At 43.5% G+C, this 60,948-nt stretch overlaps 1 protein-coding gene and 1 pseudogene across 2 annotated transcripts; one reads left to right on the top strand and one right to left on the bottom strand.

Annotated features, from left to right (window-relative positions):
• Positions 1-5,124: 5,124 nt before the first annotated feature.
• LOC147880024 (uncharacterized) lies at positions 5,125-52,767 on the bottom strand. Of its 2 annotated transcripts, XM_087372000.1 has the most exons (11): positions 52,209-52,767; positions 23,852-23,935; positions 23,632-23,656; positions 23,229-23,318; positions 14,697-14,868; positions 8,105-8,178; positions 6,220-6,289; positions 5,994-6,065; positions 5,638-5,771; positions 5,466-5,539; positions 5,125-5,361 (listed from the first exon to the last, which is right to left on the bottom strand). In XM_087372000.1, the coding sequence occupies exons 1-11, from the start codon at positions 52,459-52,461 to the stop codon at positions 5,312-5,314; spliced, it is 1,098 nt and encodes a 365-aa protein (XP_087228126.1). In that variant the 5' UTR covers positions 52,462-52,767; the 3' UTR covers positions 5,125-5,311. The 2 variants fall into 2 exon arrangements, with proteins under 2 accessions (XP_087228126.1, XP_087228127.1); XM_087372001.1 differs by lacking the exon at positions 5,994-6,065.
• LOC147880025 (uncharacterized) lies at positions 27,531-28,281 on the top strand (annotated as a pseudogene).
• Positions 52,768-60,948: the final 8,181 nt, after the last annotated feature.

Below are 60,948 nucleotides of genomic sequence, written 5' to 3'. Positions count from 1 at the left end.
CTTTTCCTATGCTAATCCATCCAATGTAGGAGCAAGATGTGTTCAAGCATAAAGTCATCCAAGAAACATACTTTTAGTTCCAATCAATGAGACTGTTAGTCAGTTCATTCACTTTTGTATGTATTTTTCCATGGTTTAAATTAGAGTTTATCAACAAAACAAAAAACTATATGGTATGCAAGTGCTTGACCCAAAATTTCCTTAATAACCTTCTACTTCATCACATGCTTGAGTTGTCTAATGCATGCTCATCCTACCATGTTTTCATATTAATGACACTCCCAGAGAAGGCAGAACAAGGTACATTTCACAAAATAGGTTCAAAATAATCTTGATATTTCTTGCCATGTATGGATAGCAACCTTACACGTATTGGGTGGCTTGAGATATTTCACCAATAAGTGTACTAGGAGCCTTGAGATCTTTACTTACACTAATGGAGGAGGGGTTTCACATTTTGGCAAAGATTGCAAAGATTACATTGTAGCTTTAGTCCCAAATATTTTTGCAACATATTAAGGGAGGTGGAATTGGAGTTGAGCATGTGAGCCATTGGCACAAGATTTGTGTCCATGGAGATAACCAATTGTATGGTACTATTGGGAATGGAAGACCTAGATTATTCCAAAAGTAAATATGGGCATGGACAAACAAGTGGATGCCTCACATGTAGAGCAAGCTTTGGCCATAGAATTGTATCATAAGACATGAAGTGCAACCTTGGGGCTATATAATTACATCAGAAGACAATTCAATAAATACATTCCCAAGCTACAAAAGAAGGTGCAGGTCCCGATGCTTGTCTATCGAAGGCAAGTAGGGCATTCCTAACACGTAGAGAATTGTTTCACAAGACATGTAGAGTGAAGATTGTGTATGCCATAAGACATTTGAAAAAGAACATATTACAAAGCTAGAGAAAGAGGTGTAAGCCCCATCTTAGAGATGTTTTGTCTATCAAAAGCAAGCAGTGCAATTCTTAATATGAGAATAAGATATGTTCAAGAAACAAGATAAGAGGTGTAGGTCCCAATCTTACAGATGTGTTGTCTATCAAATGCAAGTAGTGCAAGCCTTAGAGATGTTTTGTCTATCAAATGCAAGTAGTGCATTCTTAGTATGAGAATAAGATATGAGAAATATATGAATAGAGTGGAACTTCCAAATGATTGACAAAAGCAAAGATAGCCTTAGAAAAGGAAGAGACTATGGTGGAAGAGGTGACGTTGGAAGGCCTTTCGCATGTCATTATCCAAGACAAAATGTTGGTATTTTAAAGTTTTCCAATGTGTCTAGGGTTTTAAGGAGATGAGGTATTGTTAGCATAATGATTGGAAGATCATTCATAACATTGATTTCCCAAACAGGAGAGCTACCAATGTACTTAATGCAAACAGGAGGCATTGTTAGCATAATGATTGGAGGAGCATTCATAACATTGATTTCCCAAACAGGAGAGCTACCAATGTACTTAATGCAAAGTTATACCAGATTTTGGGGTGCTAAGTTGGCAAGAAAAGTACATATGCACATCCATGCATGTGTGCGTGCCCACACACATGAACTCGTGCATGCTCGTGCACGTACAAATACACACGTGTGTGTGCACCCACAGGGGGTACGCGCGCGCACACACACACACACACACATGCATGCATATATACATATGTGCACACTCATACATATACATACATACATACATATGTGTGTGTATGTGTGCGTGACCATAGAGAGGAGCAAGCTCGCTACTACCTTGCATGTAGATCAACCTCCCAACCCCCTCTAGGGGTTTGTCCATTGATCATCAAACTCGTTAGGACCTCATTTTGGAGTTCTTTAGCCCTCTAGTAGGTTTGCGTCTACTATCGCACCCTGTATAGCCATCTCTATGGGACTTTATATATTTACAAGCTGCCATGCTCTCTACTTGCATCCATGAATAATGAGCACATGCTTTCTAGGAAGTTCCGCCTCTTTATGCTACGCAAATTTTCTTGCCTTTAATCCCTACACAGCTGGTTGCATCTAGGCTTTTTTTACCCTTAGTGTGCTCTCTGAGTCATTGTTGTTGTTCATAATAGCTTGGTTCTAAGGGGCTTTATCCTACTAGCTACCCTTCCCAGTTTTGTAGCATCCTGTCTCTTTTCCAGATTATTTTTTATATGTCCTGCTTCTGACTCCTTACAGCTCTAAAGATCCTTCTATCAATATGGTTATTAGTACCTTCTGCATCTTTGTATTTTAAGTCTACTTAGGCTTGCTATCAGCCCTATTTTTCTCACCCTTTGGCCGATGTTTTCATTTGCCCTTTTTTTTGGTATCCTTAATCCCTCCCCGCCTTATGCTCCTACTTTAGTTTTTGAGAGCTTTCTCAACTTCTTTTGCTTTCACTACTTCTATTGCCTTTATGAATGGCTAACAAAACCTACAGCAAGGACAAGTCGTCCAAAAAATAGAAGCAAAAGGTGGTGGCATCCTCTAATAATCATATTCATGTCTCAGAGGAAGCTAACCTAGTACGAACTTGTTGATCCCGAGAGTGTTCAAGTTTATGCACATAGTGCTATGATTATCTTCTTTCTACAATGCATGCTCTGGATATTGATAAATGGTTGACGAGGAGATTGGGGGGTTGCTTCACCCAGAAGGTGTATTATGTTGCTAAAGGCTTTACTAAGGTGATTTTAACAACTAAAAAATAAAAAGCATATGCTTCTCTATACTCCCTACTCTATTATGGTCAACAAATGGTTCACGTACTCCTTGGTCTCCTACTAGGGATTATTCCTCATTGATAAGGCATAAATGCCTAGTGTGGGTTAAGTCCCAGATTTTCCTCTATGTTTGAACTCTACACTGCCCAAAATCGCAACATCTTTGGGTAAGGTGGTGTTCACAATGGAAATTCCAATTGTTTTTTCATTTGGTGGGATACAGATATATCTACCCAAAAATGCTACTCTATTACTGTCAATAATGTGGCTATGGGGAGCAAGATTAAATGGGGTTTATTTGGCCATATGGCTTCTCAATGCCCTCTAGCTGTGCACAGAATGCCAGAATGCCCCCTGGGGCAATACCTGCAAGTGTGTTGATAAGGATGCCCCAGGGGCTTGTAGATCCAAAAGCAAAGTAAACAAGCCAACCCTTGCTACTTGGATAAAGGCAAAGGCAAAATTAGTTATGTTAATGGGATGACGCTTACCGTTGCTCAGTTGAAAGCAAAGGAAAAAACTTCAAATGATTGTCCCATCCCCAAAAAAACCAGCAATGGTTAGAGAAGGCTTTTGTGTTGACTTGAACTAGGGTTTCCTCTAATCGAAACACTCCTGTTGAAATTCTAATACATTTATTACATGGGAAACAATCCCTGAGCATCACATATCATTCCCAAAAGATGATGCTGCTCTTTAATAGCCTAGCTCAAATGTTGCAGTATCGCATCAAGGTCCCACCATAGATCCTCAAGTTCTCTTTTTCATATTTTTTGCATATTCATAAATATGATTGCACAAATAGAATGCTTGACTTCTTTAATGTTCAAAGGTTATGTGACACTCAAAAATGGAAGCTTGTGTTGGCATATGTCAACAATTCATAGCTTGATATAGTGGCTATGCCTATGATTTTTCCACTTAAGCATGCCTTTCAACCTGTTGTGGCCCTAACTGGTAAGGAAAGTAGATAGACCATTATGCAATGCCTTGCAAAGGGTGAAATACTTGAATTCTCCTCAACTTATGCATCTCAATCCTCTCATCACATGGCTAATTCTCCTCAACTTACGCATCTCAATCCTCTCATCACAAAGCCATGATTTCGAAAGCCATATAACAATATCCCTTCAAACAAAACATGCTTTCATATGTGGGGATTTCAATAAGGCACCCCAACAAAGGGATAGTACTTCTTGTAATACCCACATGTTGGTTTTTGAACGTCAATATTTGGTTTCAATTTATTTTGCATCTGAGCCTTGTTAACCTTCGGAAAGATTTGAATCCTATGCTTCCAAGCTATACCTTTCAACATAGCAAACAATTTGCCTAGTAACCGAGATTGAACCATTGTTATATGATAAATAAGCAACAATTTGATGCTCCCACTGGCCAATTGTTGTTTGTTATGCTTTCAATAGCTCTTTAGAGCGATGATTACAAGCAAATTGTTTGTGATGCCATTGTGCCCCTTTGGAAATAGTACCAAATTGATGCTAATTATGCTTGAAATGCATTTGCCTCTTGGATACAATCCATAACTATAAAGGTTGGGATTTATAGACGCACCCATTAAAATCATGTGGCAAATGGAAGTCTCGGAGTCGGGATGGTCTCACTATAAATGTCATTCTTGCATATTGGGATGCCTTTAAGCTCAATTTATTGCGTATGGCTCATCATCTTGGCAAAATCAGCAAATGCTAAATGCTTGGAAAAAATATCTGGCAAAGCTTCTTCCAAAGAAGCATTTGTGTGCATCATTTGCTGATTGGAGATCCATCACACTTATGCTAACCATTATAAGGTGGTGGCTAAAATGAGGGTAATTAGAATCGAAGGTTTCTAGCATGACGGTCTACATCCTGCCCAATATGGCTTTCATATCATGAATAATGTTGCCAATACCTAAGTTGGGAAAGAATACTCATAGTACACTTGGCAAGATGTAGTTTTTCTAGAGGTAGACATTACCAAAGCATTTGATATTGTTCAGTGGGATTTATCTCGTAGACCATGCAATTTGAGGGATTTGAAAACATGAATGAATGCAGACTAGTGCAGATTTGAAGTTGTAGTTTGAATTGTTATTGTGGGATGTGAATTTTTTACACAACAAATAAAAAGTACTGGAGTTTGAATCATGCTCATACAGTTTGTATTGCCAAAGTTTTGATTTTTTGACAAAACACTACCCATTATGTTATGCTATTATACAAAATGGGTAGATATTGGAGCCCACCTTGTCCATGCATAGATAGATATTGTAGTCCAAAAGTTTAAAATATTACAATAACTACCATCTGTTGATGTCGCCACACTTTTATGTCTCTTAGACTGTGAGTAACTCTTCTTTGGAATTACTCTGCAATTAGACTGAGTAAATATATGTACACAACTTTTCAGAATTTCACAAATTTCTTATTCATTAACAAATTACAATTACGCAGTAATTTTGCGTAGTCGTGTAAATGCCACCCAAGGGACATTCTTCCGTGCCAAGCCACAGTCCCAGATGTAGTTCTTGTTTTCCTGACTGAGGTTGCTTGAGTAAATTCCACAGGAAGTGCACATAATGAAGGTAACCAAACGCGTCATGAAAAGTCTCTGTGCTGGAATACCAATGGACCGATCATTGTCCAGACTGCAAGCAGCAGTCACAATGAGATCTAATGGAACATAAATATGAGGGTTGTGACTAGTCAATCCAAAAATTTAAGGAAAAACAGCAGGAGTTCACGTTTTTACCATAGAAGCCTGCAGCAAGCCACTGATTGATTATCTTTACCCAGACAGTTGACCAGCCAAAATCAATGCTCCACCTGTTGCAAGCCACGTTTGGAATTTCAGAACTACAGCTTGTCCGATTTAAAGTCAAAGTCTTTCAGAGGTTGCTTCCTCCTATAAACTTTGTCCTTACTTCTGGATCGTTTCTTCCAAGTCCCAGCCAATGAAGAGCATGAGGAAATACATGGCACCCAGACAGAACACAAAATGGAAAAACCCGTAACCATATGGTATGCTCTCACTGATTTCCCCCTCGTCCTTTTGAAACTGCAAAAGCAAGAACATTAAAGTGCGTTAGAGATCAGAAAGCTCACCTTTGGAATCATCAAATTCATCATTGGAAGGTCAAGAAAAGGCGGCAAGCCCCTTTTTCTTCCACATCACAGAAGAAAAGTCAAGTTCCATAAAACATAGAAGGGTGAAACAAATCCATAATCAATGCATTAAACCACAACTAACTCTTTTAAGCTTTAAGCCCAAAGAACTTACTGAGAGTGACTTTGGTTCAATGCCAGTTGAGAAGATGGCAAGAATCAACGTAAATGCACCAAGCAAAAAACTCTACAAAAACTAACCAAAGTAAATCTTACGTATTGATTGCACGCAACATGGTTGAGATTACCTGCTATGCAACAAAGAACACCACAAAGGAAAACACATACACCAAAAAAAGTTTGATTGCCTTCATTTTTGTGTGAATGAAGTGGACACTAACCAGCACAGTTACCCAGTCTCCTCTTCCGTTTATTCTTGGCTTGGAATTACACGTTTCCGATGAGGGCTCACTGCAGAAAAAGCAAAAAGGACCATTTAGAGGATATTGGAGTAAAAGCCAGCTCCCTTCATGTTGCAAAGGATGACTTGGGCATACCCAATATGGTACAAGCATTTATCTGTTTGATTTGGGAGAGTTATTGGCAGAGCAAGACAACTTGATTAGACTTCAAGGTGACAAATTTTGTAGAATAATAGGTGGACTCTCACTTAATGTGTGAAATTGCATAGAAACATAATTAATACAAGATAAAGGATTGCACACAAAGAACTTAAGAATGAGAGGTTTTATTTACATATAGTTGGATGCCAACTATGGATGAAACCCTACTCATTATCAACAATCATGCAGCCAACTCATTATCAACAATCATGCAGTCAGCACAACCAAAGACTCAGAATTAATGCAAAGACGCTAGCCCCATAGGGATAGGATTGCAGAGTGAGACAGACATGCCATGCCAAGTCAACACACAGTTGGTGATGGATTACCCACGAAATCCCATGCCCAGAGACAGGAACTAGAAGAGGCCCTAAGTGTTCTGTTAGTGAAAAGAAGACTGCAACAATGGACAAGAATAGTAGAAGACACAGCTCTCACCTGCTATGAAGAAAGTCAGGAAGAAGTAAGGGAATGCTCTGCAATGGATGCTATAACAATTAATGTAAAGATGCAAGGGATGCATGGAAGAGAGCAGAAGCTGTAGTGAAAGCAGCAAGAGCAAACATCTAAAGCCTTCGTAGGGAAGAAAAGGAGGATCTTCTGAAGGGAAACAACTTGAACAATTTGAAAAGCTCAAGAGCAAGGCAGAGAATTCTTCAAAAACTGCATGCAAGGCAGGCTACAAAGGGCGAAGCAAAATGGAATGACATAGGTCACGTCACGTTCATTAAGAAATTTATCAGAAGAGATGCAGAAGATATGAGAGGGCTATCGTTTCCAGCAAAAGATGTTTTTGCAGAAGAAATCATGATGCGACTCAATATGTTCCGCAACAGCGAGGCTCCAGATTTGAAAGGTCTCCTTGCTGAAATGTGTTGAAAGGAGGCCAAGTCTTTGCCAAAATTATAGGACTAAAAATACATGACACCAAACCAACCCTCAGATTACATACTATTTACATTTATGTACATTAAACATTTCAGAGCCTCTCTAAAGACTGTTGCCAACTGATTCATCCAAGGTCATGCTGCATCCTAACTTGAATGTAACACCAGGTCTCTGTCACAAGCAGATTTCAAACTGATCATTCTACTAAGGATCATCAAGTAGCAATAAGAGCTGTAGCAAGGGAAAAAACGGCGCACTCTATTGAATATTAATGCTTTGTTGATTACAGTGTTTGGCATGGTGCCTAGGAAAAATGACCGTAAAGAATGAGAAAGCTAATTATTTCAAACGAATCAGAAAAGCCAATTATGTATTGGCTGAACTGGCAAGGCAATTAGTGGGGTGGTACACAGTCAGACGAAGAAGTACTTGTAAGAGACTTCCTGTTCTCTCCAACCATCTCCAGGCTATTCATTGATGAAATGGAAGTCCAACTTAGTGGATATGGTCTCCTTTTGCTACTATAAACAAACGGTGTCGTTACTTTTGTTTGGCATGGTGCTTAGGAAAAAAGAATGTGAGAGCTAATTGTTCCAAAAGAATAAGCCAACTACAGGTTATATGGATGGTGTTGGCCGAGCTGGCAGGGCAATTAGTGGATGGTACAGAGTCGGACAAACAATAATGCTCGTGTATAAATTATTTATTTTATCGATTAAAATTGCTATAAGAACTTGCAGCCCAGATTGAAGCCAGTGAGTTAGTTTTATATTACCTCAGCATAGCAGACCATCCAAGGAAAACAATGTATAATGACATCAGGCCAGATGTCAAGAGCCCTGCATTAACCTGCAATTTATAACCAACCAAAGAACTCTATCATCAATATGCAATGGAATTTAGATCTTAAGACCTACCAATGACCCAGTAACACTTCTAAATGAGACAAACCACAGCAACGAATTGCAAAACGATTTTCAGTTTGCTTCATCGTTTTAAACAGTGTATCTTTTAGTCATTCTTAAAGGATTAACATGGTCATCTCAAGGCAAGGATAGATGGAAAAAATATCCAATAGCAAGCTAAAAATGACACTACTAAAGAATACCAATAAAGTGAATTGATAAAAGCTCCAAGTAAATTGTTATAGTTCATGCAACTGTTCTGGAAACCAACAATCAAAGTGGATAACATGATACATCAAAAAGCTATCCTTTGTATAGAGATCATAGGTACAGTTGGAAAACACATCTACACTTGTCTGGAATATAGCAAAGCTCATACAATGTGTAGATGAATGTCCTTGCAGTCCCCAACTGAGAAACAAGACATCTAAGTCAGAACATTTTGCCAAACTGCAACACTCACAAATCTTGCTATAGACTGTGCGCTTGGAAGAAGAAATAGATAGAGAATGCTTTCAGAACTGCAGAGTTCAGAACTGAGAGAAAAAGCATAGGCAAATGTACAAGCCAATAATAGTCCTTACAAAGAGGTAGAAATCCAAGCCCCAACAGTGTACCTACACCAGCAGCAAGCTCTGCTGAGGTAAGATATGACCTTGAGCTTTGTCGGTGGATCTCCTCCAAACTGCCGCATGCATCTCTAACAGGCTGCTTCTGGTTGAGCTCTGCTTGCTGCTCTCTCCTGACTCTCCTTATTGCTCAAAGTAATGCACCTAGATCTGCCCCAACACAGACAGAGGTCTGCTCCACACTGAAATGTGAGAACCTGTATCGCTGCACTCAGGCACTCCTCTGCTCTCCAACAAGTCACTATCTGCAGACAGCAGTGGGCTGGAATGCACAGTGACTAAACTTCCTAATAGACCCAAAGGGCCGTTTATAGGCTAGGTAAGCCTAGACAGGCCAACCCAGTCCTGCAACCAACCGACCTGCCACAGCTAGATTGACTGTCAACTCAGTCTGTTGACGAACCAGACAGGCAGGTCTGCTGACCTGCTGTTTCCCATCCAGCCTATATAAGGCCCTGCCAAGCGGACACCTTCTGCACTGGCTATGCTGCCTGCTGCAGGCATCTTTATACCAGTCCTGCCTGCTGGATCTGCTGTGCAACTCCACAGCCACCTGCCACTATGCTGCTGCCCTGCCCCATCCCAATAAACACAAGGCTAGGCTACACAGTCCCACAACCAGCCCACATAGGGCCTGTTTCCACGAGTGTCGAGTGTGGCACTCATCTTAGCACCTAGCACCAGCAGGTGGCTCAAATTCAAGCCGCACGAAGCTGTACAAATTGATTGACAGGAACTTCTTGAGCTTAATCATGAGCTCAGCATTGATTGAAAGCAACCTTTGGAACCTTGAGCGCCAGATGGCCAAAGGAGTCTAACCAACATCGCTAGACTCGTTTGAGCACTCAGGTGCGATGAACTCCACCACCTCTGCATCGCGTACACAAAATGAATGCCCGCCACCACACCCAGATGTGAGCATCTGGCTTGGGGGGAAACAGGCCCATACTGGTCTTCCTGTCAGCTGAATCTGCTGAAAGGCTAGTCATCCCCCTACTACCCAACAAACTGCAGGTGTGAGTCTCTTAATTATTGTCGTTTGGGGGCGTACAAGTGGGGAATTTACTGTATACTTCCAACAGGTACCACCTTTTTCTAAAAAATCCTTTGCAAAATTTTATGCACGCACTTTGTGATTTCACACGGAGACAAGGGAACCGCACTAAAGAAAGGAGAGATGTTTGATTCCAATCATAGATAAGAAGAAACACACTATAATTCAGCAGCCACCCAATGTTATTGGCAGAGTTTGAAACTGTTCCGCATATGCATTAGCTTAGGGGCAAGGAACTTTTGTTTAAAGTCCTCATAAGATGTTAAAAATATGCATGGCAAGTAAACCTTAACTTCTATTAAGATAAAGAGAATAAGGACAAATATGATGTCAAAGCATGATGCCCTTTCTTGAAGGTTTTCCTCAATGTAATCACAACAGTTACTTGACTGTGCTTAATACAAATGTGATGGCGAAACATGATGCCTTTTCTTGAAGGTTTCCCTCAATATAATCACAACAGTTATTTGACTTTAAGCCATAAGCAAGCATACAAAATTTTGAGCTGAATTTTACCACATTATACATTTACATATGCTTAGTATGGTCCCGACAGCCTGTGACGAATCTGCTCAAAAAGTGAAGTAAACAAACGTTCTTGGTGAAAGCAAGATAGAGGCTTTGGACATCAAAGCTATTTTTCACATCCATTGGAGCCAACAACTTTACTCAGCTTTCATCTGAAAAGACACACATTTAACAAGTCACAATGCAAATCATCAATTGTTAAGACGTTAAAGCTGCTGCAAATTTTTAGTATTTTCCCTCTGCAAGTGTTGCCATTATCCTCTTCCCAAAGGGTTGACCTCTCACTTGATGTGTAGCCTAGCTTTAGACCTCATACAAGCTTGGCTATGATTTTGGTGCAGATTTCTTCATTTGAGCAAGCCAACAGTAAGAACGACAAGCAAAGAGTATGCTCGCTTCATTCTTACAAGTTTGATTGTTGCGCACTTATAATTCCCCACAACTTGGAAGATATTAAGAAGGCTCAACGCTCATACATTTTCTATCCTTACGTTGCTGCTGCCTTCGACACATGAGTTGCCATTTTTTGCCATATCTCATCATTCATGCCCTCGCACAAAGAGACTTGGAAACATGTAGATACCAAGTACAAAAACTACCACAACATGTACCAACATCTTCAGCAAACAATCGCCGACGTAAGGTACCAAAAGACAGCTCCGTTTGCTGTGAACTCTCAACTAACTCTTCCTCTTCTGCCACATGCCTCGATGTATGATTCAGTAGCTCCTCAATGTAGAACCTCATGCAAAATATGCCCTTTAGTCCTCTGCAGACAAAGCTCCCTCCAACGTGTAGAAGTCTGGGACTGTTGCTACTTGCGATAACTCAAACTCTCAAATTCCTTCTGCTCACCCTCCGGAATGATCTGCATGCTGAACCGTGCATGGATCTCTGAACACCACTGTACTCCTGCCCTCCATGCTGCTCTCCAGCAGGAGAGCTGGTTTGCAGGCTGGAGTGCCCCTAGATTGCTCAGTTCTTACCATGGAATGCTCGCAAAGAGGGGCCTATTTACAGGGTTGGATAGCCCCCAAAATAGCTGACTGGTTAGGCAGACTGGCCAACCAAGTTTCCACCTGACCTGATCTGCCACCCAGGTCGGGTCTCTGCTGTGATCCTGCTGACAGTCTGCTGCTGGTGTGCGGGCCCCGGGGCTGCTGCATGGCCATCCCTTGCTGCCTAAAAACAGGCTTTTGAAAGCCCTTGTTGGCTGCTCCTTTTGCTGGCCCTGCTGCCTACCTGGCAGCCCTTGTACCTGCTGATGTACCCGGCAGTACCTGCTGCTCTGTCCACAGCCATTGCAGACCTGCTCTGCAGTGCTGAGCTCAGCAGCCTGTCCATGCTGGCTCCACACTGCTCCAATTCTTGTTCCCTTAAGAAGGGCCAAATGCCAGCCATCGCTGTTGCTGTGGGTGGCCCATGTATCAATATCAAGGAGGTCCTGCCCATGTGGCAGTCATCGTGTTGCCCACGACAGCTACTCTCATACATGATCAGGTATCAAGCCCCTTAGCTCTCCTCATTTTGGGTTACAGATGGGGCATTAAACTATACTTCCAACACCCCCTCTCAATGGTACACCATGCGCTGATACCCAGTCTTCAAAGAACCGCTCCATTAGCTAGCTATCAAGAACAAATCAAGAATGCCTTCATCATTTAGTCCTATATCCCACACATCCACTATATCTAGAAACTTCTCCACACCGTTCATGAACAACCGGATCCAATCTAGAACAGTGGTACAATCTGATCCAAGACATCAATGCTCCGGAGTTTTCAGAATCCTTGTGGCTGATCCACATTCATCTCCAGGAATCCCTCCTGCCATCTCTGGAGTAACAATGTCACCCCTTTGTCCACCACAGACACAACCATTTCTTCGTGATCCTCTATATCCCATGTCTCCACCATAAAGGCTTTAACAGCAATCTAATCTTTCCAAAGTCATGCAATTGGGCTTCCGGTAATAAGCAAGTTTAATCTCTTGTTTTTGTGTTGAGAGTTTCAAGCAAGTCTTTCATATTCATCATGAAATATAGCAAGGCCAATCCAGACTTTTAAATCACCTAATCCTATGAGATGTTTGACCAGATGTATGGGATTTTCCAAGGCTTAGATTTCTCTTTTGAAATTGTAGATCTACCTCTAAAATGCCCACTTTAACTTGGAAGAAACTGATAATCTGCCAATGGCCCCTCCACAGTGGGAGCTTTTAATTTCTAACCACTGCTCTTTCACAGGGCTACATAACCAGATTCTCAAGGAGATCCATTGATACACAATTTTAGATAGCAGCTCATACCCCTAAGGAGCCCATGGAATGCCAACGAGAGCAATTATTGCAAAGGAAACTCAAAGTACTGTAAGGCAGCAGCATGACAAAGTGTATGGACCACATTATGTACCTACGGCCGCCAGTACTGAAGGATGTATACAGTGTATACCTCTTTCAAGTTTTGCTGGCCTTATCAACCCAAAAATCACAGTCCCGAGCTTTTTCCCCCCAGTAGACTCAATACGTTGCCAAATGAGCATAAAACCAATGCCCTGCTCTTATGCATCAAAATTGCAACTCTGATTTCATCTTAGAGCTGACATGCTTCCAATTTCACAGACCATGGTTCCATTTCACAGACCACAATTCCAATTTCGGCATTCGAGGTTGTTGGTCTACAAATGGATTGGTTGGAAATCAAACATTGTGTACTATCAACAGACAAAAGGACAAGGTTAAATAGTGAATAAGTTCTTTGCAAATCCATGGATTTGACAAATTTGAGGTTTGCTGCAGCAATTTGCTCATACCACTCAAAAAAATCCTCACGAGCCACCCTCATTTCAGTTTGTCTAGGATAGAGAAGCTATCTTGTCCATGAAATTTGAGAGACCTACATTACGCATTGCATCGACACATGATGCTTTATGATGAATTCCTAGAGACTGTCTCTCGTAAATTGCCCAAGAGTCACCTGTGCGAGCCCTAAAACTAAGAGCCAACTATATTTCAGACCTCAATTATATAAGCGTGTCAAAAAGGAGCATATTGACACAAGACCCCAATAATTAGGAAAAATGCAAAGAATAACAAATCACTGCCAATGAAAATCTAGCGATGTGTTTTCTTAAACCTCACTAAATCTTAGTCTTTTCTAACTCCACTTGTTACTTATCAATAAGCTAAAAGATTCCAAAACCTGCATTTATCTAAGGTAAGCAATGACAAGCATGCAATAATACTTGCAAAGCTAGAATTATTGGATGCTTGAAGAGGCAGCAATAATACCATTTAGCGTGAACGCATTAGAAATTGTTTTCCTAGCGGTTTCAATGAGTGAGAGGAAAGGATGCTTCAAACAAGCCAAGAGGGACAGTTCGCCATGGATTTGTCTAGTAGGAATAGTTTCATGATGAAGGACAAAGTCGAATTTGTGTACTTACACCAATGTCGTGACTTCCTCACAAAGGGCCAAGGGTCATGCATGTATTGATTTCTACAGCAGTAATAGTTTCGCAACTATTTTCTCTAGGGCAAGCAAGTTGTCTCAACTATTTCATGCAAATTCTCCCACAATGCATTTTGTTGCATTACCCGCACATGAAAATTGATAGTTACAATGTTCAATCTAACAATTGAATATTAACAAAGCAAGATAAGGGGAATATGCACATATACATGAAGAATATTATCATGTAAAAGGATAGCAAGGACAAGCTGTTACAACATCCCAACTAGCTTCATGCACAGCTAGTCAAGGGTGAATAAACATATAGCTCCATAAGCCAAGCCTGCTCTTATTTTGTCAAGTTTTCTCAAGGCTCACACAGAGTAGCCTGTGGTGACTGCTGTACTGAGAACTACTACTTTCTGCCCTTGATCACGTGCTTATTTCCTTTAGATGATCAACTCTAGGATTTAAAAATATAACATTAACTTGTACTACCCCAAATCAACCTAAATTTGTTCAACTTGGTTACCATCACTTGGAAAGAGATGACTAAAGCTCTCCCAAACAAAGCTCTCTAAGCAAAGACGGTATACATACAAACAATATAGCACACTTTACATATTGTATATAGAGAGCTCCACTATGGTTCATCGAAGGAAACTTAAATAACAATGCAAACATATGTAACAATTTAAAACAAAATTGGCATGCACATATGCATTGAGGCTATGAACCATATACATCGAGGCTATGAACAGCATTAATGCTAAACAAAATCTCCCAAAGGATAGTTCACATACCTTTGAATGCAAGGACACACTTGTCATTATTTGGATTAAGATCAATGTCCAAGTGATCAAGAAGATATTCATGCCGCACGATGCATGTGGTGCAAACCAAATGTACATCATAGTTATACCAAATATTGAGACAACAAAAGATCCGAGTGAAATGCAAAGCATTGGCATTTGGCTGCACAAGGACAACATACATATGAATATTTAATAACTTTATCATGAGCAAACAACTAATTTCCCTAATTCTACCAATCAAATTAGCAGATCTCAATGTTCTCAAAAACAGTATACACTATAATCCACCAAAAGGGAGAGAGAGGGAGGAAAAGGATTAATCAGTGAGTATGAGAGAGAGAGAGATCGTGTTTGGAATTTTGGGTTCTTGCTTTTACAAAATACTGAGCGTCGTCAAGTATTACTTCTATATCATGGCAATCTCATTCCATTGAATGTGTCTTGGCAGTTACAATAACTCCTACAAGTTTTTGTCAAATCTAAAGAGCTCTCAATGTTTTAACATCAGATAGTTGACTTCAATATACCACTGTATACCGTGGTCATTAATTTGTGAATGTTTATTCGAAGCAACTATTAGAGTCGTGAAGAAGGTCATGCATGACAAAATAAGAAGAAAGGTGAAAACGATGGTGATGTTGACACCAATGGCAAATACTGACGGCATAGTTTAGTTGGCATGCTCACCAAGAATCCCTACTACCCATTGATAGGAGTCTGCAAGTGTCTCTCCAAATAAGCCTTGATTAATGAACAATGTTTTGCATTATTAGAAATGGAAATCCAACCAGAGGGTATCCTACAATGGAAGACTGATAGAGCATCCCAAAGAATTACGCGCGGAATTGTTTCACTAAGGAATCAAATTTCTTTACTTGTTTGTACTTCACACTCATAGACAGGTGTGCAAGCCAGTAAATAGACAGTGCGTGCAAGACAAATATAGAATCCACCATGATATATTTCTGTCCAAAACCGATCAGTATACAAAAGAGATGCGGAGTCTGCCAAGCACTTCTAGATCTCTGAGCCCACGTGCTCCGCTGAGCTAAGTCTGCAGCTCTCCTCAGCCCAATTCACCTCCTAATCATAGGCCAAATTGAGGCTGCTCTGCTGTTCCTTCCTGCTCTTCAGGGGCTGCTTCAAGTGATGCCTTATATAGGTCCCAAGGGCCCCCTTTTATAGGGCTGAAGGCCCCCTTCCCAAAACTGACCAGCCAGGCCTAATGGGCCGACTGGAAGCTAACTAGAGGGGGAGGTCTATAAATGCCTTCTGGGCCCCCATTTGGAGGCCTTTTGCTGACCCAACTGGTCACATGGCATCCAGCCAGTGGCACAGGTTGATCCAGCCCATAGTAGGGACTGTTCTCTGCCCAAAATCCTGCCCAAACAGTGCACCACAAGGTCCTGCTGGTTCCGCCTCTGTTTATCCTTCTTTTAGCCCTAATTCCAGGTCCGTACGCCTGCAGAACCCTTCGGTAGACATGCTGATATCACCATGCCTGTTCTATATTGCTGCTGAGGGCATCACCATGCACAGCCCTTGCTTGCTGGAAACCCTGAACAGATCTGTCCCTTCCAAGCATGGACAACCTCTGGGCATCTCTGCCTCAAATCTGCCCTCCATGGTGGCTTTTCTATGCCAAGTACTTCTCTTTCTCTGCTGCCCACATGGCAGCCCATGTGCTGCCCATGTGACAGCCCGATGACCCTTTCTATTATCCTATGGTCCACCCCCCCATGCAATCCCCATTTGGGGCTCATAGGTGGGTCGGTGACCAACACTAATCCAACATGCATTCCCTCGTAGACTCAAATAGAAGATTAACCCAATCTTAAAAGCCAAGTGTCCATCACAATCCTTCCATACTTAGGAAGACAAAGAAAGGAGATCTTCTTCACATGACAACATGTATAGTGACGCCAAGAATAAAGTCCCTAACCAAATTTAAAACATGATTTTTTGGAGAATGCTTGCATCAAATCAAAGCTTTCGATATACACCCTCCATGATACGTGCATTCATCGATGCAAGAACATGCTATCATCTCTTGTCAATATTTGCCCTTCTTGTCTTTTCTTTTGACACACTTGTAGATTAGGAGTCTCCAAAATGTTTCCATGTTTTAGAAATGGAAACCCCGGGAAATGGGTTTCCTAAGTTTTTTGGACATTTCCCGCAGCTAAGCTCCCAAAGATTATACATTATCCTTGAAATTCTACTATGAAGATTGCTGTCCCCGACTAATAGCCTTGTCCGACCCTTCCAATCATCTCTCTGGGTTCAAGTCACCCATGAGAACGGAGTCTTCTCTAAGAGAATAGAAAGTCCATAAAAGCATCCCTAATTGTAACATGCAACGGTGAATGATCGTGTAATGCGCAGCAAGACTTTCTTTAAACCTTTGTGCGAAGCGTATGCGTATGCACCATGAGAGCTAAAGAGAGAGTAGGGTTTAGAGAGAGAATGTAGACGACACCAGATTGGGTCCCTGTACCCACTAAGCGCCCCCCTCCACAATTGGAAAGGAATTTGCTTTATATCTTGAAGAGTTGCAAAAGAATACAGCTGACACTCCTTCAAAGAGCTCAAGAGACAACTTTGAGGATGACCCTTCGATATGGAGAAAGAAAGAAAGATATATTAACATCCACGAGAGGCCTCACAGGCCTATGGGACGAATTGCACAAAAAAGCAAACTCATACAAGCCTAGTGGACTGAAGCAAAGGGTATACTAGAACCCTTGCTAAGTACTAATCTATGTTAACAAAATAATAATCATAATCATAGAAAAAAAAGTCAACTACGACTGTAGAGTGGGCCATATCAATCAATCTATCCAGGCGCTGGGACGAAACCGAATCCTAGCACAATGATGGTCCTCTGGTGGGCTGCGAAGATGTCTCGTATCTGCATCTGCCGAGCTTTCTTGCGCTGCGGTGGGGGACGCGGTCTCCTCGCTCTTTGGACTCTCTGAGCTATGTCTAGAGTGACCCCTCATCTTTGTCGATCTCCCCTAAGGAAAGCTGTGATAGGTCGGCGGACCTCAATAGAGTGTTGGAGGCTCTCTGTCGCACATGTGGCCTCTGCACCCCTCTCTCAGTGGTACTGTGCCAACTGTCATCCAAACTGCTCTCATATCGGCTAGCTCCTCTTCTTGCACTCCACTATGTCCGGGGGCTGACTAAAATGTATAAAAGTCTATGATGTGCCATTGTGCCCGATCACCCTCTATGTCCTATAGTAGTCTGACCACCCCTGCTGCTCTCTGATCTGTCACAAGAAGTGTCTCCCTGTGTCGCCACATCTCCATCAGATAAAGCCCGATACAAACCTGGTCATGGAAATGGATCAATCGTGACAAAGGACCGAGGCCACTTCCCTCTAGGTAGAGACAATGGTAGCGTCCCCGAATCTCGTAGTAGGATGGGCAAACACATAGAAAATGCTCCTCTGCCTCAACCATCCCAATATACATAGCGTGCAGACCCGCTACTCTCTAGGTATACCCGCTGCTCTTCTTGCCTCGATCCTTAGCTGATGGGACGAAACCCGCATCTGACAAAAAATCCTCAGTGCGTGAGAGACTCCTCTATCCTCGAGATACTGGGGTCTGATAATGAATCCCTCCTCTGATACTCTCAGGAAGTGATCGCGATAAAACTGGGTCTTGGTGGGGAGCTCGTGACCCCCCCCCAGTCCGGGGTGTGTGAAACTGGAGGAGGTCTAACCATATGATACAGTTGATCTCATCTCGCGAGATTGACTCAAGAGGTGCATCCATACTGTACTGACAGCGGGGAAGCCTGTCCATCTAGATACCGTCCCTGGCAAGGCATGTAGATATATGTGCGTACCATATGTCGGCCCTACTCTCTGTGAGCCGTCTGGATGACTCTAGGGCCAACCTCGAAAGTCTCCAATGGGATAAGTCCCAGACTCCTATGGATGAAAGTCACTGTCTGAAAGATAGCATCAACATGGAGAGGTGTCATGGCGAACTCTGCCTGTACTATCTCATGTGAAACTGAGGGCTTACATCGGATCATCCTGGATCCCATCGTCACCTGTAGCCGCTCAAAGCTCCTCCAGTCTGTCCTCGAAAGATCGCACCCCCAAAAAGTGCTGCATACATGACAGTCGGCCACAATAGTGTATCGAAAAGCCAACCCTTTGTTGATGGATCCTGGAAGTGCGTCTGGAAGCACTGCCACTCTAGTCTAGCCAAAGCACTACACCCTCGTGTGAGCTGTGCCTAGGCTGCATGTTTCATCGTGTGAGCCGTGCCTGGAGAGCTGACCCATAAATGCTTGAGAAGCAACCCAAATCTCGGCTAAGACCATGCTGCCCACACAGAAGATGTGGACCACTGTGCAAGGCTATCGAAGAGGCTTGTGCTGTCCCCGGGCATGCAGCAAAGCTGCGTGAGTGTGAGATGAAGGGGAGACGGAAAGCTGAGAGTAATGAAAGCTAAGAGAGAGCTAAGCTGTGAGTGAGCTGAGAAAACTGTAAAAGAAACTGTTAAAAGAGCTGATGAAACACACACCAAACCTTCTTCCGTTCACTGGTCCAAACCCCGGTGTAGTGCTGCGTGTACTCCTCCCTTAGAGGCTGATCTCCACTGCTAACTCTTGCTGCTGTGCAGGGGATCTCTGGAGGTGCACCAGGCTGCACTGGAGGGGCTGAAGGCTGGAGCTGAATGAGGAATGAGGGCTGCAGTCCCCCCTTTAGATAGGGGGCTGTGGGGTGAGCCAACCAAAACTGGCCGATTTTCTGGTCAGTTGGTTTGGGCTGGCTGGTTGGGCCCTTTGCCCCATAAAAACAGCCTGGGGAGGGGCACAGGGCAGCCTATAAAGGCAGCCCTTCCCCCTGCCCAGTCTCCCTTGATGGGAGCTCAGTGGCTCAGCCCTGAGGGGGCCCTTCAAGGCTCCTATCCTAGGCTGAGGCCTAGACCTACCTAGAACCCTAAGACGGAAACACTAACCTACAGTTCTCTAGTGAGTACTAGTGAACAAGGACTGACTTTCTGACTTGACCTAAGGCTAAGAGACTGGCCTACATAACTCGTGCCTAACTGTCTCTGGACAAGGGCTCACAATAGGTTCACGGCATATGACAAAATATCCTATCATAGGAACTATTTGCGTTTTGTCGATGAACCCAATTGTCACCTTGCACCCAAATGCAGGGGGTGAATATGACACTAAATATGCAAGATTACATCCTTAAGGATATGCCAAGGGCAGATCCTCCCCTTTCTTCATGATGATTGGTGCCATCTTAACTTGTGTCTTCCTACCTTAATTTCTTATTTCGTGGAGGACTAAATAAATCAAGGTTGACCTCAAGGATCCTTAACAACCTCTTGGACAAGGCTGGCTTGAACTCATTTGTTAGTCCTCACACATTGATACTAAATAAAACCTTGTTACAGTCCATTATAAAACTAATTGTTTTTACCTTTTTTTCCTTAAATGGAATGACTCTTTGCATGGGAGAGAGAATGAAGCCCCTAGATTGTCTTCTCTCTTGACTCATGATTTATTACCTCCCTCAAGCCAACTATGTCAAACTTAGCTAAACCTTTTTTCTATGGCATTCAGCTTCTTTTCAAAGCTTTGAGTTATGAACTACTTCAATCTCCGCATTTGAGTTTGCACCCATATCATGCTCTTAAGAATTGCACTAATATTAGAAGTATCTCTACTTTTACTCGTATCCAATTGATCCTTGGGACCCTTGCTCTCAATATTTCTCTTATCCAGAGTTTATGAAGAGTTTGCTTTCTATTTTGTATCCAATGGCCCTCCAACAACTTTCTCCTTGCCTTTATCTGATTTATGCTCTTATGTTCCTTTGTTTCCTTGCTTTCTATTTTGTATCCAATGGCCCTCCAACAACTTTCTCCTTGCCTTTATCTGATTTATGCCCTTATGTTCCTTTGTTTCCACCACCTATCTTGGAAGACTCATTTCGAGTTGCCTTGATGGGCTCTCTTTGTCACTTTTTTTACCTTCCTATTCAATTGCTTGATAATATTTAATCTCGTAAGACGATCTTCAATAAAGTATCCCCCCATCCCAAAAAGAAAACGCGTTAAAATAAGGCAACATCTAGGTCCTACCTATGAGCCCCATTAGGGGACATTATGCTTGCCCAAAGAGGAGGTGCTATTATGCCATTGGGCAGCAAGCACTTGGGTGAGGAAAGTCCTTTTTTGGATTGACTATAAGAACTATTAGGCCCTGTTTAGGTGCAACAGTAGCTACAAAACGCTGTAATTTAGCAGCCCCAAATATCTAGGAGATGGCCTTACAATGGTCCATTTTATAGGCTGCAGGTCAATTGGACGGCCACCCAAGCTGGTCAGCTAATTAACCAAGCCAGAAACCCGCAATCAACCAGTCCAAGGCAGTTTCAACCCCTATGTAACCTCCCCACCCCTAGCTCTCCAAACACTTTTTCCCCCACTTCTAGTGCCTCTCCTCACTTCTTCCTACCTACCCTAACCTACCTAAATCCCTCCAAACACTTTTGCCCCACTTCAAATTCCTCTCCTCACCTCTTCCTACCTGTCCTAGCCTACCTAAATCCCTCCATGAGGTGTATGGATCATATATATATATATATATAATGATAATAATAATTATTATTATTATTATTCACTTTTATATTCATATTCATATTTATATTAATTGATGTTGGGTTGGAATTCTTCAAAAAAACCCAAAATAAATTATTGACATATTTAAATATTATATTCACCTGAGACTGGACTACCGATGCTTTGTGGAGGTTCGACTACCATAGGTGTGGTGCCGCTTGGCATACGTAGATCCTCACGTGCTCGAGTGCTTGAGGCAAAGTCCACTTCACGCCCAAGCACAAACTTTGCATATAGCATCTTTGCAAAGTATTTGGGAATTTCTGAGCGAAATTTCCTAGCAAAAATCATCTCCCAGATGCATTGATGAGTTTGAGATGACGTATCTAGAAGAGCTTGCTTTCTTGGAATGACTAAAGGGACTTGCTTAACTAGCACAAGTATTGCTTGGAGCTTTTAGAGAGATTCTGCATGACAAAGAGCAATCCAACAGCCAATCCAATAGATCGAAGGAGCAAACTCTCTAAACATGATTCTTTTCCTTGGTTGATTCTTCTTAATCTCACTGACTCATGCCCAAGTATTCCTTTTGCAACTGTGGAGTTAAGCGAGTTCTCGAAATCACATTGGACAACAAGTTACGAGTTCTCAAGTATCTAACAGAAACTCAAGATTTTGGTATCTTCTAAGTTCTACCCCTAGGAACCTGAGCTTGAAGAATATGCAGACTCAGATTGGGGGGTGCGCAGATGTGGATTCACCACAGCCTACTACATGTTATTGTATCTTGCTGGGATTAGGTCTCATTTCTTGCTCAAGTAAGAAGCAGCAGACCCTGGCTCTTTTATTAGACAGATGCAGAGTACCATGGCAAAAGGCTAGCTTCATGTTAGGCTGTCTAGCTCGGTTAGTTGTCGGCAAATTTCGGGCACACAAGATGATTCTTCATTCATCTATGTGATAGCACACAATCCATTGTTCCACAAACTCACGAGGATACTGAGGTGTGAAAGTTGTTCTTTTGAATGCTGATTGACGATTGTGATGCAGCTTGTTCGTTTGTTCAACAAAAAAGGAATGTAGCCGATCTTCGTATGAATGCACTTTTTCAAGAGCAGCTGGAGTATTTGCTTGAACGTGTAGGTCAGGCCAGAAGCAGACATGTCAGGTTGAGCAGGGGTGTGGATGAATACTGGGGCAAAGATTGGAAGAGGGACAGGCATCACAGCCACATGATCGCAAAACATCGTAACATGACACATGTGGTATAGTCCAAAATTTGGGAAGCATTTCAAATGGAACATTTTCCACATTCCCAGGGTCACTAAAACATCAAGTGTGCATGTTCCTGCATGTTGAGCAACCTCAGGACCACAGGAATGCATGGCATGACCTGTCCCCAGGAGCTCAAGAAGATAAACACCTTCCTTACTTCTAAAGAATACCCAATAATAATTTCTGGGAAATGAAGCTTGCAGATCAGATTGCTTCATTCACCATAAGTATACATTGATTGGAGCTACTGAGTACTGGGTTGCACCATCCACAGTTTGCATCAGTGGTAATCGCATGAGAAGGAGAAAAGACGAGAAGTGGCTACTGGGATTATCATGTCTGAAAACAGAAGAGACAAGACACAGAATTTGAGCAGATGCAGTCATTCCTTTCAAGTGTCAGAAGAAGTCAAGTGGCAAAGATGAGCAAGAAAGCCTTCACAAAAGAGGGAAAGCAGAATTAGCCCCATAGTGTATTAAGCACCACATAAGAAAAAGGGAGACCACTTAAGAGGGTTTTGCAAAGGCCTGGTAAGCTTATGCAAACATTTAAAGTATATTTATGAATTTTCTTAGAGCATAAGTCACCAAAGGCCTCTTTCCAGCAATGAAAAGAAATTCTGAAGAAAAACATCTCTCACCATTGCTGCACATTCTTCTCTGATAGCCACTGTTCATTCCACCAGTAAATGAAATTAAGAGTTGCAAGTAGCTGGACCACAAGAAAAATTCTGCCGTACATACATAAGAATGAAAGAGAACACATGTGAATACAAAAAAGTGGGAGCAGCTCGTTATCAGCTGTTTTAGTCAGCTCATTTCACACTTCCAATTTATACAGGGGTAAGAGATCTTTTAGTAAACCGATACAATCTCAGCTTCCCTCTGCTTACAGAAGACTTCATCCTTCTGCATTTGGCAAAGTGCAAGAGCATTTAATGACAGCTTCCTAGCACTTCAGATTTACAGCCTAACAGTTATCACCCGAGTCTCTAGTAGTGTAAGTGTTGGAAATAAACGTTCAGAAGAGACTAGAAAGTTTACCCTCCTCCAAATCTGGCAACTTCACCTGCACAACCAAAATATATGTGATCAGATAACCGTAAGACAAAAGAATATTTTCAGTCTACAGAAGTGCCCTAGCTGTGGGAGGGGCCCTCATAGAATTAGCTGGAAGAAAAGAAGTTTATCCTAACATCAAGACTTTAAAGAGAGCACATTTTAGACTCATGCCTCCACGAAATAACATGTTGAAAAGGATTACCATAGAATTTGATGGACGTTGGTGGCATGAAGAATGGAACAACCATATACACGACCCACAGCAGGCTTTTAATGGGCCACCAGCCTGTGTTCCAAAAGTCCCGAGGATCACCAGTTTTTTGTGTTCCAACAGTAGTAATATACATGGTAAAGAAGAAAAACTTGAATGAATCAAGGAAGCTTATCTGCAAGGCAGTTTGATATCATTTGAAATTTACAAGCCAAGGAACGTTAACAGAGTCACAAGGCTCGTCTTGTGAGAATTGCTCAGAATACTAAAATTAGAAAGTCCTTGTTTCAAAAGTATGGATCGCTACATGCCCTGACTAAAGTGTGCACTCCAAATAGAAAACTAGTTTAAGAAAAAGATAGCAAATGGCATAGAATGTAAGAAGTAAATATCTAGTTGCAAATGTAGATTGCTGTTAATTATAGCCCATCCATAAAATATAAATTTTAATTGAGAACCTTACCATGCTGGCTAGCATGGAAGGTAGCCATTAGCAGTCCAAAGAAAAATGCAGGCGGTCTGGAAAAGCTCACACCAAAGCATTCGTGGAGCAGAACTTAAGCACTCTCTATTACAAACGAGAGGGGTTGGGAACCTTAATAATACCTGACAACAATATGAATTCCCATGGCTATCAGGTTGTCTACGGATTTCTTAATTTAACTTGCAAGTGAGTACACTATTTTAGTACTGTCTAGATTACTTTTAAGTTGGGGATTAACATAATCTCATTGTGGCAAGATTGATATTTTGCTGCTACTACTCTTTTGCTTCAGGCTCCTCACCATCTTCGAAAGCACAGTAATATCTGCATACATGATGGGATCCATAGGAAAGCAGTTGGAACGTTCTTCAATCATGAGTTGCAAGTCAGGGTTTATCACACTCATACACAAAACCTTCCTCAAGAGAGATAGAGAGAGATAGAGATATCTATTCTTCCACAGAATGTAGGATGACAAAGCTCAGGGCTGAGCACAAAAGACAACAAAGGGTTGCTGTCACAAAAGCTGAGCACTCTCCTCTCCTAGCACGCTGTCTGGATGCAAGGCCTTCAGTGTAGGTTTGATGGAGAATAAGGCCGAGAGGGGGGCTTTATATAGGAGAGCCAGGAGCCCTCAAAGTGGCCGACCAGGGAGTCGGTTCCCTGCTTCATGTCCCGACTTGGTAGGGCCCTCCTAACCGACCAGATCTGGTCAGTTATAGGGGCAGAATGTGACAAACCAGACCTGACTGGTCTGGCCTATAAATAGGCCCCTTTGTGGGCCTTGTGGGCTGCTGCTGCCAGGCCCAAATACTGCCCTGCGTGCCTCTTCAGCCCCCTCTTGCTGGCGCACTTTTCCACGCCTGTTTGCTGCTTCATGTCGCATCAGATCCAATGCAGATCTTCCTCCAGAAAGCCAGGTATGACACCTCCATCCCCCTATTGCTCGAATCGGGGGCTCATAGGTGGGGACAGTTACATTCTAACACCCCTCTCAATGACACAACTGTGGCCTATCCCCATGCGTCGAATGAGGTGTTCCATCTGCTCCCTAAGAAGCACCTTTGGGAAGACATCTGAGATGTTGTCTGCAGTCAGGCAGTACATCCACTCTATGACACCTTTGTTGATGAGTTCTCAAACAAAGTGGTAGTGGACCTCGATGTGCTTCGTCCATGCATGAAACGCGGGGTTGTATTGCTATGCAACTCCGGTTGTCACACATGATCACCGTCACATCTTCTTGAGTCACTTTCATGTCCTCCAAGATCCACCTGAGCCACAATAGCTTTAGACCAGCTTCTATGAGAATCACTGCCATAGTTGAAACCGTACCCGTACAATCGTCCATACCGTGCAAATTTCGAGCGTTGATTTTGTACGTGTACGAAATACAATTTCATACGCGTTTTTTTTGGGGCAAAAAAAATACAATTACAGGCCTTTGACATCGCCCAAACGGCTATTCTTGTCCAATTCACACATGCGCAGTTCTCCAAGCTCCACCGTGACCATACGCATTTCCATACAACCTACAACCTTGGCCCCTAAGCCCAGCCATATAATTTACATACAACCAAGCCGCCAGCCGTACAACCAACCCTCCAAGCACCCAACTGTTGAAACTTGACGCAGGTCCATTGTCCATCTTGAGCTCTCAGCTACCTAGCCTTCAACAAGAGAAGATTCTCTGAGCTCTTGTGACCTTAGCCTCCAGGATTCAATTGAAGGAGGACCGAGGTGACTTCCTCTTATCTCTTCCATGTTATCTGTTGAATCTTGGCTCTTGAAGTTTCTTCTCATTCTGAAATTCAGATTCTCATCTCTCTCTCTCTCTCTCTCTCTCTCTCTCTCTCTCGGATGGGAAGAAAGAAAGGCGAAGAATGGGAATTTGTGGAGACACTGAAGCCTTTGGAAAAGGGGCAGTTCACTTGTAAATGCAAGTACTGCCCTCACAAATGGGATGGAGGACCTACCCGCATAAGAGCACTTTCTTGGGCTGACAAGCCTCGTCAGCCCTTGGGGTTGAACCTTACACCTCTCCCCCTGAAAATGTGAAAGACACTTGCAAAAGGTTACAAGCGAAGGCAAGTAAAAATAAATTTGCACAAGAGCTTGATGCAAATGTGGCTGATTTGGAAGTGGTGCTGCAAGTGGAAGTGCATCTGCACATGAACCAAAACAAAAGAAACAAAAGGTGTCAAAGGGAGCCTTGGCCAAGGCATGGGAATCCCAGGCACGGAAGGATGCCTACATTGCTCTTCGGCGCTTTTTCTTTGCAGAGGACATTCCTCATTGGAAGGTGAGTCGTCCATATTTTTTGGAAATGGTCCGTGCAATTGGCCAAGTTGGGCCTAGCTTTAAGTTTTGGGAGAAATAAAAAAAGAATGGATGCAGCATAGTGTGTGATGGCTGGTCTGACACTCGACGTAGGCCTATCATTAATATCATGGTCTCATGCATTTTTGGATCAATCTTCTTGAAGTCTGTGGATACTAGTGGATAGTATAAATCAAAGGTATACATTTTTGGGATATTAAAAGATGCCATTGTTGATGCTGGACCAGATAATGTGGTGCAGGTGTGCATGGATAATGTATCTAACTGCGTGCGGGCAGGAGAATTGGTAGAGGAGGATTGGCCTCATATTTTCTATACTAAATACACATGCCATTGCCTTGAGCTCTTGTTTGAGGACATTGGGCAGCTTGCTTGGGTGAAGCCAGTGTTAACACATGCCAACATGATTGTCACGTTTGTTACTCGGAAGCACACTCTGTTAGCATTATATAGAACTTTCAGCAAGAAGGAATTAGTGAAACCTGCACAGACTCGGTTTGCTTACATATTTATCGTGTTAGCAAACTTGTTGGATGATAGAGTCTACAATGGATTGCGTCGTATGGTTGAGTGATGAGTACTACAAGAAGAAGGTATCATGCACTGTGAAAGCACAACAGGTGTCTTCCATTGTATTGGGTGCCTCATTCTAGTAGGAAGCAAGAGTCATAGTGAAGATATGTGCACCTTTTGAAGATCCTTCGTTTGGCTGCTGATAGGAAAGGAGCTACCATGGGACTTGTATATGAGCTCACTAATCGAATGGTGAAGAAGATACAGACTATAGATGGCATAGACTCCTCCAAGTTGACTGATGTCAGAGCCTTGTGTGTCAATAGGGGGGATATGATGCACTCTCCTTTACATGCAACAGCTTTTGTTCTCCATCCTATTTGCAGATAGAAAAATCCAGATGGTGATAAGAAGGTGCATGATGGGTGGATGGATGTCATTGAGCGGTACACGAAGTATGATGTTGAGAGGCAAGGCATCTTATTTGATGAGTTTGATGTTTACAAGTCCATGTCAAGCACATTTGCTCGCGCAATTGCGAAGGATGATAAGAGGATGCACCAAGGGGTGAAGTGGTGGGAGACATTTGGGGCTCACACTCCAAATTTGCAACAGTTGGCTATTCGAGTGCTCACACAGGGGACATGTGCTTCTCCTTGTGAGAGGAACTGGAGCACGTTCTCTCTTATACATACCAAAAGAAGGAATAGGTTGCTTCCAAAGAATACATGACAATTGGTATACATCCACACTAATTTGCGACTAATCTCAAAAATCAAGGAAAGGGGATTTGAGAAGATAGAAGTGACCATGGAAATGATCAACAAGGAGAAGGATGATGAGAGGCTGCTTGCTTTGCAAGAGACTACAGAGGGAGAAGAGGCGATTCCAGCCGGACCATCCTCTTGTTACAAGAAGGATGAATGTTGCTGCAACTTCAAGCAGCTCCAGTATTTTGGAGTCCCATGGCGAGGCAGATGAGATTGACAGTGATGAGGAGGAGGAGGAGGAGGAGGAGGAGGAGGAGGAGGGCACTGATGCTAATGATGATGAGGATGAGGCATAGGATGAGGATGCACCTTGAGGCTTGAGCCTCATCAGTTGTGATGCATATGCACAAGGGTCAAAGCCCTTCTAGCAATGACACCTGGCTAGAACCCTAGCAGCCTTGTTTGGAACCTAGCTGGGAGGGCAAGTACCAACCCTTGAAGGCTGGACTCGTTGGGTTGGTTGACCCAATCGGCATGGCGAGCTAGGCCGTCGGCCACGTCGATCAAACAAACCAGCCTGGTCGACTAAGTCAGCCAAGGGCCAGTCCTATTTAAGGCAACCCAACCACCATTTTGGGCATTCAATAAGCCAGCTTTCAGCAATACCTGGCCTGGCCAAGTGGTGGAGCCAGCCGACCATGCTAATCGGGTCAACCAACCCAACCAAACCAGCCTTCAAGGGCTTGTGCTGGTGCTGGCCCTCCCAACTGGGTCCCAAACACGCTGCTAGGGATCTATCCAGGTGTCACGGCTGCAAGGTCTTTGACCCGTGCGCATGTAACAAATAGTCTCACTTGTTATGTGACAATAGTGTAGTCCCTAAGCAAAAGGGTCACGCTCTTTAGACTTTCAATGAGTCGGTCCCTCTAAACTACTAGCATGTCAACCATTGCGTGACAAGAGCATATCACGTATGATAATGGATGGCCTTTTTGAAGCATCTATGGATTGGAAGAGTTAGCTAGGATGACCGGCTTGCTTCTTGAGAGCCATCGACAGTGCTCTCTCTGGCTAGCTCCATGAGAGTCTCTAGAACAACTGAGGTGCCTTTGGTCTGTTCCATTGGTTCAAGTAGGCAACAGCATTTGATCCTTGTTTGGAGTCATTCTTTCTCTATTAGATCTAGCAGCTAGTCATGAGTTGAGTAGTCTTGCAGTGAGTCTTTAGTAGATCTTTCCATGTCTTTTGTAAGCTACAACAAGCCTAGTAAGGATGCACAACAGCTTGGTCTACAAAAGCCTCAAATGGCATGTAGAGGAGAGGGAGTGACAGCAGCACTAGGAGCAGATATTCACAATAGGTAGAGTAGCAATTTAGCTGTCTATCTAACGTCTCTTGCACTTGAAAATTCCATGCATTGTGGAGTATGCTTATACATTTGGACTAGCAAAGCTGTCCTTGTTAGAGAATGAAATCCCACCAGAGGGTATCCCATAGGCAGAAGACTGATGGATGGTGGGCCCAGGACTTAATGCGGAAGTGTTTCACTATGGAATCAAGCTTCATCGACATGTGCGTACTTCACAACCATTCATGTGTGTGCAAGCTAGAAAATAGACTTTGCATCAAGACAAATATAGAAGCAACACTTATATATTTCCGTCCATCCACAAACTGGACACAATACAATATCAAAATGTTCTACTATATGCCTGGCACCTCTAGATCTCTAAGCCCACGTGCTCCGCTTAGCTTATGTAGACTCTCTATCCAAAGGATTACTTCTGTCTAGAAATCTAGCCTAGGTGCACTGCCACTCTGGCTCAGTCTGCAGCTCCTTCATGGTCACCTTCACCTCCTAAGTATAGGCCCAAGGCTGCCCTTTCTGCTGCTCATGTCTGCTGTGGATTGGCTTCTCCGAGTGATGATAAATGAGGCCCCTAGGGCCCCCTTTTATAATGGCTGCTTGCACCCTCCTACTGGCCAACTTTCTGCCCCCTTGTAGCCGACTCAAACAGCCTACCAACCAACTCCTTCTTGTGCCTATATAGCCCCCCTTGGGGACATTCCTCAAGCCCTTGGCTCGCCTGCCTGGCCATGTGCCAAGCTGCCACTGGCCCAAGGCAGGTCTGCCCATATCCAGCCAGTTCATGGAGCCATTACCAGCCCAAACCTGCCCATAGGCCCTCCATAGCTTGCTGCCTCTGTTCCAATTCCATTCAGCCCTGTTCCAGGCCCTGAAAGGCTTCCAACCGGTCCATACTGAGGTTGCCCTGCACATGCTTGTCGTCTCCATCCATGGACAGCCTTGTGGCCCTCCTGCACCACTTCTTCCCACCATGGTGGACCTGATCTGCCAAGTCTCTCTCTCTCTCTCTCTCTCTCTCTCTCTCTCTCTCTCTCTCTCTCTCTCTCTCTCGTGCTGACCTGCTTTCACACAAGAGCATGCTCGCTTTGCTCAAGAGCATAGTTACCAGCCGAAACGGAAACGAAAGAAACGGAAACGGAAGAAACGGAAGAAACGGAGTTTCCGGGCCCCGCCGAAACGGAAACGGAAGAAACGGCAATATGATACAATTTATGTATAAAATTTTATTTTTTATACATAATATAATTATCAATAGAGTGCAATTTGCAAATCATACATAATACAATTATACATACTTGAAGCTTCAGCCTTCAAGCATCAATGCATCATTCATACTTCTTGGAGCCACTGCCTCCTTTATAACTATCTAGGAGGGAGACATGGACCCAATAAGCATCTCTCGGCATTGAGGAGGATGGAGAGGTGAGAAGGAGGATGGAGAGGTCACAAGTGAGAAAGGATGGAGAGGTAGAAGGAGGATGGAGAGCTCAGAGGTAAAAGAGGATGGAGAGGTGGAAGGAGCCTGGAGGATCAGAGGTAGAAGTGAAGGAGGATGGAGAGGTTACAGGTAAGATTAAAGAGAGGATGGAGAGAAGAAGGATGGAGGGTTGGAGGTCCGAGGAAAACGGGATGGAGAGTCCAAGAGCAAAGGATGGAGGGATGGAGAGAGCAGCAAGGATGCACAGGAGGAGTGCAATCGGCGGGAGGCGGCGAAAAATGGAGCCAGGCGGCGAAATCACGACTTTTGGGGTTTAGGGCAAAAACAGGTTTTACGAAACGGCGTTTCTTCAAGAAACGCCGTTTCCGTTTCGCCGTTTCCGTTTCCGGCCACGAAACGGCCGTTTCGTGCAACTATGCTCAAGAGCAACCCGTAGGATGTTACACACCTAAGGGGGGAGATGACCACCCTAAAGGGGACTACAAGGGGACGCCATCGGCAGCAAAGGAGGCTCAGATTGCTACCGTTCAGTCAAGGATCGCCACCGTGCAGTCAACAATCGCCCCTTGTCATAACACTTCTAGGACTCTCACGCGAGACTGCAGCACTTCGATGCAGATCGGCACTACGTGACCACCCCACAATATCTATGGAAGAGGATCTGACACCACTACATATTGAGGAGAGGTGTGCCCTCCTACAGCAGCAGGATGCAACCTGCAAGGAGGAGAAGTGGGCTGTGGTCCGTGATGGTAGACTCTTGACCGTCCCCCATCGAGCAACCACCCATCCTCCCGGGATACCGAATCCCTTGCATGCACCATTTGGAACAGTAATACTACCCTATGGTCAGATCCAAGGAATTTTTTGGAATCCTATATAGGACATGACATAGTCGAACATGACATAATCTTCTACACAGAGACACATCATAGTCCAGAGCGCCCATTACCGAACATCAATGGGTACACATGGGAGTGAACATTCAGAGATGAAACCAAGGAGATAGGCGGAGTACAAAGGTCAGGAGAAGTGGCAGTGCTTTCTCAGATCCTCTCTCATCGGTGCCATCACTGTTCAAAAGAGGGATACACACTCCAAATTCATGTGGGTCGGGATCCAAAGCACCAGTAGCCGTGACCACTTTGTAGTAGTATGCTACTTCCCACCAGTGATGTCTCGCTTTGCCAGGGATACACTCACGGAGGGTAAGACATCAACGTATGTATCCCTTTTCCCAGACATTCTAGATCTCTAGAGTCAAACCAAAGCCCTTCTCGTTGGGGACTTCAATGCCAAGACGAGCACGCATCAGATACAACTACTAGATTTTCGAGATGATTCCGTACTGCTGCCCACCATTGACTTGAACAAGGCAAGTATGACACAAGCATCCGCCACTGACAGACAAGGAGCAGTCGCTTCATATGGACATGCACTTCTGGATATGGGTAGGGCACCATGATCTGGTCATTTATAAATTATAATGGTCTTCAACTATGGCCCTCCTCAGGTGATTTCACTTGTTTCCCACATGGGGGGGCTCTAGTGTAGTTGACTATATCATGGGATCCCCTGCCTTCACATCACACATCACTGACTACTCTGTCTCACCACTCCCTACAAGGGCGGATCACACTTAACTCTTCTCTAGCATTTACACCCCCCACAACACCACCCACCGCTCCGATCACACACACCACTTACCAGGATATACATTTTGATCACAACCTAGCTCCAACATACTCCGCACGCCTTTATACACTACTCATGTACATTGATCACATACCTCTCTTAGAGGACCGCGCTGCATTGATTAGCCACTCACTCCACGAGGTTGCGTTACACGCTTTTCCTTACACCGCTCGTTCCACTAGACCTCCACCTCTTGGATCTGTGCCTTGCAATAGTTGGTACAATGCGGAGTGTAAGGGCGTTCACCGACAACTCTGACTCGAGACCAAACATAACTTTTCGAGTGGTCCATACATGATACGTGTATACCGTCCTCTAATACGCCGGAAGAAACAAGCATTTATCCACCGAGATGAGTAGGAGCTACTGAACACTCTATTTAGTAACAACTCCAAGGATTTTTGGCACAAGTTCCTTGAGCCAAAATCACCCTCACCTCTCAACGATACCCAAGTTTGGCACATATATGCATCCAACCTTTATGATGTCTCCCACCAACCTGCCCGTAATCTCTCACTCCCCCCGCCCCACCACTTGCACTCTATTCACTAGAGGTGGCGTCAAGTACGCGACATTGAAACTTCACAATGGCCAAGCGAAAGATCACAAGGGCTTTGCACTAAATTTGTTGCATATGGGATTGGCATCCTAGGCCCAATCCTAGCTAAGCTATTCAATGAAGAAGTTTGCCTTGGCTTCCCACACGCATGGACCCTTAATACTATCACTCCTATTCACGAGGCAAGGGATCCCATGAACTCAAGAAACTACATGACCATTATGATTGGACATGTCATCACCAAGATCTATGCATCAATACTTGACACAAGGATCAACAAGTTTCCAAAGACGCAAGGACTTAGGACAGAGGGACAAGCAAGGTTCCAACGAGTTCATGGGTGCATGGATCATATACTCATGCTTTGTGGACTTCCGCAAAGCCTTTGACACGATCCCACGGGCTCGCCTAATTAGGCGCCTACAAGAACTGGGGTATGATCAAGAGATTGTATGGGCTCCTATGGCGCTTTATGAGTCTCACGCCAAGTTTGGACAGGTGCGAGTGGACAAAGGAGATTATGAGCACCATTGGGATCAAATAAGGTTGCTTGTTTTCACCTTGTTTGGCCTCTATATTGACAAGCTCGATACTTTCATGAGGGATTGGCATCCTAGGCCCAATCCTAGCTAAGCTATTCAATGAAGAAGTTTGCCTTGGTTTCCCACATGCATGGACCCTTAATACTATCACTCCTACTCACAAGGCAAGGGAACCCATGAACTCAGGAAACTACACGACCATTATGATTGGACATGTCATCTCCAAGATCTATGCATCAATACTTGACACAAGGATCAACCAGTTTGCAGAGATGCAAGGACTTAGGGCAGAGGGACAAGCAAGGTTCCGATGAGTTCATGGGTCCATGGATCATATACTTATGCTTTGTGGACTTCCACAAAGCCTTTGACACGGTCCCACGGGCTCGCCTAATTAGGCGCCTACAAGAACTGGGGTATGACCAAGAGATTGTATGGGCTGCTATGGCGCTTTATGAGTCTCATGCCAAGTTTAAACAGATGCGAGTGAACAAAGGAGATTATGAGCACCATTGGGATCAAATAAGATTGCTTGTTTTCACCTTGTTTGGCCTCTACATTGACAAGCTCGATACTTTCATGAGGGCATTAGAGGGGATTGGTTGCTCTCTCACCAGTACCTTGGTTCAAATCCTCTTGTACGCAGATGACATGGTATTGATGTCCACATCTCCCAAGAGGCTCCAAAAATACTTAGACGCATTGCATACCTTTTATGAGTTACACGATTTGAAGATCAAGCTTAGCAAAACCAAGGTTACAATCTTCAACACATCTCATGCATAAGGAGCAGTTCACATTCAATAGGGCATCGTTTGAGATTGTCTCCTCATATACCTACTTGGGTGTCGTTTTCTCTGATCCGATCTTCACGATGAAACCGACGATGTAAGCTCGTTCGAGTAGGGGCAACGCCTCACTTGAACAACTGGAGAGACAATGCTTCCACTCACATTTTCAAGATCCTCGGACAGAGGCTCTTCTATTTGACTCCTTGATTCAACCAACAGACATGTATGGCAACCCTTGTTGGAGGCCAGACTTCTCAGACAAAGAGTGGGCTCGAGTAGAGCAACTACAAATTCTCATGCTCTCAAGGATGATTCAGAGCAAGCTATTGGTGCCGCACCATATCATTCAAGCTGAGTTAGGCACTTCACCATTGCAACTAGATGCAACCTTTCAGACTATCACCTATCTACACCGAGTCAAACAGTATGGATCTTACACATCGCGGTGAAATAGATGGAGGAGACAAGAGAGGTTGATATGCACACACAGAAGTACTGATGGGTCTCACAAATGGAGGAGACGAGAGAGGCTGGTATGTGACATGGATGGGTCTCGCAGATGGAGGAAACGAGAGAGGCTAGTATGCACAGACACATAAGTGGTTCAAGAGATTGGCTCCGCATTAATAGATTGCCTCCTTTTTAGTACAGCTTAGATGCTCCATCAATCCCACTTGGATAGCACAAGGTGAACCAGGTCATCCGAGAGGACCTCTTACAGCTAGACACTTTCAAGACATGGTTGGAGCCGAGGGAGCTTCCAGGTTCTACAGAGTACATGCGGATCCACCTACATCACTCACCGAGGATCGTCATTGGGCAACCTTTCAAGTGTCCTCACACCAACTCCGTATGGAGGACGGATGAGCCGAGGGAATACCCAGAGAGTGTTGCATATGCAAGCTATGTGATCAACAAGAGGTAGGGTCAAAGGAGCACTTCGCATTCAGATGCCCCATGTACTATGAGATCAGTGGTCGATATCACTATCTCTTCAAAGACGGTTTTAGGCCCCTCTCCAAGCTTCTTTCATACCCAAGCCACGGGTGCCTTGTTGCATTCCTTCATGAGGCACTTCGGCACAAAGCGCACCTACTCAAAGTGCAAAAACAGGCCTTCAACACTCAAGCATTCCTCCCAGAGCAAGATTACAGAGTTTTTTCACTTAGACCGTATGGATTACACGGTCCCTGACGAGAGACACAACAAAGACCCAAAGTCTGGGACACACCATACTCGACAATGGACAGACACGCACATTACACTTAGCAACCTCCCATCCTTGTTCAAACCTGGAGCATGGCTCACAAGAGTTACAATAGGTCTAGTTAGGAGTAGGTCATCACCAAGAGATCATGACGAGCTACGTCCACGGACAACTGCTAGCGCTCCATCACTGACTATACATCCGCACGACCTCGTTGTACTCCTTCCGAGCTCCCCCTGACACCTACACCATTATGAGACCACATTGTACTGATGAGGATAATTTATTTATTTTTTTGCAAGAAAAGTACTTCATTAGGTATGAATAAAAACCGCAGAGCAAGCTCAATTGCGGGAGTACATCATGTCAAGCATGAGAAAAAACAGCTCAGAATGAGCAAACAAAAATCCCAAGTGGCGGCTGAAAATGCCACCTCATCCCTGAAGGAGTCAAAGAAAAAGGACAATCCTTCCAGACTCTAAGAAAAGCAACCCTCTTAGCAATAGCAATCCTGGAGGTTCCCTATATGTTTGCATAAATGGCCATCAAAGTGTGTATAGTATCTGCCTAGATACTAGCCATAGTTTGAGAAGGGTGAACCTGGGAGTCTTCCAAAGCCTCTGTACATCTGGCTCTCCAAATATGCCATGCTGTAATACAAGCCAGAATCTCCCAAGATGTGTCTACAAAAGCGTGGGGAGCTCTAAATGGAGTAAACAAAACATCCCGGAGGAAGCATGACTCCACAAAGTGTCGTCGAACAAAGAAAGTTGTGTCTGTGTCATGTTCCTCGAAGAAAGCCTGTGGACTAGTGAGTGACAACCAAGTTACTGATCCCCCCGTCATGAAGAAGGGTGCTCTATGAAAAATGCAAAGTATCCTAGCAACACCCTTCAAAATCGTCCTCGCCTGAGTGCACTCCCAAAGACAGTGCTGCACTGACTCAACTATTGAGTGGCATCGAGGACATGTAGGGTCAGCCCCGAACCTGGATCTCCACAGGTTCACTGCAATCCTTCAAGGAATAGTAAGCCAAATGAATAACGTGATTTTCCTATTCCTGAGGGATTTTCAAAGTCTCCTTCAAAAGTTTTTCTGCATCTGTGCAAAAATCTGAAAATTATCCCAAGATGTGTCTACAAAAGCGTGGGGAGCTCTAAATGGGTAAACAAAACATCCCGGAGGAAGCATGACTCCACAAAGTGTCATCGAACAAAGAAAGTTGTGTCCGTGTCATGTTCCTCGAAGAAAGCCTGTGGACTAGTGAGTGACAACCAAGTTACTAATCCCCCCGTCATGAAGAAGGGTGCTCTATGAAAAATGCAAAGTATCCTAGCAACACCCTTCAAAATCATCCTCGCCTGAGTGCACTCCCAAAGACAGTGCTGCACTGACTCAACTGTTGAGTGGCATCGAGGACATGTAGGGTCAGCCCCGAACCTGGATCTCCACAGGTTCACTGCAATCCTTCAAGGAATAGTAAGCCAAATGAATAACGTGATTTTCCTATTCCTGAGGGATTTTCAAAGTCTTCTCCAAAAGTTTTTATGCATCTGTGCAAAAATCTGAAAATTATCCCAATGAGGAGCTCTAAAGGACCTCCAACCTCTACAACTGAGCTGGAATCTCTTGGCATTTCTAATCGTGTAACGAAAGAAGGGGATGCTCTTCTCTCGGTGCCCTGCATCTATCCACTCCTATTCCCCTAGATCCCACTGTAAAGATCTAATAGGGAACCTCCATACAACCAAGCCTGCAAGATCCAAGAGCTAGGAGAACGGGGTCTGGATCAAGAAACCACTGTGAGTCTCTACCCATCTCCATGTATCCTGCAATCCTGACAGACTGAAAAGGAGCCCCCAAAAGAATGTTCTCTGAAGATCTATGGAGTCTGCCTCTTTGCATGAACCTGAAAGACAAGGGTATCCTCATGTGCATCCCGCAAGGCTATAACCTACAGAGGGATACCTGTCCTCAAAAAAGCCCCCAACCAAGACTCCAAAATAGGCAAATGGTCTGTATCCATCCACTCCACTGGTACGGCTGCATCTATCTATTGCATCCTGGCTGCACTTCCTCTGAGGTGACTAACTGAACGAGCTCTCTGATCCTCAAGAAGCATCCTGAAAGCTTTCCAAGCACCCACCGTGGATGCAGGTCCCAACTCCCCATCTAGACCACTGCATATAGTGTGACATGCCCAGTGATCTGCCATGCTCATCTAGTATGCAATCATTGGTGATGAACAATCCTCATCACTAATCCAGAAACCATTGGATTTGTTCCAGTTAATGTGAGCCCCTGCTGCAATGCAAAACAAATCCAAGGTTGTCTTGAAAGAGGTGAGTGTCTGTGGAGTGGCATCCAAAAAAATAGCCGTGTCCTCTGCCAGCTCACTATCCAACAACTCCTCTTCATGTCTCAACGAAAGTCTTAGCCCAAAAATATCAACTTGAGCTCTAATATAGAGACTCATAGCTTCAACCACAAATAAGAATAGAAAGGAGGCTAGAGGGCATCCCTCTAGCCCTCTAGAGCCACTACTGATGATATATGACTATATTTTCTTATAACTTAGCACTCAGCATGGGTGATGATACTCGCTTAGTAGGTTCACCCCCCTGCTTGTTGTATCAAATTTCCTACTCGTTTCATAGACCCATCGGTCTTTCATAGACTTTAATAAAATCTCTCTCTCTCTCTCTCTCTCTCTCTCTCTCTCTCTCTCTCTCTCTCTCTCTCTCTGTCTCTCACCCCTGCCCATGCGACCACCCCATGCCTAAACCTATTCTATGGTCAACCCCCCCGATGCAGTCCTCATATGGCAGGTCACAAGTGGGAAGGTGATCAATCCTATTCTAACAAACCTTCACCTTTACTTGTGTGTACATTTGTAAGTGAGATCTTAGTAGTGAGAAGTATTGGCACCTCATTCCAATTCTAGGAAAAATAGAGTGCTGCCCTATTCTCTCACACCATGACAGAAGGCAACACATGCAGCACCTTTGATAGTTCACCTTATGATAGACTAGCTATGCAAGGCTGTCACAAGGTGAAAAAGTAAAAGGTGTGGTATGCCTCTACTCACTGTTATGACCATTTGGTTAAAATATCTCCATCATTTTGCTAACGTCAACAAAGGTAGACTTAGCCACCACTCATATATCCCATCATTGGAAGCAAGTTGAAGACCTTCATGACTACCTTAGCAAGCAATCATCTCTCAAAAGGTTTCCAAATTATTTTTCCACATCATCATACGGAAAGAGTGTCTTTGTATTCCTATTTGTGTTACCAACTCCAAGCCCACTCCAGGCTTATCACAACAATGTCACCGCTATTTGCCAAGACAAAGACTATTGGAGATTGTTAGTCGACTTTAAGAATACAACTTCTGCCACTTTTCATATCCATTAATTTTCTTTAATAGTTACTGGACAATTAATCCATTTATCCAAGAAGATCATACTTCTTGTGCTATATCACCTAGATAGCATAAGCAAATTGTTTTGCTGCTTTAGCTAATCCCATGCACACTCCTTAGCAAGATGTATTATGGATCCTATACCTTTTTTGTGGCACACTTGAAAGGTAAAACTCTCTTGTTTTATCAAAGCTCAGTTGCCACAAACTTGGTAGCATTATGGTGGAGAAAATTGTCAATATTTTATGAGTTCAATCTTCTGCATATTTCTAGACAACAGAGACATGGTGTAGTTTGAGCCTCAAATGCCTCCTTAGTTCTAGCGGCATATCTTTTGCATAATATTTGTAAAAAGAAGCAGCACGTCAAATTATCAGCAAGCATGCATATGAAATCATAGAAAAAAACATTCAAAAACATTACCTCTTATAACATGAAAACTTGAAAAACACCATAAAATAATAGAACAGCATCAAACAATTATGTAGATGACATGAGTTATAAGAGCTCAAGAGTGGAAGTATGAAAACCATCAATGATATGAAAATTCAATCAACATTTACTGAGAGGATGCATACTTCACAATCAGGTAAGAAGCTAAAGTTATTTCAAATTCACTCATGTTAACCATTAAGAGACCTGCCCTTCAGCAAAATAGGGGGCATGAAGAGATCAACCTCTCCCAAAAGAAATTTAAGGCCCTCTGCCACAATAAAAGGATACAAAGCAACCAAAGCTTACACGAAGCACTCCCTCAGATCCTAAGCATTCTTTGTTGCCACCACAATACCTGAGGTCTACAAGCATGAAACAAGGTATGTTAGGTCTCTAACAATAAATATCAATCATGAATGAACAAATAACATGAGTCTAACTTGCCATCTTTTGCACCATCCTAAGTATGTATATTAAATGGAGGAGGAACATACTCAAACAGCCAAAGGAAAAGGCAATGCCCTCGCACATCTTTATGGTAACAAAAATGCCAGGGCTGCAGATAATCAAAAGAATGTCTCTTGATTCTCACAAAAAAGGACAAATGCCATTATTGCCACATATCTGGTCACCATATTAGTGAATGCAAAAAGGGGATTGCTAAGGAAAAGTGAGAAGCTGGTAATGGCATTGGAAATGCAGCCACAATTCCTGACACAAAGATGAGCCTGTCACGGGTATCCTCAGCCCGTGGCATGCTGGACTGCCACGTGGACTGCCATGTCAACAGGCCACGCAAGCAGCCACATCAGTAGGCAGCTATGCTGTTATGCTCTAGCCGAGATAGCATGACCTCGGAAAGATCGGTGGGCATTTTCTCTTAGATGACTAACTTTTGTAATAGTTAATGTGCGTAAATGAAATGGTCAAGAGAAGTAACTGCCAAGGTCCTAGGTGAGGGTGAAATGGCATTGACTAGGTAGTTCTGAGTGCTGAGGCCTAGGTGCACCTAAATGTGCAATAATGCCAAGGGGCAAGTGGTTTTAAATGTGCCCCAAGAGAGGGGTAAAAAGGTGCACCAAGTGGAGAGGCTAAAATGATGACATTTGGCAAGGAGAACTATCTAGGGAAATGAGGGTCTCGTAAAATAAGCATGAGAAAAATAAAGGAACGAACGAATTCGAATATCTATGATCCACGAGAGTTAGGCTGGGTGGAACAAAAGAAATGCCATCGCCCGTGATCTGTATCAACGTAGGAATAGAGATTCAGGACCAAGAGATAGAGTCTTTGATAGTGGACCAAGAGATAGAGTCGTTTGACAGTTGGTATCAAAGCCTTGTTGAGAGAGCAAGGGACAAGTGACGGAGGCTGTGCGTGAAGGGACCAGGTGGACGGGCGTTTTTGTTTGGTGTTCTGCTACGACAACTGGCGTAGGCGACGCACTGATCGCAACGAGGCTCCGCAACGAAGTGTTGACTGTTCGTGGCTGGACTTAGGGGTCACGTAAGGCAGCAACTGGTAGCAGGTGGAGCACAGAGGTGACGTGGACGTTCGTTTACGTAGGCGCAGATTTAAATTCCAGATCGTGCGCTGTCTTACGGGATTAGGCCGTCGCTAGTAAGTTGGCGCATAATGGAATAGACTGCGCACAGAAGGATTCACTGGCTGTAAGTTTTGGTTGAACGGCGTATACCTGGAAATCAACGGAGTATTCCGCCTTGACGACTCAGAGAGGAATTGGTCCGTTAGATATTTCAGCCGTTGCAAGTACAGTGTCAAATTTTGGCCAGGCGATTACTATTTTTACAGCTTGCTGTAAAAAAAAAGGGGATACGTATTGACGCCTTTGCAAAAAGCGACTTGGAGAAAAGATTATAGACGTCACAGTCTGCATATGAACATCAAAATTGAGTACGCTGTGAACGATTAAGACTGAGCAGCCGGGATTGTTGCGAACATCCTTCGAAGACAACCAGGGAGCATCTTATCTCTTATATATATATATATATGTTTCAGGTTTTCAGTTTGCAGTTGTTTATGCCTGTACAGCAAAAGGGGATTTGAAGTGTTATATACCTTCGGAGTTTTCGTGTGAGAAAAGAAAAAAAAAAAAACCATTTTCCATTGTGAAACTATGGAAGCAGAAGGGCAGAATTCTAGGGTGAATCCTAGTGCGTCTAGAGTACAGTCTACAAACAGATGTCACATCATGCTACACCTACTTTGATCGGTAGAATTTCGATATTAGAAGATGCTTTACAGCAGATTATGAACCAGCAGCTTCAAGTGAATGCTGGTCAGAATGAGATAAGGGAGATGGTACAAGCCTTGTCGGCTAGACCGTCGAGAATTGATAAGGGCAAAGCTCCAGCAGAGCCAGAGCCCAGTGTACATTCATTAGAGCGCGCAAGGGTCAAAGTGCCCAATATCGCTAATTATAGACCGGAGAAGCACGCTGGTCGGATGACCGAGCGCAGCTCTAATGTGATCGAGGTTTGGTTACACAAGTGGTAAGAAGCCTTCGCCATTTGTGAAATTAGATCCGATCTAAAGAAAATCCGTGAGGCCACACACCTGTTTATTGAGGCAGCGGATAGATGGTGGATAAAGCAACAGAAGGATCAAGTTGCTCCTACCACCTGGGAAGGGTTTAAAGCTGAATTTAAGAAACACTTTCTCCCACCTGATGAAGAGTCCCAAGCTTGGGATGCTTATAGAAATCTTCGTCAGAGGAGTCTGTCGGTGGCAGAGTACACCGACAAATTCACGGAATGTGTCATGAAAATAACAAACCCTCTCCCTATGTCGGTTCAGTTAAAAGACTATATCTATGGACTGAACGACAAGATCAAAATGGAAGTTCGGGCTAAATATGTGACTACATTAGATGAATCTATTGCAGTAGCCCTGAATTATGAGGATGCCAGGGGTAGGTCTGGTGGATTTGTGCAGGCAGGGACTCAATATGAGTACCCGAAAAAAGGGGGAGTTCAGAGGAAATGGATTTCAAAGACAAGTGTCTCGCAGCGAAGTGGCCAAACCAAGCAGGTGAAACCGGTTGAGGGACCAGTAAAAACAAGTACCACCATTGGGGTGAAAAGGAAAATAACTCCAATGGCAGCCCGGGCTTGGTCAAAGTCCTCGTTGACCCCTGAACAAAAAGAGAAAGCTAGAAAAGAAGGATTGTGCTTCGGCTGCCTTCAGCGACATCAGTGGAAGGATTGTCCACTGAATAAAGACCGTCGCACGGCTAATATGATAATATCTGAATGCGACGTGGAAATGCAGGAGAGTCCCAATGCGGAACATATGTAGATGCAACTGGCGGGACCTTCTCAGAGGTTAGTACCTTGTCTGTTATGTGTATCTGTTGCTAAGTTAGTGACGAGTGCACCTGATAACATCCTATCTAAGCCCGCAGCAATGGGGTATACGGCCTTTAATGATACGGAGTTAATTAAAATGAAAGGGCAAGTGGCCAGTCATGATGTCATTGTGTTGTTTGACTCGGCGTCAACTCACAATGTGATTAACTCCAAGCTCGTGAAGAGGCTGAAGTTAAAAACAAGCCCATCTGACTATGCGTATACAGTCAGAATGGCAGATGGAAGTTCAACTGAAGTATGGGACCAAAGGGTTACCCAGTTGGAGCTTCGGATTCAGGACTATGCTGAGAAGCTTGATTTTGAAATGACCAAGCTTGCTCATGCAGATATAGCCCTGAGTATGGCGTGGCATTCTAGAAAGAATCCAGCTATTGATTGGAAAAAGCACGTATATCAATTCAAGATGAATGATGTACTTTATGTCTTGCGAGGTGAGAAAGATATACCTCAGGAACCGTTGGTTTCCGTGATGGAAATCAGAAAAGCTCAAGTAGAGTTTTTATTCCTTTGCACAGCATCGGTAGAGCCGGTTGATGATTCTTCGGCTAGCACCAATGTTACGCAAAGTGGTGAGATGGCCTAGCTGGCTAATCTTATAACAGAGGAGTTCTCTGAATGTTTTAGGAATGAACTACCTTATGGGTTACCTCCAGAGCGGAAAGTTCAACATAAGATTGAACGTCCCGGAGGCAGAACCTATAAATAGACCTCCCTATAGAATGAGTTTTGCTGAAGAGGCGGAGGTGCGTAGACAACTGGAAGAATACCTCAAGTTGGGGCAGATTCAACCAAGTTTCTCACCTTTTGCTTCGCCAGTGATATTAAAGAAGAAAAAGGATGATACGTTTCGCCTCTGTATAGATTACAGAGCATTGAATAATATCACTGTTAAGCATAGGTATCCGATGGCTCGGATTGATGATTTGCTAGATGCATTACATGGAGCCGTGATTTTCAGCAAGATAGATCTTAAGTGTGGCTACCATCAAATCCGGATTACAGCCAAGGATGTGCATAAAACCGCTTTCAGAAGCAGGTTTGGTCATTTTGAGTTTTTGGTAATGCCCTTTGGACTTACCACCAATGCTCCAGTGACCTTCGTCATGCTTATGAACGATTTACTACGTCCGTATATCGGAAAGTTCGTAGTACATTTTATTGACGATATCTTGATATTCAGTAAAAGTATTACTGAGCATCGTGAACACTTAAGAATGGTGTTCAGTACTTTGAGGAAAGCCAGTCTTTATGTGAATAAGAAAAAAACTATACTATGTATGGTTAGGCTTGAATATTTAGGGTTCATAATTACTCCACAGGGGGTAGAAATGGATCCGAAGAAAGTGGCTGCGATACTAACTTGGCCAATCCCTCAGAGTCTGACCGCGTTGAGATCATTCTTGGGATTTGTCCAGTTTTATAGAAGGCATATCAAAGGATATTCCGGAATAGTATCGCCATTGATTGATCTGACCTCAGATAAAGTACCTTTTATTTGGGGACAGAATCAACAAGAAAGTTTTAACACCATAAAACAAGCTGTGGTCTCAAGACCGGTGTTAAAAATAGTTGATCCCCAGAAACCGTTGTTCCTAGAAACCGATGCAAGTGGCATTGCGGTAGGAGCAGTTCTCCTTCAAGAGGGAAGGCCAGTAGCCTTTGAAAGCAAGAAGCTTTCTCCCTCTCAAAGGAATTGGCCAACTCATGAATTGGAGTTGTATGCTGTCATCCATGCTTTGAAAACATGGAGGCATTATTTGTATGGTTCAAAGTTTTATGTGGATGTGGATTATGATACTCTGAAACATTTTTGTAAACAGCCTGACTTGAGGGGCCGCCAAGCTAGGTGGGCAGAGCTCATGTAGGAGTTTAATCTAACGATTCGGTACCGAAGAGGAAAAGACAATAAGGTTGCTGATGCGTTGTCCCGCATTATGCACAACCTGAGTTTCACGGTATTAGAGAGTGCTCTAATGACCGAGATAAGAGAAACTCAAAAAGTGGACAAGTTTGTCCAGAGCTTGTAGCCTAAAGCTCATGTGTTAAAACCCGGGGAAAATGAAAAGGATGACCTGGCATCCAGAAAAGGCCAAACTTATGCAAGATATACCATAAGGGATGGTATGCTAGTTAGAAATGGCAAGGTTGTAGTACCTAGTCAGAATGATCTCAGGCAGAGAGTCATTCGACAGTGCCATGATAGCCCGTGTGCGGGACATCCAGGAGTCGAGAAGACATGATCTTATGAAGCGAGATTTCTTTTGTCCAAAGATGAAAAAAGCATATTCATGAATATGTGACACGGTGTTTCTCGTGTCAGGTAAGCAAGGCCGAGTGGGTGAAGCCACCCGAACTTTTACAGCCCTTGGAAATACCACTAAGTAAGTGGGAGAGCATTTCCATGGACTTTATAGTGGGACTGCCTACGACACAAGGAGGGTATGATTCTATCCTTGTGGTGGTTGATCGTCTAACCAAGATGGCTCACTTCATTCCGACTAGAGAGTCTGTTAGTGCCCCGCAAGTGGCGGATTTGTTCATTAGGCATATATTTCGTCTGCATGGATTACCTAGATCCATAGTGTCAGACCGAGATGTCAGATTTACCGGTCATTTCTGGACAGCGGTATTCGAGACACTAAGGACTGAGTTGGGAATGAGTAGTGGGGATCATCCTGAGACGGATGGTCAGACGGAGAGAGTCAACCAGACTTTAGAGGATATGCTGAGGGCATATGTGTCATTGAGGCAACATACATGGGACAAGTGGTTGCCATCGTTGGAGTTTGCCTACAATGATAGAAAACATTCCTCTACCGGATTCAGTCCGTTTGAACTGAACTATGGTTATAGACCAGCAAATCCAACTATAGTTGGAGTACCTCAGAAAGTGCCTAGTGCCGCGAACTTTGTAGTTCAGATGCGGGAGATGCTAGCACTTGCGAGAGCTAATATCCGCCAAGCTATGGATAGAGCCAAGGTGTATGCGGATGAAAACCGGTCTATAAGAGTATTTAAGGAAGGAAAAAAAGTTTTTCTCAGAGTTCCTTCGCACTCGAAGTCGTTGACTTCAGGAGAGTGTGCTAAGTTATCACCTCGATACTGTGGGCCGTGGTTAATTCTAAAGAGAATAGGCAGTGTAGCCTATAAATTAGAATTGCCACAGGGGTGTAAGGTGCACCCGGTTTTTCATGTTTCGCGCTTGAAGAAATTTTTACATACAGGTGACTCACTAATCGAAGGTGTGGTTTTGTTTCAGGAGATAGAGGATATTGCAAGGCGCAAACCAACAAGGATCTTGGACCGAGGAACAATGCAAATACGAAATCGGAAGATACCCACGGTGTTGGTTGCATGGCATGGTCAGCCTCTATCCGAAGCTACCTGGGAATCCGTATATCAGTTGCGAGAGTGTTCCCAAATTTCATCATCGAGGACGCTGATGCTTGAAGAGGGAAGGAATGTTATGCTCTAGCCGAGATAGCATGACCTCGGAAAGATCGGTGGGCATTTTCTCTTAGATGACTAACTTTTGTAATAGTTAATGTGCGTAAATGAAATGGTCAAGAGAAGTAACTGCCAAGGTCCTAGGTGAGGGTGAAATGGCATTGACTAGGTAGTTCTGAGTGCTGAGGCCTAGGTGCACCTAAATGTGCAATAATGCCAAGGGGCAAGTGGTTTTAAATGTGCCCCAAGAGAGGGGTAAAAAGGTGCACCAAGTGGAGAGGCTAAAATGATGACATTTGGCAAGGAGAACTATCTAGGGAAATGAGGGTCTCGTGGATAAGCATGAGAAAAATAAAGGAACGAACAAATTCGAATATCTGTGATCCACGAGAGTTAGGCTGGGTGGAACAAAAGAAATGCCATCGCCCGTGATCTGTATCAACGTAGGAATAGAGATTCAGGACCAAGAGATAGAGTCTTTGATAGTGGACCAAGAGATAGAGTCGTTTGACATATGCAGGCACCCACATCAGGAAGCCCTGCAGCCTGACACAGGGCCATATCAGCAGCAAACGCAACTAGGCCATGTCAGCATACAGCACCTGCAGCAGACACATCAGCACCTGCCGCACCTAGCAGGGGTGCTGTACAGCAGGCACCATGTGAGCAGCCATGTGGCAGACTGCCAGTGACTGCCCAGGCACAACCTGTCTGGTCGGGCAGACCTATGCCTGGGTCAGCAATCAGGACAGGCCTGTGTCGAGTATTTCAGGGCCCAAGGGGGCCTATATAAGGGCAGCCCCTTGGCCATTCCTCCATCCACAATTGCAAGCTGTTTTGGGGCCTCAGTTCTCAGCAGCAACATCAGGGATCAGCGGCAGATCAGGCCTAGATCAGGGAGCAGCAGACCTGCCCCATCCTTGGCATCTACAGGTTCATCTATAGATCCCAATTCAGCTCCAGACAGCATGCAGCAGGGGTCTGTATCAGAGCAGCCCCTTTATTCCATCAGTTTGACATTCCTACAGTGAGGATTTGGTCCCCTTCAAATGATACTTCTCTAGTCTTTTACAGTGAGCGTTTATTTCCTTCATACAGTATTTATTCTTTCAATGTATTCAGCCCTATTGAGTGGACAGATATTCCGTTGTTTATTTCCCTCTTCTGAGGCCCATTATATTCTTCCCTCACACTCGCACTCACTCCACAATTCCACTTGTGTTTTGAGCGCATTTCAAGTAGTAGTGAACAAGAGAAAGAGAGAGAGTTAGGCTTTCTCCCTGCTACGTTGGTATCAGAGCTTCAGATTTTATTTCCTGAGATAGGGGCATTCACTGTGGGACAGCTGGTCCAAACAAGATCCGGAAAGGACACCATGGATGCCAATGCCAAGTCCAACCCCAGTGTGGAGGATGAAGCAACTCCTTGCAGCCCTCCACCACCAAAAGTACCTCTAATGATGGCAAAGGCCCTGATTACAATTTTCATCATGATGCAGACCATGATGCAAACGCAACAACAGCAGTCAAAGAAATCTCTTTACTCGCATGATTCAGCTCCCAGAGATGCGGAATAATCGTGAGCAGGCCACCATAGAGCGCGAGAGAGCAGCTTAAGAAGCCAGGGACCTAGAGAGCACACCACTCGGGAGGAGAAGGCAGAACAGGACAGTCATCTTCTTAGTTCTCTACTCCGCACACAAGGAGAGGGGGGGAAGGAAAAGAGTTCCGCGGCCCAAAAAGCTCAATTCTCTTCGATATGATGGTAAGACCAAACCTTTATTGTGCATTTCGTGGCTCAATCAATTCAAAAGCTATTTTCAAGTTGTGCCTAAGAACGACAACAAGAGATGTATTTTCACATAGATGCACCTCACAGGCGAGCCGATCACCTAGTGGCACAAGTGGCAAAAGGACCACTATTGTGATGCAAACAAGTAGACACCTCATTATGGGTGGACATAGTTCATGACATCCGGACACGGTGCTTGCCACCTTAGTACCTGGATAAGACTACAAAGTCAATGTTTAGAGATGTGCCAAAGGGACACAAAGTCAGTGAATCATTACGCCAATAAATTTACTCAGCTGTCCATACAATTGCAATAGGAGGAACACCAAAATCTAGGTAAGTTTCTCCATCGTTTGCATATAGACATCTAGTGGTATGTCAAAAGTTTCAGGTGACTTCCATGTTGCTCTTGACTTGCTATCTTGAAAATGCACCATTCAAGGCATTCCACCATCTCTTGTGCGTAGTGGAAACCTGGGACTTCTTGATTTTGGATCCTTGACCCTTGTGCATGAGCTCGAAATTTTGTGCAAGCTCATATGCACTCTCAAAATCTTGTGGCCTTAGCCGCTCTAAAGATCTCAGGGTAGATAGACAATCGACCACTTAGGGCTGCACCTACTCAAGCAACGTATATCATCTTGGGAACACGATGGTGACACCAAAGTTGAAGTTCAACTTGATTAGATTATCAAAACCAAGGCTTGGATACCAAAATCCTAGGCTATGGATCAAATATATACCTAGATTAATCCACGAACATCCTTCTCTCTTTCTCTCCCTCTTTCCTCTTTTCCAATCTCTCTTCTCCTCTTTATCCCCTCTTTTCCCTCTTTCCTTTCCCTCCTCCTCTTAAAACACAACATAGTGCAGTTTCAATCTCATGATAGTCACTCATAAGGTTGAAAACCATAAACTCCATCATGCATAGCAAAGACTAGCTACTATGACATCCCACTAATGTCATCAATGCCCAACAGTGGGTGTAGACCATAGTATAAAAATATGCTCTCACACATACAAATCCACACCCACACATACTTGAGCATCCATTTATACAAAGTCTTCGTACAAAGTTTCTGTCGACACTCCGAAGGTGAAGGGTAGACTCAGCCATGATGAAGGCTAGCACTAAAGGAGAAGGCTAATCAAAAAGTAGTCCAAAATCTCTTCATTCAAGCTACAACTACTTGTGAAGTCTAAATGATTTCATTTTAGTCTCTCCCAAATGAGCATCTAAATCGAGCTGATAGAGTTCATCTCTTGGATTAGAGATATAATACTTCAACCTTTGATTTCAGTAGTTCAAAGGGCTAACGTCAAGACCCCCAACAAGAGGCGCTACTACAACAAGACCAAGACGTTTTCCTCACGAGTCTCCCTCCGTTCTCATCACCAATATGATCGAAGGAGATCACATTGAGCATGTTTCTGGATCATCACCCTACAACAAGCACTTAGCATACTTACCAAAAAATAACAAAGGAGCTTGAGATTCAGTTCCCTCGGATTAAGATTCAAGAATTAGGTATACCACAATCAGCCCCCTCCTTCCAACATATTGGGAGGGCTTTCCCATATCCTAGTTTGAGCATAAGGGGATATCACGGGCATCCTCAGCCCATGGCATGTTGGACTGCCATGTCAACAGGCCATGTAGGCAACCACGTAGACAACCATGTCAACAAGCCCTACAACCTGCCACATCAGCAGCAATGCAAGGCCACATCACCAACAAGCGCAGCTAGGCCATGCCAACATAACCCCTTCAGCACACAACACTTGCATCAAACACGTAAACACTACAATGGCACTTGTAGCAACCAACAAGGGTGTCATACAACAAGCACCACATGGCACACTTGTCTGGTCGAGCAAATCTATGGCTGGATCGACCACCATGGCAAGCCAAGATTGAGTATTTCAAGGCCCAAGGAAGCTATATAAGGACAGCCCCTTGGCCACTTCCTCCATCCACATTGCAAACTGTCTTAGGACCACAATTCTACACAGCAACATCAAAAATCAGCAGCAAATCTGGCCTAGATCAGGGAGCAGCAAATCTGCCCCATCCTTGGCATCTATAGGTTCACCTGATCTCGGTTGCATTTGTCAGCAATACATGCAGATTTGTCTTCCACATTTGATATGACAAATTTGGCCTCGTTATATTATTGCTTGGGCATGAAATATTGACATCAAGATGATGATATTGATATATCAAACAAAATATGCCAAGAAAATCCTTGAGAAGTTTGGTATGCAAGATAGTAAACCAGTGGCAACTCTTGAGCCTCGTCTCGAGTTGAGTGAGTTTGATGAGGTATACTCCCCACACAAAACACATATTAAGAAAAGGGCAAGATTGCACATATTAAGAAAAGGGCCAGATTGCACCACTTGTGTAAGGATAATTGAATTAAAAAGACACACATTAAAGCAACTGGGCTTGTCATAAGTTCCATTCAACCACTAAGACAGCCCTAAGAACAATCCATAACACAAATGGTAAAGAAACTCATCAATGCAAGGTGACGAATTCCATGGAAGAATCAAAACCATGATTCCACAAAAGGTAAACCGTCGACCAAGAAGCATATTACAAACCTCTTTTAACACACAACGAATGATTGCCCATGAATACTCATATTGCATCCACTCCTTTAGCTCTGAGGAGGAGAGCCTTTGCATTAAAACTAGGTTGCCGTAGGCAGCCTTCCCGTCATGGCTCTAACTCCAAATTGGTCATGGATCCTCACTATTATCCAATTGGGGTTTCAGTAGCAAGGCAGTGAGCTTTGTCCAACAATTACTCAATCAAGTGATGGCAAGAAAGAAAACATGCAATAATCTCCCTCCTTCTGTAATAGATTTGCGGGATGAATAAATAAAAAAGTATGCTTTTGGGTCAAATTTGGAAGGAGTGTTTTAGTCCCTTAGATCAATCTAAAATCAAGGGCCTAAAATTGCACACGTGGCTTAAGGAGAGCTCACAAAAGTTTGCTTTTCTAGAAAGCACGTTTCAAACCCTTGGATCTTCATAAAGATCAACGCCTATAATCACGACACATGGCTTAAGAGGGCTTAGAAAAGGAAAACTTCCTTCTAGGCTGCCTACCGTAAAGAGTGAAGCTTTCCCCTTGGCCAGTTTGGCCACTTTTGGCTTGACCAAGTCAAGCAATACATTGCAGACAGACAAACGTTTTTTTTTCTCATCGATACCCCCTTTACTCTCCACAACCTTCCCATGCCTCTCAATATTCAGCTATTAAATCTTAAAGATTCGCTCTACTGAGGTCTACGTAAAGCTTAAGGTGTAAGTCCTACCCTATAGGTCATACAGCTACATGCCTTCACCTCCACCTACAACCACCAAATCTTTGATACCTTAACCTTGACTTGTCCTCTTACTAGCTACTTTCTCAATCCCATTCATTGGACAGCGCTTATCACTCCTTAACCAATCGAGGGTGGAGGGAGAAGGACTAGAGACCGCCTTACTCTCTCACGTGCAAAGTCTCTAATCTCACCCAGCACTCCGACCATGGTGACGAGCAATTTAAAGAGGCCAAATCTTCAATGCTATAACAAAGAAGAATAAGGGAACACGTCTGCAGACGTAAGCACGTGACATGGCAAAGAGTAAATCTTACAACCATTGGAAAAAGCTAGAGGGAACTTTGTGCGTCTCCATAAGCAAACCTCATTATTGCCATGGTCAACTTCCTCATCTTGAACGCTCACCAACCCCTTATTACGTACAGGGGCAAATGGCACAGCTTGTCGTAAGACTCTATTCCCACGATTGGTATGGTTTTGTTTTTGGATGAAATAATTTTTCCTATTATAAAGAGAATCCTGAAAACAACGAGGCACCCTTAGAACTGCAGACCCTCTCTACAAAAGGTGAATTTTCAACACCTAGATGCAAGCGTGCTAAGGAACCATGGCAAAGCTAGAACGATATGGATTAAAGAAAGTGGGCATCCACTTGGCCCTGGCTTTTTGCACCGCTGCACTGTAATCCATGTATCTTTCCGATGTTAAAGAACGTGCAAGTCGTTGGTTTGAAATCGAATATGTACTGCACCTGACAAGCTGTTATAAAAAACGAAGCACGAGGATCGCATGCTCCGCCTTACAGCTCGCAATTAATCAAAACTAAATTAGCTATCAATAATCAATGTCACTGAGAAAGAAAGAGCGTTGCTTACAAGGAAGTTCAGAGAGCGCCTTGTAACTGTAGTCGCGAAGCATCCAAGCAATCAGAACCGTGATAAGGAAAATGGAGGCGTAAATGTAGCGCACGAGCATCCGATTGGTACCAACGCAAGAGCGACCGACGCAAGTCTCAGCCATGCAATCGACACAAGCTTCTGTGAGGCAGTCTCCACAATCGCGGTCAGCGGAGCTTCGACGGGTCGGGCGTGGTAGTGCTTCCATTGTGCCTGGGGGGTTGGTCTGCATCGTTGAGCGTGATATAAGCAGGAAGCGAGAGCTCCGTTTTGCAAGCTCCGAAGTTCTACATTGGTTGAGGCGGGATGGAGAAGACGTAAAATGAAGGTTGACGTAAAACAAGCTTGAATTCAGGGCATTGATGTGGTGCAGGGGGTGATTCAAATTTGAGAGGGATGAAATTTAACAGAAGATGCAGTGATGAAGGTGACGGAAAGGTGATGAAGCTTCTAAAGAGGACATCCGGCAAAGATTGACTGTAGAACCATGGGACTCACTCCTGAGTATGGTTAAGATGGGGAACTTTGAAAGGAGGGAGAAGGACGATTTAAAGCTGTTTTTCCTTCAGCCGAGTTGAGGGAGGAGGGTGGTGTTTCCCGAAGGTTGTTTCCTAGCTTTCTTGGCAATACCTCCCTAAGGGTGAGTGCACACGCCACCAATGGCGGCTGTGCACGCACGAACAATCGTGTGCAACCACAGAGATGAGCTTTGGAGTGTAGCAGTTAACGATTCAGAGAGGCATTGATGGATTGGCTATGTCCAGGGTTCTTGACCATTGTGCAGTGGGAGCTGCAAGGTTCTGAACCATTGTGCAGTGGCACCCAATTGTGAGTAATCTCGCACCGTGCTCATTCTAGTAGCATTCAAATTCAAGCGCTAGTTTTGCACATCTGTGCACCACCATTTTGTGTTGATTTTCGTGCAAAGCATCAGTGGTTGTACATTATACGCAGCGTGTGCACTAAGGCTTAATGCACGCGAGGCCAAAAACATGCACCAAGGACGAATTTCTGAGGTTGGCTCAAAACTCGAGGCGTAGGTGAAGCGCCACTAGTGCTCAATATGGCACCTCAATTTTGGAGGGTGCAATTTTGAGCACCGGGAGGTGGCACCTGGAGCTGACAGGGGTTGAAGGCACCTTCAATGCTCTGAAATGGATGGGCAAGCCGATAAAGAAAGGCTTGCAGTCATCCACAGAGCTCTCTGCATGCACTAGAGAGCTTCAATAACTGCATTGAAAAAATGTGTCCATTCTGGCACGTGAATAGATGAGCTACTTTGCTCTAGCTGCGCATTCTTGTAGTGTGTGCATTGACTCTAAGCCTAAGAGACAATGCACACCCAGAGGTTGGAGCACAATCTATGCAACGCTTTGGATGCAGTTTGGGTGCATCCCCAATCCAGGAATTTACATTCGCATGCTTTTTCTTATCCTCTTGTGATGTCCAGAGCTGAAGGCTACCTACTTAATGCTCAAGTTTTAAAAAATCTCATGCAAGGATTCATTGAATTTGTTCACATGCAAAAATGAAGGGGACGCACAGATGTGCCCTTGGTGTTTGAATGTGCACCTTCGAATTATGGGGTGCCAAAGAATTGCACAAAGGGTGCCAAAAATCGCACCAATGCACAATTCTTTGATGATTGCCTGTTGCCGGTTGCCCAAGGTCACGGACATGCCAATCAAAGAGTTTGTAGACTTTAGCCACATTGTAAGAGGGTGGTCTTCTCCACAACTATTGGCCTAAGAGGGTGTGCATGCACAACCATTCATACACAAACTAAGTGTGCACCGGGATTAGACTATTGGCACACCAGAGCAACTGGCTCTTGTTCACGCATAGAAGCTCGCATGGGAGTCTGGTCGCTAGCTGAGGCTATGAGCAACTTAGTGCCTGCTCTTCTCCCGCGGATTCCCATCTACTATCACTTGGGAAGAAAAGTAATTAAGAATGGAATGGATGGGCTATTTGGTGACCCATGGGGACTACAAGCCACTAGGGTGGCTAGCCTTCCAATGGTTTGTAAGCAGTAGTTTCGATTCTACCAAATCAAAAATTCTAGCCCATGGGGATCTATTCTAAGCTCCTACATTTCTCATCCTGAAGAGTTATCCACACAGGTCCTAAGCTCCTACATTTCTCGTCCTTAAAAGTTGACAACAATGATGCAATTTAAGTCCTCTCTTGAGTTAACACAATTTTAAATGGATTCACTTGGGAACCCAAGAGAAACATCCTCTCTCTTGACTTAATGCAATTTTCAATGGCTTTGCTCCTTCCAAATCACCTTCTTGTTCTTCGTGGGAAGAGCAACAACATTCTATCATGTAGGAAAGAAATTCTATATTTGCCCTTATGTACTTTTTCCATGAGGACTTGCTTGGGAGGAACATCTTGTTGTGATTATGTTGAGTAATGTAATGTTCCCAAGTGGACCCTCTTGGGAGGAAAATCTTGGTTGTGATATTTTGTTGCTTAGTATAAGGGAATGGTCTCTTCAATCAAAGGTCTTCAATAAGAACCACCAATTTCTCGTGATTGTGAATGATTTATTGGCTCTAGAGTCGATTTGACATGACCTAACGAGTTGAATGATGATAATCATTCATATGGCCTGCCCTAGATCAAAAAAGAAAACGAATTGGATGCATAGCATGGAAAAGAGGGCTGAAAGCGCAGAGAGAGAGAGAGGGGGGGGGGGGAGAAGATGAATTGGAGAGAGAGAAAGAGTGGGGGGGCGAGAGATAGAGAGAGAGATATATTCTACGGTAGAAAATAAAAAGTGAAAGTTGGTGAATGTCATTCACAGAACTTGCCCGAAATAGAAAGAAGAGAAAAATAGGGAGAAAATGGTGGAGATCACATGGTCCCAACCAATCACAAAAATGACTTCTAGAACCTAGAGCTGACAGCCAGCTCTCTCTAGCCAATGAAAGAAGAGTGGGTACACTCTGCAGCTCATGCAGAGAGCTCCTTGCACCTCCTCTGATGGTTCGGTAACCTACTTTGGTAACCTGGTGTGAAGTAACTCTTGGTTGGCTATACACAACCTAAGCTCGATCTTTAATGTTCTTGTGTTGCTAATTAAGTGAGAACTTATTATTATCTGGTTGCAAATCCAACAGGATAAATGGCTCACATGCTGCCGTGCACCTTTGGCTGTCGTGCCTTTCAATTTCAGCCTTTTGCTTGCCTGACTTCTCTAGCCACTGATGCATCACCCCAGAATTCCGAAGGCGCGCGGCCCTTCTTGAATCCTCTTTCCGCTATCCTCTTATCGATCCACAGCTCGCGACTCTATTCAACATTGCAGACAATTCAAGAACATGGCGACATGGATGATTGATGATCGAGGCCACACACACACGAGTTCCAAGTTTCCACCTTCTACCGCTCCCGTGATGAGAGAGAGTAAACGATCCTTTTCCATGGCTGCACAGTGCAGGCTATTGCAGGAAAAGTGAACACAAGAATGGTCCCTCATGCGGCTCCCCTTTTCGATGCGGTGCATGCTGCTACAGTCCGACGCTACTGTTGCTGCCAGCCAACACCAATTCTCAAGACTCAAGAGTGTCTTTCTTGTCTACACTGTGCAGGTCGGCAAAATTGCAGGAATGTGCAACTGCGGCACTGCAATCGAAGCCTATATATGAGGTCAGAGCCCAGACTACAAGCGAAATCTGTTTTGCAGACGCTTGATGGAGCTTGTTCGCACCATTTCACCGCGTGCTCTTCACCTACCTCTTCTATCGGATTGGAATTTGCAATACCTGATTGAAGATGCGTCGCCGTAATTCGTACTCCAGCAAGTAACTCGCCTGCTGAAAAGCGCTCATTACAGTTTGTACCACCCGAAGCGCATTTCGATGGACGCGGGTTGTAACTTGTCAGTTTTTATGATTCTTCAATTTTTCGCGGGCCCTATTATTTAAGTCCGATTCATAGCGACTCAGCTAGAATTTGGGGCCTATTAATTAATTAGTTGCGATGGCCTGTGCGTGCAAATGGTCAATCAAGCTATGGTAGTGGCGCAACCTGAATTCGCTTAGCGTTAAGGTTTGGCGAGTTAAGAAATGAAGTGTTTCTAGAAGCCACAAGAGCCATTGGGGCAGCTTATTGGAGAAGCTTCTACCGATTGCTATAAAGAGCAGGGCAGGTTGGGAGAAGGGTAGAATAGAAGGGGGGGCTATAAAAACCTCCCAACCACCACAATGAGCGGCCGTGAAGGAGGATGAAGAACAAGTTGAATTACATTAATAAGGCCTTCCATTAAGGTAATTGTATGTTTGTGTAAATAAGTGAATGGTCTGACCAATAGATGAAGTTAGTTCGTGATATAGTATGTTGTTCTGGTTTGTTTGTCCATATGTGGTCTATAATTGATCCGCGAGCATTTATTGGTTGTTGAATTAATTGTGTTATATGTAATTCTGACATGAATGTATTTAGGTCTTTAGTTTTTTTGTTGAAATTTTGATAGTTAATGTTGAAGTCTCCTATGATTGTTGTTAGTGTGTTTGGTTCTATGGTTGAACTAGGTTGCGGTAGGCAGTCCTTTCGTCATGGCTCTAACTCCAAATTGTACCCGAATAATCACTATTATCCAATTGGAATTTCAGTAGCAAGGTCGTGAGCTTTGTCCAATAATTACGCAATCAAATTATGGCAAGAAAGAAAAAATGCAATTATATCCCTCCTTATATAATAGATTTGTGGGAAGAATGAATAAAAAAGTATGCTTTTGGGTCAAATTTGAAAGGAGTATTTTAGTCTTTTGGATCAATCTAAAATCAAGGGCCTAAAATTGTACACGTGGCTTAAGGAGAGCTCACAAAAGTTTTGCTTTTCTAGAAACCACGTTTCAAACCCTTAGATCTTCATAAAGATCAATGCCTATAATCACGACACATGGCTTAACGAGGGCCTAGAAAAGGAAAACTTCCTTCTAGGCTACCTACCATAAATAATATTTTGAAGTGAACAGAAAAGTGTAGAAGTGGATGATGAAGGACAATTATATATGTTTAGGAGTGCAACATTGGCCATATTGTTGGTTTTGAAGGTAGTCAACAAGCATTCCCAACCTTTGTTTTGTATGTATAATTCTTTTTGTAATTGCATTTCTTTTTTGTAACATGTTGCAATCCCTACTCCATTTGTTTTTTGGAGGCATGTGAAGTTAGGTAACAATAGTGTGTTAAATTTGTTATGCAATTCTTGAAAACAAATTATTGTGCCACTTGATAGGCTTTTGTTATGTAATATGTCTTCAAAGTGTGAGTTAAGGGCACTTGTATTAAGGGATTATAATGTTTTTTGTTGTTTTCTATGTGTTGAGAAGTGTTTTTGTTGTGCAACCCATTTTCGTTTGTTTCGCAAGTGATGTATTTCGTTGATTACGTTTCTATCTACTTTGATATGTTTTTCTTCTATTGGATTGATGAGGTATAAGTTTTTAGGGTCACGTGTACTTGAAAGTGCTGTATACACTAGGCCATGTGCTTTGATGGATGAAGGATCAAATGCAAGGGAATCCATTGTCAATCCTTGCGAATGATGGATTGTCCGAGTTGTAGCAGGTTGTATTGGGAATTGTGTACGCGAAATTGCGTTCAAGTAGTTTTTCCCTATTTGGAATTCATGTGTGATTGTCTGTATTGGTGTCCAATTTAATGGGATTTTGTCATTATAAAGAGAAGCTAAGTTGTAGCGAGCGTGTTTACCAATGTCGATGTTTTTGAACAAAATCCATAATACTTTAACATTTGCTTCAATGGTGGAGTCTTTGAATATACCATCTCTGCCATTGACCAACCCATTTGAAATCTCTAAATTCCCTGACCAAATTTCAATTAGCATTCCAGGTTTTAAAAGTAATGTTCTTTGGATCTGTTGGTATTGTTATTTTTTTGGAGCATGTTTTGTGTTTCTTGTCAATAGCATGAACATTATGTGGTTTATTCTCTAGCAATTCAAATATTTGCTTATTATAGATGTCCTTTGCAGAATTTGTGTAGAATAGGTGAGGTACATTTTCTTTTTGCATTGGATTTCTAAGGAATTCTTTGTTAATGTATGCAATGTCCTCCAAAGTATGCTGCGCAGTTCGTATTTTGTTTAACACGTCAATGTACTTAGGATTATTTTACCGCATTGGTATGTTTAATTCGTAAAGAAGAACATTTTCTTTCCAATATGATGTCAACATTGATGTGTTCTTTGATTGTTGCATAAAGATCCATGAATCTTTTGTTGGGCTTGCTTGGCATAAATCTCTACATAAGATAACATCAATTCCCCTAAATGGCTCCAAGTGGTTGTGGTAGTTTTCATAAAGGCACATGTTAGTAGCCACTAATGTGCTATATACAATTAAAGAAACTTCGTCAAAAACAACTAGCTGAACATCTCTATATTATTGTGAGAGGTCTTGCAATGTTTCTGCTAAAAGGCTCATATAGTGGGATGCCATGAGGGGCAAGCGCAAAGCTACATGGATGGTTGTACCACCAATGTTGAATGCAACTTTGCTTGTATATGCCAACATTAGTACCTTTGGAAGGTTTATATTATCGGTTTGTTTGTGTGAGTAATGTCTTAGTAATGATTGGACAATTTCCATGAGTGCGTAAGTTTTTCCTGTTCCTGCATTTCCAGTCAAAATAAGATGTATTTGAGTATTTGGATTTATCTTTTTTTTAACATAATATCTTTGAGAATTAGACATTGCTCATTGTTAAGCTTTCTTAAGTTTGTGTAGCATCCATTATTTGGTGTTAATTTTGAAGTCAATAATGTGGTTTTATGTTCTTGATGTGTTGTTCTTTGTCTGGGCATTTTAATTCCAATGTCATATTTGTGTTGAGATATCGAGCTCCACTCGAGATATGCCAGGGTGACTGTTGTGTATTTATGTCACCGACTTGTTAGTTGGAGATGCGGTTGGTACACCGCCCATGAATAATAGCTGGATGACAGCTATCCTTATCTACTCTAGTTTGTGGCTCAGTTAGTATGCCACCTTAGTTAGTTGAGTTTGGTTTTGAGACCCACATATAGGGTTCTTCTATTTCTTTGTACTAGAGTTCTTTTGGCTTACACAACTAAGAAGAGGAAAACTATTTTCAGCCTCCACCTTTGTGTGTATTCCCCCATTTGTGATTGTGAGAAAGCCGCAAGTGAGACTCCTTCCCTCTCTCCCACTATCTTCACATGGTATCAGAGCCTTGTTCGTGGTAAGGAGCTCAAGAAAGCAAGCCAAGTTCGTGGTGTCCTGGTAAGAGGACCAGTGTTGCTTTCCTATTTCGAGTTTGGGAGCAAATCTCTGCAGGTAGCACAGCCAGAAGTGCAGGAGTGCACTGTTTCAGATTGAGACGCCCTTCGCGGTGTGGCGAGAGTGCAGTATATGCTGCGAGAAAAGGCGAAGCCCTCAGTGACTTTATTTTTCTGATTTGAGGCCGTTTCGGGGCCCGTTTTGAAGGCGGAAGTTCTTCGCAGGCACTCAGAGAAAGGCCCTGTTTTTTGCTGTGCGACCACTGCGCGGCTAGTCGGTGGAAAGGTGTCACAGAAATTGCATCGTATGCCTGTGTGCAGAGATACTGGGAGTTGCAGATTCATGCCTATTGCCTGTTGATGCAAAATCGTCACTAGGAAGTGACTGTGTGGTGAAATACCACTCTCGTCGTTTTTGCAGATCTGCCCGTGTGAGGCAAAAGCTGTGTTTTTTGCAGTGACAGAATATTTTGCAGTGTTCTGTAATGGCATCTGATTCTCTTTCACAGATTGTCACTGAAAAGCTTGACAAGAACAACTTCCAGGCATGGAAGTTTAGAATGACGAATTTCTTGATGGGAAAAGGCTATTGGGAATTCATTACAGGAAATGAAGAAGAACCTATTCTTCCTAATGTTCCCAGTCAACAGGAAATGCAGGCATTCAAAGGATGGCATGAGAGAGCCAGGAAAGTTATGTACTGGCTATCTATCAGTATTTCGGACTCCATGATTGTGCATATTCAGGATGCAAATACGCCAAAGGAGGCATGGGATACTTTGGCAAAAATGTATAGCACAAATACGCAAGCCAGGAAAATGCAACTCAAACAGGAGTTGCACAATGTGCAGAGAGAAAATTTGAGCATAAATGACTACCACATGAAAGTGAAGAAAATTGCAGATGCACTTGCTTCCATTGGGTCGCCAGTGGATGATGATGATTTGGTTTCTGTGACCTTGAATGGTCTAGGAAAGGATTATGCACAGTTCCGGACATCCATTGCTGTCCGTGAAAACTTTCCTGATTTTGAGGAGTTGATTGCTCTTCTAATTTCTGAAGAGCAGAGAAATGGGGGTGCATCTTCTTCAGCAGGAACTTCAAAAGAAACTGTCTTCTACTCAAATGCTGGCAGAGGTAGAGGCAGAGGTAGAGGAGGCCGATCTGCAGGTCGTGGTAGAAATCAGAATATGCAGCAAACGCAAGAAAACCAGTCCTATGCAGGAGGACGTGGTAACTCTAGAGGCAGGGGGAGCCAAAGAGGCCGTGGTGGATGGCAGAGAAGCCAAAATGCAAACAGCAATGTTGAATGCTACTATTGTGGCAAAATGGGTCATATGGCTAAAGACTGCTACAAAAAGCAGAATGACATTATGAGTGGGAAATTGCAGCAAGGCAATTATGCATCCTCTAGTAGACAGGGTGATGACAGAAATGAGCATTT

The sequence above is a fragment of the Dipteris shenzhenensis genome, chromosome 33 (assembly GCF_047967505.1).
Source record: "Dipteris shenzhenensis isolate YYH24624 ecotype China chromosome 33, Dip_SZ_1.0, whole genome shotgun sequence".
Taxonomy (NCBI): domain Eukaryota; kingdom Viridiplantae; phylum Streptophyta; class Polypodiopsida; order Gleicheniales; family Dipteridaceae; genus Dipteris; species Dipteris shenzhenensis.
This window is presented reverse-complemented; position numbering and strand designations above follow the sequence as displayed.

Excerpts from the sequence above, each read along its gene's own strand:
- LOC147880024 (XM_087372000.1), bottom strand. The coding sequence starts at position 52,461 with ATGCAGACCAACCCCCCAGGCACAATGGAAGCACTACCACGCCCGACC. Across the intron at positions 23,319-23,631 it reads GTTGCCAGATTTGGAGGAGG|AATTTTTCTTGTGGTCCAGC; the intron begins GTAAACTTTCTA and ends TATGTACGGCAG. Across the intron at positions 5,540-5,637 it reads TTGGAAGAAACGATCCAGAA|GTGGAGCATTGATTTTGGCT; the intron begins GTAAGGACAAAG and ends GGCTTGCAACAG.